The sequence below is a fragment of the Pelophylax lessonae genome (genome assembly GCF_965119305.1).
Source record: "Pelophylax lessonae genome assembly, chromosome: 5".
Classification (NCBI taxonomy): domain Eukaryota; kingdom Metazoa; phylum Chordata; class Amphibia; order Anura; family Ranidae; genus Pelophylax; species Pelophylax lessonae.
The window spans coordinates 316,784,237-316,856,325 of NC_138772.1; the positions used below are offsets into that span (position 1 = coordinate 316,784,237).

The window sequence follows — 72,089 nt, forward strand, 5'->3', positions numbered from 1 at the left end:
CTGAGATTTGCATTTGAAGGAGGATGAGGTAGCAAGAGTAGATCCTTAGACCCTGTGGAAGTAGAGAGATGACCCAGGAGAAGGGTAAAAAAGAGGACATATTAAAAAAAAAAAAAAAAGGAAAAGAAGGGAGCGGGATGGGAAAATGGGAGCTATGTAATGTACTCTCTGTATATGATCGCTCATCTTATGATGCTAAAGGATTTCAATTATCAATGTCTCCCATGTCAGGAGACAGGATCAGTTATTACATGGCCAGGGCTTTTTGCAGCCGGACTGCAGGGGAAACTCAGCACCTCCAGCACTGAATGCATGTAATGGCAAGGAGTGCTGTGGTGTGTTGGAGGGTCTATTGTTGTTGGCTGCTAGGAGATCGATTGTTGCTAGGGGGATCTATTGTTGTGGGAGGTCTATTGTTGCTGGGGAGGTCAATTGTTGCTGGGAGGGATCTACTGTTAAGGACGGGGTCCACTGTTGTTGGCTTCTGATGGACCTGTTGATGCTGGCTGCTGGAAAATCTACTGTTGCTGCCGGGGATTTATTGTTGCTGGAGGGTATTTTGTTTCAGTGGGTCTATTTTTGCAGGGTGATCTATTGCTGATGGTTGCAGGAGATCTGTTTTATTGCTTTTCTTGTTATCATCATTAAATTCAATACAAATTACTTAGCACCACAAAATGATACTTGGTATAAGGGCATCACTGGGAGGTGGGTAGCTTGTGGAACCAAGGGACAGTGCTCAGAGATGGGTAGGGTGAGGAGACAAGGGTGACTTGAAAAGTCGTACAGTTTGCTGGATCCTGTTGAAATTCTCACTACAGGGATGCCCCAACCTCTCCTGCGGGGGTTAGTAGCTTGGAGTTTTCTATAAAGCTGCAATAGAAAAGTGCATAGTAGCTACAGTCAAGATAAAAAAAAGTCAGTGAACTTTCTCCCCAGATAATGTGCCTCACAGGCACATGGCTGAGGATTATTTTTTTAAAAACATAATTTATTTTCAGAATTTTTAACAGACATGCAACAAAGGGTATACAAAGTTATCTGTATTATTATATTTTATTTTGATAGCCAATAATAACTTTAGAAAAAATCGCTCACTTCCTTTTTGCTCCTATGAGAAAGTTTTTAATGAATGTATTATTGAATCTGTCTATTGTTATTTTATGATTCTCTAATTATTGGTACAGTGTGCTGTTCTCCTAACAAATGGATAAAACTAAACAAAAGTAAAACATGTAATATATGAATCTAACAACTCTATCCACAGACTCTAGGTGCTGCAAACATACAAAATATTCCGGTAGCTTCTGAAGAGCTTTTTTCAAATGTCAATCAACCCAGCAACAAAAATATTCTGAAATCCGCTAACAGGCTGCAATCCGCTAACAGGCTGCAATCCGCTAACAGGCTGAAATCCGCTAACAGGCTATACATCGATAAGAGCTTCAATGTTATTCCGGTAAGGAATGTAAAAACTACAACTTCACACGCAAATTCTAAACTAATATCCATGTACAGGTTGAATTCTTCTAAACCTCAAAACACTATCCAGTGCCTCAACTGAATTAATAAAAGAGAAAGTTGTGTATACAAGACTGTAGTATTGTGTAATTAGCCTGCTGGGGCCATTATTCAGGTAACACCATTATGAAGTTTGCTTTTAAGCAAGATGATTGTATTGCAGTTTCCAAAACAAAGCAAGACTGTGTGCCCATTTACAATTCGTTGTATGTACTTTGTAAATCACTGTGTAAATTATTATGCTATAAAAAATGGGAAAAAATAAATTCAATGCCTACACACATTTTTTTCTAGTTTGGGATAGAGTGAGATCACTGCTGTTGTTGTTGGTGTCTCCATGGGAAGGTTTTATTTCTTTTTCTGTTCCTGGTGCCACCAGTAACTGGGACAGAATGTAAAGTAGCATCTCCTCAAGCACATCCCATAGCAAAAAAAAAAAAAAAATACACAGGATCTTACCCTCCCTAACCCTATGTGTCTTCCTTTACTCTCATGTTTTGTTGTTGGTGGCACCAGTCACCAGGAGGAAATAAGGGGACATCATACCTCTCGGGACAAATTAGCAATAAAATCCAGACAAAGGCTTCATCAACTCTTCATTGTAACTTATGTTCTTTTCCAAGATCACTTACTTTATGGGCAGTAGAGCAACACAGTCACTGTTCTTCTTTAGCAATTGAACTAAAGGAGCGCTGTAAGAACAGTGATTTAGTGGATCTACTGTCATCAGAGAACTGATTTTGATCACACGGAAAGTTGATCTGACAAAAAGGCAACAGTCAGACAAAGCAATGGCCCCTATACAGGCAGGGACCGTGGGCCTCTTGGGTTGTGTAGCAAAAGTCAGTTTCCAGCTTCCATTCCTGTGGCTGCTGGTCCTAGCACCACCTCTTCAGGCACTGCCAGCCCATCTTGCTGCAGCGGCCTCTCTATGTAGCCCTCCTGGCTACATTCCCACAGTCCTGCCAGACTACATACTCACCAGCTTTTTTGGCTGACTTCTCCCTGGAGTCCTCCTGGACATACTGACTCTCTTCCGCGGTCCTCACTTCTGCTCCTGTGCATCCAGGACCGCAGTGCTGAGACAGGATCATCCAGTACCCCGGGCAAAGATGCCAAATTGCACCCCCCCCTTCATTATGTGTGAGCTTATGTTGAGGAGGGGGGAGAGAGCACATCCTGCACCTCCTCCAAAGTTTCTCTTACTCTCCTTGCTGCTTCTAGTACTGGGCTGAGAGAAGTAGCAATCTCACTGTCACTACTCCTGTCAGCCTTATAGTAGAAGGAACTTGCGGTGCCTCCTCCCTACAATACATGCTATGCCCAGGGCAGCTGCCCTTTCTGCTTATCCCTTGTCCCGGCCCTGCAGGACAGGACTCCTATGTGTTTTGTAAGAGGGTCCCTCCAGCACCCAAGCCCCAGGCCCGAGATCACTCCCCCCCCCCAGCCTAGGGGGCACCTTTAAGGGCCTATGACAGGCTCCTCAACACTCCATCTCTAATCTTCCACCCGACATCACTGCCCTTGCTGGGCTGACCATGATTATTAACCACTTGCCTACTGGGCACTTAAACCCCGTTTCTGCCCAGGCCAATTTTCAGCTTTCAGCGCTGTCGCACTTTGAATGACAATTGCGTGGTCATGCAACACTGTACCCAAAAAAATTATAATTTTTTTTCAAACAAATAGAGCTTTCTTTTGGTGGTATTTAATCACTACTGGGGTTTTTATTTTTTGCTGAACAAACAAAAAAAGATCGAAAATTTTGGGGCAAAAAGCAAACAGTTTTTATAGTTTGTTATAAAATTTTGCAAACCGGTAATTTTTCTACTTCATTGATGTGCGCTGATGAGGCGGCACTGATGGGCCCTGATAGGCACTGATAGGCTGCACTTATGGGCACTGATAGGCTGTGCTGATGGGGACTGATGAGGCAGAACTGGTGGGCACTGATAGGTGGCAGTGATGGGTGGCACCAATGGGCACTGATGGGCGGCACTGAAGGGCACTGGTAGGTGGCACTGAAGGGCAGTAATTGGTGGCACTGATAGATGGCACTCATTGGCACTAATAGGTGGCACTGATGGGCAATGATATCCACTGGTGACATTGATAGGCAGCATTGATGATGAGGCACTGATTGACACTGATAGGTGGCACTGGTGGGCATTGATAGGTGGCACTGGTGGGCACTGGCAGGTGGCACTAGCCTGCACTGGTAGGTGGCACTGGTGGGCACTGGTAGGTGGCACTGGTGGGCACTGGGGCACAGATGTTCCTCTTCTCTCCGGGACCGATGTCCCTCTGACAGCAGCCCGCAATCAGCTTTTTTTCTGAACACGCTGACAGCGTGAGGAGAATAAAAAGATGATCTCCGGCTGCTGTTTACATCAAGAGATCAGAGGTCATTGGCTGAAAGCTGATCAGTTGGTAAGAGGCCGGTAAGGGGGCGAGTATCATGGACTTGCTGATCAGAGCGAGCTGCGCGTGCTCTGCAGGGAGCACGCAGGCAGCTCGAGCACGGGAGGGCATAAATAGACTACCTCCCGTCAATTAAGGTCTGCGCTGTAGCCGTCTTTCGGCTATAGTGCGGGCGGAAGGTGGTTATAGAGGGGCCTACCCTCTGCCAGCCCGCTTGAGGATGAGTCATCCAGCCACCCTGGGTCACTCCCCCTGACCCAGATTCAGCCCAGCTTGGCTCTCAGCCAGGCTAGTTTATCTACATTATCAAACTTCTGATACACTAAGCTAGAGGGTGCTACATATACTGTAATATATATATTTTTTTATTTTATCCTAGCAATACTCCCAACTAATCAAGAAAACTTTTGATGCTGAAATACAATCTGAGGATTTCACTCATAGTGCAGAAGATGTCAGGAAGAATATGAATAATTGGGTGGAAGAGCAGACAGAGAGTAAGTTTCATTATTCTATATTATTTTTCTTTCTTTTTTTATAGTAGGTAAGAGGTTTTTAAATCTATTTTAGGTCAGCTTTTTTATTTGCAATAACGCCATGGCGAACTTTTACCAATCAGGATATTTAGTGCCAACAGATTTCTGTTATACCCACAAAAAGGCAAAAAAATAAATCAGGACATAATCTATTAAGCTACTATAAATATGTGTCACAGGCTCCTCTGAATATGAACAGATAGAATACATTTTACAGAAAAACACATATGTGAGCCGATATTTTAGGTTTTGGATATAATGAACACCGAGGTGAACTAACAGGCATGCTAAAAACATACCTCCTCTATGCATTTAAAGCTTAAATTAGCCTAGGACCTATCAAAGTTACAAAAAAAAAAAAAAAGTTTTGGTGCCCGCAACAGTTTCCAAAAAAGTTACATTTACAGTTTTAGAGAGTGTTCCTTCAGAGTAGTGATTAAAACGGATATTGAAGGGTATATCACTCTGATCTATGCTTTCCTGCAGCTAGTTCATATGATGTGTAATATAATTTACCATCGAACTCCAGGCAGATTTAAAAGGCACAAATTAATGCAGCTCTCTACTCATTATTACATTAATAAATGTATTTTTTAAATTCCAAGTAGTGTAAGTACCTGATTTTGACCTAGTCCCTGCACAGCAAAGCTCAGACTGGCCAAGCAGCAAATCTGGTTTTATGCGGTGCAATGAGCGTGCTGATAAAGGTAGAGAGTAGAGAGATTAGCTCAGTATGCTGTTTCCCCTTTCACTGTCAAGTCACATGGGGCAAGACCACTTAGTGAAATTACCTGCAACAATAAAAATTAAGTCTACTGCCCTGCCACACAGTGTTGTGCTGTGCGGCAGAGCTATGAATTTTACAAGGATGCATGGACAGCAATACCAATTCTTTGACAAAAAAAAAAAAAAAATATATATATATATATATATATATATATATATATATATATATGTAGCACCACCCCCGCAGGAGCTGCTGATTATATTATTGGGTCTACACCCTGCCTAACAACCCAATCAAATTGGCTCGATCCCTCCTCAGGCACAACTGACCCAGAATAGGACTGGACTATCAAATAGATACACAGGTTGGAATACAATACTTCACTATGCAACAATACCTTGTTACCTTCTTGAATAGTAGTCCTTCTGGGTGACACAATGGAACAACGCACAAGATTGTAATTAACCAAACTTAGTTTACTATGTATCAAATTGAATAGGGGAGATACAATACAATACAATACAAGTCCATAAAAGGTTATTTAAAACAGCTTTAAAAAGGTAAAAGAATACCCCCACACTCCTCCTGCATTAAGGCTAGACACAGTACCAGGTAGGTGGGCCTATCTGAGTCCCTCCCCCAGAGTTCTCTTCTTTCTTGTTGATCTTCGCTAGCAAGGTTATTGAATAGAGCTCATTTGTAATCCAGATTAGGAATAAAGATCAAGAGAGAAAAAAACATCGAGCTGTTAGTTGTCACCGCAGGGTGTCTGCGTAACTGAGCAATAACTTCTGCGAGAGAGATAAGCCTCTGGCGACTCCTTTACAGACCTTATTGTTTGTCTATGAGTCTCCTGAGAGAGTATGGTGATAAACCCCGGGGTTTTATCACCTCCTGCTGCGCTACCGCTATCTGTAGATAAAACTGTCTCTTCAGCAGATAAAGTCAGTTATTGGGCATGTGCCCTCTCACCAACAGAAGTTTCTCCTTCGCGCGCTTCCACTGCGGTCTCAGTCCTTTGGCTATATGCCAGCCGCGCGGGGTCCTTCTGGCGGATGACTTCCGGTCTCGGCAAACAGCAGTATGACCTCCAGGAATGTGCCTCGTGCTTGAGATGGGACGGTTCCACGTCGTCCCTCCAGGCTAAAAGGCTCTGGCCCAATATCCAGTGTCAGTCCTTCACTCTCGCTCGCTGGTTCCTCAGAGTCCAGCGCAGAAAGGCCCCCCTTCGCGCGCTTCTCTCTTCCTTTAAATAACCTCCCCCATAGTGCCGTGCGGTGCAGCCGTGCACCCTGGATCTTGCCAAGCAGCCTGGGAGATGTAGTTTCTTCATCTTGTGAAAAGGAAGTCACAGCCCGGGAAATTCCATGCAGCTACCACTAGAGGGAGCCTAGTTCCTGGATCTTGCAAAGCAGCCTGGGAGATGTAGTTTCTTCATCTTGTGAAAAGGAAGTCACAGCCCGGGAAATTCCATGCAGCTACCACTAGAGGGAGCCTAGTTCCTTCCCACATATCAAACAGTGTCTTTAGGCATGTTTAACCCCGCTACACACTCCCCCCACTTGAGAAACTTTGGTCCCCAAAGAGGTCAACAGTATGTACCCTAGTGCATAGGTTGGCATTATACAACAAAAACATTAACATTTTGCTGAAATAAGTCAATCTGAATATATCCAATTTTGTATTCTAATAGCAGTGCAACAGTAAAACGATAAAGTGCAATTAATAAGCAAATAAGTGATTTCTACAGTGTTAATATAGTGCTGATTTCTAGTGCTTTTATATAGTGCTCCTTTAAAAAGCACATGTGCCTTTGCAATTTCTTAAACACTTACATCTTAAAGTTTGTGTTGAAAAAAAAACATCAAAAGGTGAGAAAGAGAAAAAAACATATAGTGAGGTCAGAGCAACAAAATGTGCGCAAACATTAACTCACAAAGTAAACCAAATTTTGAACATCAAAAACTGTGCTTATTATAATGGCCAAACCCAATATCCTTATGTACAAACTTAAATGCAAACGTTTTCTACTTCAATACTTTGTTCTCATGATCTCTCACAGACCCCCCAAAACTTGGGTGGCTTGTACAGTTGTGCCTGGGGGTGAGCTAGGGTTGTCCCCCACCAAATCTACAGTGGAGGAACTAGGCTGGTCAGGAGACCTTTTGGAGATAAAAACAGCTTTTTCCGAACATTCACCCAATTGATCATAGGTCAGTCTCTTAGGTGGGTGAATGACTCTCCTTTCCCTCTGTTCCCGTGGAGGCATGCTCTCAGAGGTACTAGGATCAGGCACTTCTGAGGATTCTTCCATGTCCCCCTCCTCATGTTCCAACACAGAGGCACCTGATGGTTCAAGAGAGGTCAGTTCTTCTTCAGAGAAGGGTGCAACCTCCTCCTCAGGATCTTCATCCTCAGCTGCTTCTTCTGGAAGCATATGAAAGGGTATGAATTCAGGGGCTTCTGCCCGAAGGGCTCCTCTATCAGCCAAGTCAGACGAAGACAGGGAGGCAGGTGTGGGTTCTGGCAACTGAGATGACCACAACCAGTCGGGTACCTCCTCTTCATCTTCCAAATCTTCAGATGGAGAACTTCCCTCTCCCTCATCTGGGAGCATCGTTTGAGATCTGGTAACTGGTCTGGACCGGCGAGAAGTCGAAGGGGCCGCTGACAAGTCTTCCACAGGGGGCATACGAACCGCTTCAGAGAGAGGCAGCAAATGGTTCCGATGCCAAGCCTTCAATGGACCCACACTTCCCTCAGGCCGAATTTGGTACACAGGAAGGTTTGGCAGTTGCTTACAGATAACATAAGGTTGGGACTTCCAGCGGTCTGCCAACTTGTGTTTTCCCGGGACACCCAAGTTTCTCAACAAAACCCTGTCCCCTGGTTGCAGGTCATGGATCCGAACTTTTAGGTCGAAATTTTTTTTATTCCGCAGTCCACGTTGATCAGATGTGGCCTGAGCCTTGTCATAGGCCGCTTTCAGACTCTTCCGCAGTCGGTCCACATATCCTCTATGCGATGCTGAAGAGGTATGATCAGGCGAAATGCCAAAGGCCAAATCCACTGGCAACCGAGCCTCCCTTCCAAACATCAGCCGATAAGGGGAATATCCAGTAGCATCACTGACAGTGCTGTTGTAGGCATGCACAATGGCAGCTACGTGCCTGCCCCAATGCTGTTTCTTCTCTGAGCTCAAAGTCCCCAACATATCCAAAAGAGTCCTGTTAAATCGTTCAGGCTGGGCATCCCCCTGTGGATGGTAGGGAGTGGTTCTAGTCTTTTGAATGCCTAACATATCTAACAGTCTCTTGATCAGTCTGCTTTCAAAGTCCCTTCCCTGATCAGAATGGAGGCGCTGTGGTAACCCATAATGTACAAAGAACTTCTCTACAAGAACTTTGGCTACCGTTGAGGCCTTCTGATCCCTTGTTGGGAATGCTTGAGCATATCTGGTAAAATGGTCTGTTACCACAAGGACATTCCCCTGGCCACTCAGATCAGGCTCTAAGCAAAGGAAATCAATGCACACCAGCTCCATGGGTCCCTGACTTTGTAGATGGCCCATTGGGGCTGCTTGACGTGGCAGAGTCTTCCTCTGTATACACCGGACACAAGAATGACAGTATCCTTCAACTTCGGCCCTCATACAAGGCCAGTAGAACCTGTCCCTGACAAGCTGAAAGGTTCTTTCGGGCCCCAGATGGCCATGATTATCATGAAGAGCGGCCAGAACTCCCTCTCTGTATTTAGCTGGTAAGAACAGTTGCCACTTCTCCTCCAGATCTTCAGATGGACCTCTCCGGTAGGCCACTCCTTCTCTGATCTGTAACCGGGTCCACTCTCTATGCAACAGACGGGCCCCCTGAGGGGAGTCAGTTAGAAGCAACTCAGGGCTCTGGATCTCCAGGGCTTCCAAGAGAAGTTTTCCCAAAGGGTCTTCCAACTGCTCCTTCCGCAAGTCCCTTTTGGACAGCCGGGGCAAACCCTCCCCTTCAACTTGGGTCACCTGGCAGTAGCATTTGGGTACTCCGATAGCCGAAACCCCAATCTCTTCTGCTCTTGACCCTCCTCGGGATCGAAATTCAGTTCCCTGATATAGGGCACGCACTCCTTCTGGAGCCAAATGAGTCCATTCTTCCGCAGGTTCCTGTGGAACATGCAACCTTCTGGATAGGGCATCTGCATCCCTATTTCCGATTCCTGGCCGATACTTCAGGCTAAAATTGAAGCTAGAGAGGGCAGCCAACCATCGATGTCCTGTTGCATCCAGCTTGGCCGTAGTCAACAGATAGGTGAGGGGATTATTATCTGTCTTGACAATGAATTCAGCTCCGTACAGGTAGTCTTTCAATTTGTCAACCACTGCCCACTTCAAGGCCAAGAATTCAAGTTTGTGAGTAGGATAATTCCTTTCAGCAGGCAGTAGGCTTCTGCTCACATAGGCAACAGGTCGCAGATGACCCTCATGCTCCTGATAAAGTACCCCCCCCAGCCCATCTCGGCTGGCATCAACATGCAGTTCATATGGTTTTGTGGGGTCCGCATAGGCCAACACAGGGGCAGTGGTTAGGGTTTCCTTCAGCTGGACAAAGGCCCCTTCGCATTCCGGGGTCCACTGATCCTGGATGGATTCCTTAGCCTTCCGGGGGCCTATGGTGGACTTCGCCGGCTTTACCAACTCAGGGACATCATCTTCTTCATTCTTCAGGAGCTCATTTAGGGGTCGGGCAATCTGGGCGAACCCCTCCACAAACCTCCTGTAATAGGAGCAAAAGCCCAAGAATGACCGGAGTTCGGTCACATTTGTGGGTCTCGGCCAGGAAGCAACAGCATCCAGCTTGTCCGGGTCAGTGGCCACCCCTTCTTCAGACACGATATGGCCCAGGTAATGGACCGAGGACTGATAGAATTGGCACTTCTCAGGAGAAAGTTTCAGACCTTCTTCATGTAGCCTCTTCAAGACCTTTTCCAACCTCTCCTCATGTTCTTCTAAAGTTCTGCCAAACACGATAACATCATCCAAGTATACCAGTACCTCTATCAAATTCATATCTCCAACGGTCCTCTCCATCAGCCTTTGGAAGGTAGCAGGGGCCCCGGACAACCCCTGAGGCATGCGATTGAACTCAAAGAACCCCACAGGGGTGATGAAGGCTGTTTTCTCCCGATCTTCAGGGTGCATGGGGATCTGATAATACCCACTCTTTAAGTCCATCACACTGAACCACTTCGCCCCTGACAGACTCTGTAGGGCATCTTCGATTCGAGGAGTGGTATACTGGTCTGGGATGGTTCTTCTGTTCAGCGTTCGGTAGTCGATACAAAGCCTCAAAGATCCATTTTTCTTCCGGACTACCACTATCGGGGAAGCATACGGGCTCCTGGATTCTCGGATAATCCCGATCTTTTTGAGCTCTGCCAGCTGTTGACGTAGATCTTCTAAGTCACCTAAGGGGACTCGCCGGACTCTCTCCCTGAAAGGCTTGTCCTCACTCAGGCGGATCTTATGAGTGGCGCTCCTGGCACATCCCACGTCAAACTCGTCCTTAGAGAATATTTCCCTACATCGAGCAAGTTGTGCCTTGGCCCTCTTCACCCATTCCGGCGGGAGGGCAGCGTTTCCAGAGCAAAGCTCCTCTATAACCGCTTCACCCTGTTCCTTTTCTTTGAAATCAATGGGGGCAACTGGGGTAGCCGGGTTGACTTGGCCCAGGAGCACTCTGGCCGGTACCTTCACTGGTGTAATAGAGGTGTTTCTGACACTCACTAAAACCCTTCCACGGTTTTCCTGTAACACCTTCAAAGGGATCACCTCAGGGATCACTTCTATCCCTCTCTGTCTCTCCTTTTGACCTGATTCAAAGATAATGAAGGGACCCGGCTGTTGCCATGTGAGTTTAACAGAAGCCTTAAAACAGGCCACCTCTCCTGGCTGTAAGACCTTTTCTGCTCTATCCAGCTTCCAGAGTCGTCCAACTCCTTCTGCGGGGGTCTCTTGCTCCAACACTAATCGTTGGTAGGCCTGCCGTAGCATGGGATGGATCCTTGGCGCCTGAGCATCTTGTCCCTGGACCAGTTGTATCAGAAGGCGCCTTACCAGGTCAGTGTTTGTTCCTACGATGAGAGAGCTTTTGTTGGCCCCTGGTGGACGAGGACAGACCACCGCTAAGGTGTCGAAGGTTTCCGCTTCACCAGCCACTGATGGATCAAAGGTCAACTTGATTGGCAGATACCCGTCATAGGGAAAACTTTGGGTCCCAATACCCCATATCTCCAGATCTTCCAACTTCTGCAAAGGTAGATGGGTAAGATATTTATCATAGAAGTCTCTATACAAAAGAGTCACCTGGGCCCCTGTGTCAAGGAGGGCTCTTGTGTAAATTCCTTCCACCTGAACCGAGACCACTGGGGAGGGCCCGACCAAGTTAGTTGGGAATTCTCTTGATGTAGCCTTGTTATCTGATTCAGTTCTCTGTACCCTGGCCCTCTTCTCCTTTTTCTTCCTTGATCTAGGCCCCCGCCGAATCCGGTGTGCATTGATTTTCCTTCCCTCAGTAACCCGGAGTCTAGAACTGGGGGTGTTATATTTGGGTCTGACCCCCTGACTCAGTTTCCCTGATCCTGCACCACTTCTGGAGTCCCTTAAGACTGGCGGACACCCGGTTGACTCCTTCACCGGTGTCCTCTGAAGTTTCCCGCTGGCTCGCGAGGTTTCGCGGCAGCATTTCCTGAGCTGGGACATACCCTTCTAACATGCCCAACTCCCCCGCAGTTGAAACAAGTTAACAATCTTACAGGCCGTGGCTCTGGATCTGTGCTGAGACTAACAGGTTCATCTGGCCTCTCCGATATACTCCCCTTGGGTAGAGTGGATACCTGACCAGTCAGGATGGACACCATTTCTATCAACTGAGACACTTGGGTCTTTAGGAGTTCAACTTGAGAGTCACCCTCTTCCACACTTATCACTCCAACCCGGGCAGTTGAGTCAAACTGCCGACTTTTCTTCTTGTTGTCCAACATGACCTCTTCCTCTCTGACCATTCGAATCAGATCGGGGTATTCTAGAATGCCGCCATCTCGACGAGTTCGTAACAGTATGGCAATGGGATCTAAAGGTTGAGCCCCTTTCAGAACCTGTCGTGCACGAGTCTCATCTATTTTCCGGGGGTCTATTCCTTTCTTTAACAGAATCTGGTGGATAATCCTATCCAGACGTTTAATGAATTCGGACAACTTCTCCCCCTCTTCTTGATAACAGTGGTCCAACTGGTAGAGAAGTTCAGCCGCGTTCTCCGTCCGACCAAACACATCTTGCAGAATGTCCAAATAATCCTGTGCAGTGCAGTTCTTCTTGCTAAGCTTTAGATTACGTACAGCCTCTAATGCAGGTCCCCTTAAACTCTCTGTGATCCTCTGCTTCTTGTGCTGTTCTGGTACCTCCCATTCCTCCAAAGCCTGAGTGGCGGTATCTAGCCACTCTTCGAACCCATCTTCTGCTGAAGGCACAGGCTGTTTCCCAGAGAATGTCCGGAGCTTCCTATATCCAGTCATCAGATAGCTCGAGGAGTCCCTGCTACATTTTGCCACAATCTCCCCAAGAACAGCACACAGTTCTGAGCTAAAAGTCGACAAAGGTGATGACTCAGGATGCCCTTCTTGGACACCTTTTTCTTGGCTGGATACCCCATGGGTGGTGGATGAGGGACCCGCAGTAGGAACTCCTGGATGTATCAGGAAAAGTTCTGTTTGGTCAATAGTTTTTACACTGTTTCCATTGAAATAATCAGGGACCCCTTTCCTCCACTCACACAGTGCATACGTGTGTGGGGCAGTGGTGTCAGTTTTTATGTCAATCACCCAGAATTTCCTGTCTGTGGATAGTGCCCTTAAAACAGGGAGGAGCTTTTCTTCAGTCCAGGCTTCTCCCTTGATTTCAACCACCAGGCCATTTTCCACTATGACATTCTCTTCCTTGCACCACTCAGCAGCAGCGACAGGATCCATTTCTGCGTGGGAGGGGATTCTGGGGCTGAGAGGGTTGTGTTGCAGGACTGTAGAAATCCCGGACGAGCCCCCACGTGTAGCACCACCCCCGCAGGAGCTGCTGATTATATTATTGGGTCTACACCCTGCCTAACAACCCAATCAAATTGGCTCGATCCCTCCTCAGGCACAACTGACCCAGAATAGGACTGGACTATCAAATAGATACACAGGTTGGAATACAATACTTCACTATGCAACAATACCTTGTTACCTTCTTGAATAGTAGTCCTTCTGGGTGACACAATGGAACAACGCACAAGATTGTAATTAACCAAACTTAGTTTACTATGTATCAAATTGAATAGGGGAGATACAATACAATACAATACAAGTCCATAAAAGGTTATTTAAAACAGCTTTAAAAAGGTAAAAGAATACCCCCACACTCCTCCTGCATTAAGGCTAGACACAGTACCAGGTAGGTGGGCCTATCTGAGTCCCTCCCCCAGAGTTCTCTTCTTTCTTGTTGATCTTCGCTAGCAAGGTTATTGAATAGAGCTCATTTGTAATCCAGATTAGGAATAAAGATCAAGAGAGAAAAAAACATCGAGCTGTTAGTTGTCACCGCAGGGTGTCTGCGTAACTGAGCAATAACTTCTGCGAGAGAGATAAGCCTCTGGCGACTCCTTTACAGACCTTATTGTTTGTCTATGAGTCTCCTGAGAGAGTATGGTGATAAACCCCGGGGTTTTATCACCTCCTGCTGCGCTACCGCTATCTGTAGATAAAACTGTCTCTTCAGCAGATAAAGTCAGTTATTGGGCATGTGCCCTCTCACCAACAGAAGTTTCTCCTTCGCGCGCTTCCACTGCGGTCTCAGTCCTTTGGCTATATGCCAGCCGCGCGGGGTCCTTCTGGCGGATGACTTCCGGTCTCGGCAAACAGCAGTATGACCTCCAGGAATGTGCCTCGTGCTTGAGATGGGACGGTTCCACGTCGTCCCTCCAGGCTAAAAGGCTCTGGCCCAATATCCAGTGTCAGTCCTTCACTCTCGCTCGCTGGTTCCTCAGAGTCCAGCGCAGAAAGGCCCCCCTTCGCGCGCTTCTCTCTTCCTTTAAATAACCTCCCCCATAGTGCCGTGCGGTGCAGCCGTGCACCCTGGATCTTGCCAAGCAGCCTGGGAGATGTAGTTTCTTCATCTTGTGAAAAGGAAGTCACAGCCCGGGAAATTCCATGCAGCTACCACTAGAGGGAGCCTAGTTCCTGGATCTTGCAAAGCAGCCTGGGAGATGTAGTTTCTTCATCTTGTGAAAAGGAAGTCACAGCCCGGGAAATTCCATGCAGCTACCACTAGAGGGAGCCTAGTTCCTTCCCACATATCAAACAGTGTCTTTAGGCATGTTTAACCCCGCTACACATATATATATATATATATATATATATATATATATATATATATATATACTGTATAGATATGTATATAGTTTTAGGCAGGTGTAAAAAAAAAAATGCTGAAAATTAAGAATTCTTTCAGAAATAGAAGTGCTAATAGTTTATTTTTTATCAATTAATAAAATGAAAAGTAAAGGAATAGAAGAGAAATCCAAATCAAATCAATATTTGGTGTGACCACCCTTTGCCTTCAAAACAGCATCAATTCTTCTAGGTACACTTGCAAACAGTTTTGGAAGGAATTCAGCAGGTATGTTGTTCCAAGCATCTTGGAGAACTAACCACAGATCTTCTGTGGATGTAGGTTGCCTCAAATATTTCTGTCTCTTCATGTAATCCCAGACACACTTGATGATGTTGAGATCAGGGCTCTGTGGGAGCCAAACCATCACTTCCAGGACTCCTTGTTCTTTTTTATGCTAAAGATAGTTCTCAATGACATTGCCTGTATGTTTGGGGTCATTGTCCTGCTGTAGAATAAATGTGGCGCCAATAACACACCTCCCTGATGGTATGGCATGATGGATAAGTATCTGCCTGTATTTCTCAGCATTAAGGACACCATTGGTCTTGACCAGTTCTCCAACTCCGTTTAATGCAGCCCCTAACTTGCAAGGTCCCAAAGGTTTTGTGCTGATGGCACTGCAGAACATCTTCCAATGGTGAAGGAAAGTAAGAATGATGTGTCCTATCTGATGCATTAAGTTGTATTGGCCAACCACTGTGTCTACAGTTCTCTGTGTTGCTGGTTTATTTGTGCTTCTTCAAAAGGACTTAAACAGCACATTTTGAAACCCCAGTCGGCTTCGAAATCTTTGCCTGGGAGAGACCTTGCTGATGCAGTATAACTACTTTGTGTCTTGTTGCTATGCTCAATCTTGCCATGGTGTATGACCTGTGACATGAAACTGTCTACCATAACCTCACTTTGGCTGTTCCTCACCCAGATTTAAGCCTCCTAAACAGCTGATTCCATAGTTATAGACTGTGTTTTAACCTACAAATGAAATTGACAATCATTAGCACCTGCTTGGAACATTTGGCTAATCATATGCCTGACTCTAGGCCTACAAAATTCTTGATTTTGTGGACGTGTACAAAATATACAAGTGTACAAACTAGGGATCGACCAATATCGTTTTTTCATTGCCGATGCCGATATTTTGGTCATCACGTATCATTATCGGCCAATATTGGCCGATATTTTTGGATATTTAAAAAAAATATATTTTTTTTTTGACAGATACTCTTGTGGAGGGATCTGGGGGTCTAAAAGACCCCAAACCCCTCCTCTGCACTTAAAAGCATTCAAAACGCCAACTTTGGCTGTTTTGAATGCTGTCATTTTTTTTTTAACTGGCGCCAAGTACCTGGAAGTGATGTCATGACATAATTTCTGGGTTTTTGCATGGAGGCCCGATCAGAGCCTTCTGTTTTCAGCGGCCGTGCAGGTGGGATGGGAGACCCGGGCGAGCTGCAGAAGACGGCGGGAGGGGGGACGCCCCTCCCATTCCTTGTAATGACAGTAGAGCGGATTCTCAACCGCATCGGTTGTCATTACAAGACAGCCAACCGTCAGCTATTGACGCCGGTACTGGGGTGATGCATCTAGCTGCAGGCATCACTCTGGTACAAGCACTTTCTGAAATATCGGTAATATCAGCCACCTTGGTATATATGGGCCATCTTGATAGATCAGGGAACGTGCATATCGGCCCTCGATCGAATTGGTCGATCTCTAGTACAAACTGAAGATGATTTGAAACCAAAGGGTAGTTACACCAAATATTGATTTGATTTAGATTTTTCTTCTGTTTGCTCAATTTGAGTTTTGTAAATTGATGAAAATAAACAATGGAAATATAAAGCACTCTTACTTTACAGCATTTCTTCACATCTGCCTAAACTGCAGCATTTCTACAATATGTGGTTTCAGTTTGAACAGAAATGACCAGCAGTTTTATATTTGGCTGATTGCACCTGTAATTCCATTATTTGCCTGCATTTTATCCTTATCCAAACACAGGTAATGCATTAGACAGTGTCACTCACTAGCCATTATCACCCTTATCCTTCTCAGCTGATGCCCTTTGTAGCATTGTGAGCCGTGGCGCAGTAAAATGTAATGTAAAGAGTAGCATCAAAAGAGAATTTGCACTGATGTTCAGCCTTAGAAATAACACGGTCTAGAATACATTTAAGGGCAATGTGATTGGGCATTGGTAAGCAGAGAAAAAAATACCAATCCGGCTGCCACTTTTGCTAAATGCCTTAGTTTATAAATAGTGTTGAGCGAACACGGACTGTATTATTCGTGTTCGTACCGAATAATTGGATTTTTGTTACCCGAACACGAACACGGACACTTTACTGTATATTCGGGTAAAAATCCGTGTTCGGTCGTTTTATTTCCGGGTTTTGCATGCTTTGGCGCTCTTTTCATGGCGGGCTTTCAACAGCCAATCAACAATCGTTTAACTGGTGTGCCTTAAGCCATCCCAGCCATGCCTGCAAATGTCTCAGTAGCTGTGATTGGCCGTCTGAAGCATGTGACCAAGTCTTTATAAGTTCGAGGCAGCCGCAGCGGCGTCATTATGCTGCTTAGATCAGGGACAGAGCACACATTAACGTGCTGGCTGCTGATTAGGGAAAGATAGGCAGGAAAAAAACATTTGTGTCCGGATAGAATTGAGGGACAGGTCGGAGTGTTTAGGCAGGGCGAGTTGTAGGCATTTTAGGGATAGAGTCTGCTGAATTATAGGGTCAGTGTCTTCTGCAAACTACAATCGATATTGCTGTGTGGGGGGTGGGGTCTGCACTCAATCCTGATCTACGATCTCTTCTCAATCCTGTTAGGGAGAGGCTGCTGCTGAATTTTAGGGTCAGAGTGTTCTACAAACTACAATCGATATTGCTGTGTGGGGTGGGGTCTGCACTTAGTTCTCCTGATCTACGATCTCTTCTCAATCCTGTTAGGGACAGAGTCTGCTGAATTTTAGAGAAACTGTGTTCTACAAACTACAATCGATATTGCTGTGTGGTGTGGGATAGGAGATAGGCAGGTGTCAGTGATCCACATCCATTTTTCTGTGTGTGGGCTGCAGTGAACACAATCTTTTTGGGGTGCAGTGAACACAATCCTTTTGGAGTGCAGTGAACAAAATCTTTGTGGGGTGCAGTGAACAAAACCTTTGTGGGGGTACAGTGAACACAATCTTTGTGGGGTGCAGTGAAGACAATCCTTGTGGGGTGCAGTGAAGACAATCCTTGTGGGGTGCAGTGAACAAAATCTTTGGGGGGTACAGTGAACACAATCTTTGTGGGGTGCAGAGAAGACAATCCTTGTGGGGTGCAGTGAACAAAATCTTTGGGGGGGGTACAGTGAACACAATCTTTGTGGGGTGCAGTGAACAAAACCTTTGTGGGGTGCAGTGAACACAATCTTTGTGGGGTGCAGTGAAGACAATCCTTGTGGGGTGCAGTGAAGACAATCCTTGTGGGGTGCAGTGAACAAAATCTTTGGGGGGTACAGTGAACACAATCTTTGTGGGGTGCAGTGAACAAAACCTTTGTGGGGTACAGTGAACACAATCTTTGTGGGGTGCAGTGAACAAAACCTTTGTGGGGTACAGTGAACACAATCTTTGTGGGGTGCAGTGAAGACAATCCTTTTGGAGTGCAGTGAACACAATCTTTGTGGGGTACAGTGAACACAATCTTTGTGGGGTGCAGTGAACAAAACCTTTGTGGGGTACAGTGAACACAATCTTTGTGGGGTGCAGTGAACACAATCTTTGTGGGGTGCAGTGAACAAAACCTTTGTGGGGTGCAGTGAACACAACCTTTGTGGGGTACAGTGAACACAATCTTTGTGGGGTGCAGTGAACAAAACCTTTGTGGGGTACAGTGAACACAATCTTTGTGGGGTACAGTGAACACAATCTTTGTGGGGTGCAGTGAACAAAACCTTTGTGGGGTACAGTGAACACAATCTTTGTGGGGTGCAGTGAACAAAACCTTTGTGGGGTACAGTGAACACAATCTTTGTGGGGTGCAGTGAAGACAATCCTTTTGGAGTGCAGTGAACAAAATCTTTGTGGGGTACAGTGAATACAATCTTTGTGGGGTGCAGTGAACAAAACCTTTGTGGGGTACAGTGAACACAATCTTTGTGGGGTGCAGTGAACAAAACCTTTATGGGGTACAGTGAAGACAATCTTTGTGGGGTGCAGTGAAGACAATCCTTTTGGAGTGCAGTGAACAAAATCTTTGTGGGGTACAGTGAACACAATCTTTGTGGGGTGCAATGAACAAAATCTTTGTGGGGTACAGTGAACACAATCTTTGTGGGGTGCAGTGAAGACAATCCTTGTGGGGTGCAGTGAAGACAATCCTTGTGGGGTGCAGTGAACAAAATCTTTGGGGGGTACAGTGAACACAATCTTTGTGGGGTGCAGTGAACAAAACCTTTGTGAGGTACAGTGAACACAATCTTTGTGGGGTGCAGTGAACACAATCTTTGTGGGGTGCAGTGAACAAAACCTTTGTGGGGTGCAGTGAACACAACCTTTGTGGGGTACAGTGAACACAATCTTTGTGAGGTGCAGTGAAGACAATCCTTGTGGGGTGCAGTGAAGACAATCCTTGTGGGGTGCAGTGAAGACAATCCTTGTGGGGTGCAGTGAACAAAATCTTTGGGGGGTACGGTGAACACAATTTTTGTGGGGTGCAGTGAACAAAACCTTTGTGGGGTACAGTGAACACAATCTTTGTGGGGTGCAGTGAACAAAACCTTTGTGGGGTACAGTGAACACAATCTTTGTGGGGTGCAGTGAAGACAATCCTTTTGGAGTGCAGTGAACAAAATCTTTGTGGGGTACAGTGAACACAATCTTTGTGGGGTGCAGTGAAGACAATCCTTGTGGGGTGCAGTGAAGACAATCCTTGTGGGGTGCAGTGAACAAAATCTTTGGGGGGTACAGTGAACACAATCTTTGTGGGGTGCAGTGAACAAAACCTTTGTGGGGTACAGTGAACACAATCTTTGTGGGGTGCAGTGAACAAAACCTTTGTGGGGTACAGTGAACACAATCTTTGTGAGGTGCAGTGAAGACAATCCTTGTGGGGTGCAGTGAAGACAATCCTTGTGGGGTGCAGTGAACAAAATCTTTGGGGGGTACAGTGAACACAATTTTTGTGGGGTGCAGTGAACAAAACCTTTGTGGGGTACAGTGAACACAATCTTTGTGGGGTGCAGTGAACGAAACCTTTGTGGGGTACAGTGAACACAATCTTTGTGGGGTGCAGTGAAGACAATCCTTTTGGAGTGCAGTGAACAAAATCTTTGTGGGGTACAGTGAACACAATCTTTGTGGGGTGCAGTGAAGACAATCCTTGTGGGGTGCAGTGAAGACAATCCTTGTGGGGTGCAGTGAAGACAATCCTTGTGGGGTGCAGTGAACAAAATCTTTGGGGGGTACAGTGAACACAATCTTTGTGGGGTGCAGTGAACAAAACCTTTGTGGGGTACAGTGAACACAATCTTTGTGGGGTGCAGTGAACAAAACCATTGTGGGGTACAGTGAACACAATCTTTGTGGGGTACAGTGAACACAATCTCATACTTCTGAAGCTTTGAGGGTGCTGCCTGTTCTATACTCCTCCTCCTCCTCCTCATCCATCCTTTTAGGTGTACAAACAATAGTAATTGGGGCCTAGTGTGCTTCTGTACGTGTGAAAAACATACACTTTTTTTTGATCATATTTCCTATTCCGCTATTCTATAAAAACCTTTGGGGCTCAATTAAATTGCGGAATAGTCTGTGTCGGTACGTGTGAGATCCACCTTTCCAAGTTTTTGGGGTTCATCTCATACTTCTGAAGCTTTGAGGGTGCTGCCTGTTCTATACTCCTCCTCCTCCTCCTCATCCATCCTTTTAGGTGTACAAACAATAGTAATTGGGGCCTAGTGTGCTTCTGTACGTGTGAAAAAATACACTTTTGTTTGATCATATTTCCTATTCCGCTATTCAATAAAAACCTTTGGGGCTCAATTAAATTGCGGAATAGTCTGTGTCTGTACGTGTGAGATCCACCTTTCCAAGTTTTTGGGGTTCATCTCATACTTCTGAAGCTTTGAGGGTGCTGCCTGTTCTATACTCCTCCTCCTCCTCCTCCTCATCCATCCTTTTAGGTGTACAAACAATAGTAATTGGGGCCTAGTGTGCTTCTGTACGTGTGAAAAACATACACTTTTTTTTGATCATATTTCCTATTCCGCTATTCAATAAAAACCTTTGGGGCTCAATTAAATTGCGGAATAGTCTGTGTCGGTACGTGTGAGATCCACCTTTCCAAGTTTTTGGGGTTCATCTCATACTTCTGAAGCTTTGAGGGTGCTGCCTGTTCTATACTCCTCCTCCTCCTCATCCATCCTTTTAGGTGTACAAACAATAGTAATTGGGGCCTAGTGTGCTTCTGTACGTGTGAAAAACATACACTTTTTTTTGATCATATTTCCTATTCCGCTATTCAATAAAAACCTTTGGGGCTCAATTAAATTGCGGAATAGTCTGTGTCGGTACGTGTGAGATCCACCTTTCCAAGTTTTTGGGGTTCATCTCATACTTCTGAAGCTTTGAGGGTGCTGCCTGTTCTATACTCCTCCTCCTCCTCCTCATCCATCCTTTTAGGTGTACAAACAATAGTAATTGGGGCCTAGTGTGCTTCTGTACGTGTGAAAAACATACACTTTTTTTTGATCATATTTCCTATTCCGCTATTCAATAAAAACCTTTGGGGCTCAATTAAATTGCGGAATAGTCTGTGTCGGTACGTGTGAGATCCACCTTTCCAAGTTTTTGGGGTTCATCTCATACTTCTGAAGCTTTGAGGGTGCTGCCTGTTCTATACTCCTCCTCCTCCTCTTCCTCATCCATCCTTTTAGGTGTACAAACAATAGTAATTGGGGCCTAGTGTGCTTCTGTACGTGTGAAAAACATACACTTTTTTTTGATCATATTTCCTATTCCGCTATTCTATAAAAACCTTTGGGGCTCAATTAAATTGCGGAATAGTCTGTGTCGGTACGTGTGAGATCCACCTTTCCAAGTTTTTGGGGTTCATCTCATACTTCTGAAGCTTTGAGGGTGCTGCCTGTTCTATACTCCTCCTCCTCCTCCTCATCCATCCTTTTAGGTGTACCAACAATAGTAATTGGGGCCTAGTGTGCTTCTGTACGTGTGAAAAACATACACTTTTTTTGATCATATTTCCTATTCCGCTATTCAATAAAAACCTTTGGGGCTCAATTAAATTGCGGAATAGTCTGTGTCTGTACGTGTGAGATCCACCTTTCCAAGTTTTTGGGGTTCATCTCATACTTCTGAAGCTTTGAGGGTGCTGCCTGTTCTATACTCCTCCTCCTCCTCCTCCTCATCCATCCTTTTAGGTGTACAAACAATAGTAATTGGGGCCTAGTGTGCTTCTGTACGTGTGAAAAACATACACTTTTTTTTGATCATATTTCCTATTCCGCTATTCAATAAAAACCTTTGGGGCTCAATTAAATTGCGGAATAGTCTGTGTCGGTACGTGTGAGATCCACCTTTCCAAGTTTTTGGGGTTCATCTCATACTTCTGAAGATTTGAGGGTGCTGCCTGTTCCATACTCCTCTTCCTCATCCTCCCTTTAGGGTAGGAAAAAATTTAATCGGGCCTAGTCTGTGTTTGTACGTGTGAGATACACAGTTTTTTTATCCTATTCCGCTATTCAATACACACCCTTTTGGTGTAAAAAACATTAAATTGCGGCATAGTTTGCATATTTGACTGTGAGATACACCCGTGCGATACTGTTGTTCTTTTGTTCCGCTATTCAATAAAGACCTTTCTAGGGCAAGATCTTAAATTTCAGAAATATGAGGAGAGCGTCAAATAGGGGCCGTGGCCTGGGTCGTGGTGGTGCTGCTGCTAGAGCTCCTGTTGCAAGGAGAGGACGTGGTCGATCTGTGCCAGCTACACACACAAGTGAAACACCTTCCTCAAGTGTGAGTAGGCGACAGAACCTGCATCAGTATTTGGTAGGGCATCATACGCCCCTAGAAGTGATGAGGCCAGAACAAGTGGAGGCGATAGTAGATTGGTTTGCTGCTGACAGTGCCTCCAGTTCCTTCACATTGTCTCCCACCCAGTCTACTGCAGAAAGGTCACAGTTGGCACCTGCAGCCGATATCCAACCGTCTTTCACCTCACCCCCTTGCAAATCAGGCAAGCAGTCTGAGCCCCAAGCCATACAGCAGTCTCTTCTTCTTTTTGATGACTCTGTCAGCAGGGTTTCCCAGGGCCATCCACCTAGCCCTGCCCCAGAAGTGGAAGAGATTGAGTGCAGCGATGCCCAACCACTTATTTCTCAAGATGAGTACATGCAAGGATCATCGCAGCACGTCTCCGATGATGACGAAACGCAGGTGCCAACTGCTGCGGCGTTCAGCATTGTGGAGACCGACAAGGAGGGCAGGGGTGAAGACTGGGTGGAAGATGATGTGGAGGACGATGAGGTCCTCGACCCCACATGGAATGAACGTCATGCAGGTGACCTGAGTAGTTTGGAGGAAGAGGCAGTGGTCGCACAGAGCCACCAGCACAGCAGAAGAGGGAGCAGGGTGCAGAAGCGGAGCGGCCGTGCCCTAGACACTACGCCCGCTACTGCCCAACGCAGCAAGGGAACGAGCGCACCAAAGTCAGCTCAAAGGAGTTCTCTAGCGTGGAAGTTCTTTAGAAAATGTGCTGATGACAGGACACGAGTGGTTTGCACCCTGTGCAATCAGAGCTTGAAGCGAGGCATAAACCTTCTCAACCTGAGCACAACCTGCATGATCAGGCATCTAAGTGCAAAGCACGAGCTGCAGTGGAGTACACACCTTCAAAACCAAGAAACGTCTCTGGCTCATCCTGCTTCCTCTTCTGCTGCAGTCTCGGCCGCTCCAGCCACATCTGTAGTGATACCGGCACCTGCCCCCCCGCAAACAGACGATCTGTCAGCAACACCACCACCTGGGTCACCAACAACCATCTCCACAATGTCCCGTGGAAGCGTTCAGATTTCCATCTCCCAAACACTTGAGAGGAAGAGGAAGTACCCCCCTACCCACCCGCGATCCCTGGCCCTGAATGCCAGCATTTCAAAATTATTGGCCTTTGAAATGCTGTCATTCCGTCTGGTGGAGACGCACAGTTTTAAAAACCTTATGTCGGTGGCTGTCCCACAGTACGTCGTGCCCAGCCGCCACTACTTTTCCAGGCAAGCCATCCCTTCCCTACACAACCAAGTGGGGGAAAAAATCAGGTGTGCACTGCGCAACGCCATCTGTGCCAAGGTCCACCTAACTAGCGATACGTGGACCAGTAAGCATGGTCAGGGGCGTTATATCTCCCTAACGGCACACTGGGTAAATGCAGTGGCGGATGGGCCTGAGGCGGATAGCAATTTGGCGCATGTCCTTCCACCACCGAGGATTGCAGGGCGCTTCAGTTTGCCTCCTGTTCCTAACTCCTCCTACTCCGCTTCCTCATCCTCTACCGCCTCCTCATCCGGACAGCGTAACACCTTCACCACCAACTTCAGCACGGCCAGGGGTAAACGACAGCAGGCAGTTTTACAACTTGCCTGTTTGGGGGACAAACCACACACCGCGCAGGAGTTGTGGAGGAGCATGGAACAGCAAACAAATGAGTGGTTGCTGCCAGCGAGCCTCAAGCCCGGCCTGGTGGTGTGCGATAACGGGAGAAATCTCATAGCAGCTCTGGGCCTAGCCGGTTTGACGCACATCCCTTGCCTGGCGCATGTGCTGAATTTGGTGGTGCAGAGGTTCCTTAAAAACTACCCCGATATGTCAGAGCTGCTGCAGAAAGTGCGGGCCGTTTGTGCGCACTTTCGGCGTTCTCACCCTGCTGCTGCTCGCCTGGCAGCGCTGCAGCGTAACTTCGGCCTTCCCGCTCACCGCCTCATATGTGACTTGCCCACAAGGTGGAATTCCACCTTGCACATGCTGGAAAGACTGTGCGAGCAGCAGCAGGCCATAGTGGAGTTTCAGCTGCAGCACGCACGCGTGAGTCGCTCTGCGGAACAGCACCACTTCACCACCAATAACTGGGCCTCCATGCGAGACCTGTGTGCCTTGTTGCGCTGTTTTGAGTACTCCACCAACATGGTCAGTGGCAATGACGCCGTTCTCAGCTTAACTATCCCACTTCTATGCCTCCTTGAAAAAACAATTCGGGCGATGATGGAAGAGGATGTGGCACAGGATGAGGAGGAGGAGGAGGAGGATGAAGAGGTAACATTTCAAAGGCTTTCAGGGCAGTCATTCGCAAGGGGCTCCGAGGGTGGGTTCCTGCACACACAAACGCCAGGGACACAATTGTCCAGCAGGGGCACAGTTCTGGAGGATGAGGAGGATGAGGAGGAGGAGGAGCTGGAGGAGGAGATGGAACCATGTTCACAGCAGGGTGGCACCCAGGCCAGCTCATGGCCATCACTGGTGCGTGGCTGGGGGGATACAGAGGACACGGACGATACACCTCCCACAGAGGACAGCCTTTCGTCGCCTCTGGGCAGCCTGGCACACATGAGCGATTACATGCTGCAGTGTCTCCACAATGACCGCCGAGTTGCCCACATTCTAACTTGTGCTGATTACTGGGTGGCCACGCTGCTGGATCCCCGTTACAAGGACAACGTACCGTCCTTAATTCACTCACTGGAGCGCGATCGCAAGATGCGCGAGTACAAGCGCACGCTGGTAGACGCGATGCTGCTGGCATTCCCATCTGACAGCGGGGCCACAGTGGAAGCACAAGGCAGAGGAGGAGGAGGAGGAGGTCGCCAACTCAACCAGGGCACCGCCAGCACCTCAGAAGGCAGGGTTAGCATGGCCGAAATGTGGAAAAGCTTTGTCAGCACGCCACAACAAACAGTAGCACCAGCAGCTCAGATGGAACGTCTTAGCAGGAGGCAGCATTTTACCAACATGGTGGAGCAGTATGTGTGCACACGCCTACATGTAGTGAATGAGGGGTCTGCCCCCTTCAACTTCTGGGTCTCCAAATTGGGCACATGGCCTGAGCTTGCCCTTTACGCCTTGGAGGTGCTGGCGTGCCCTGCAGCCAGTGTATTATCTGAACAGGTATTTAGCACGGCTGGGGGTGTTATAACAGACAAGCGCAGCCGCCTGTCCAGAGACAATGTGGACAAGCTCACGTTCATTAAAATGAACCAGGCATGGATCCCACGGGACTTTTCCGTACCTTGTGCAGAATAGCAATGGATACCGACCTTACCCAGCCATTGTTCCATTTTTGCTCTTTCTCACTCTTTTGGGGTGTACCCTCATTTAAAATTTGTGAAAAGAAGCAGTGTTGGCTACCTCGTCCTCCTCCTCAGGGCCAGATTAACGTAGGGGCTATTGGAGCTGCAGCTCCATGCAGGCCCCTACCTTTTATATAGGCCCCGGGTTGGCCATATTCACTGTGACCGCTCTTCTGTCACTTGTAAACACAGAAGTCTGGCTTCTATGCTCGCTTCCCCAGGCAGCACCCTCAGAATCTCCCCACACAGCGCGAAGGCCGGACAAGGAGGGACAGTTGCCGATGCATGGATGTGTTTATGGGCTTCAGAGACAGCATCCCATGTTGAATTAGGCATGCATGGCTGCACCCTTCCTCCTCTGGGTGCATGCCAAGGCACGGCCCTTAAGGCCCTTCAAAATCCTCAGCACCAAGACCATGATGCTCTTAATCCGGCCCTGGTCCTCCTCCACCGCCGCTTCCACCTACACCGCCCATAGGTGTGCGCAGCCTATTGCATTAGGGTGTGCACCCCAAAGTTGAAATACACATGCATGTGTTTGCCTACATGTACATGGCCCCGATACATTACTCTCCCTGCTGGCAAAGAGAAATAGAGCAGAGCAGGTGCGAGGGAGATCTTTCCCATCTCCTCACTGGCAAACAGAGCGATAATGCTATGTGCCCTAGGTGATTAGGGTGTGCCCAGGTACACCAGGCACACCCTGTGCGCACGCCTATGACACCGCCACATCCACCACCACCTCAACCTCCCTCCTACTCCTTATGGGCCTCGTCCTTCAGAGATGAAGAACATTGTTTTATTTTTCTGTTTTTTTTTTGTTGTTTTAAGTTATTTCCCTATCCACATTTGTTTGCAGAGCACTTGCCATGCTCTTAACTACGTTTTGCTGCCATTTGCAGCACTCTAGCCCTTTCCATTGATGTTTTAGAGCCATTTTAGTGCCTTAAAGTTCGGGTCCCCATTGACTTCAATGGGGTTCGGTGTCCGGGAAAAGTTCGGTAAAAGTCCGGGACACGGACCCGGACTTTTTTTTAAAGTTCGGCCGAACCCGTCGAACACGGACATCTAGGTGTCCGCTCAACCCTATTTATAAATATAATTTGTTATTCACAAGCTTTGTTGCAGTTAATACAATTTTTTTTTTTTAACCAAGAAGTTAATACAAAATGTAGCCTTGCTTATAAAACTATTATGGAGGCATTCGGGCAAGCTTTGATGTTTGTTTAGGATTCTTATCAAATCCCCTAGGTTTAGGTAACATTTTTCACCCCTGACTACCCTATCTAAAGCCTAAACATTTGATTAAATTATACCTAAATATTAAATTTAGGACTTTTTAAAATTATATCTTCTTATAACTTGATAGAGGTTTTGTTTCATACTAGCGCACATTTTGCATTTCCCCCCACAAATTTCATCCTTCTTGTATCACTCTTTATTTTTTTTAAAGGTCCTTTGAAGACGCTGTGTGTGACGGCAAAACGCGTTGACGCACTTCCGGTTGCGGACGTAACGTCATTTCCGGTCGGGAATTTCCTGTATGTGGAACGCACGCTAATAGCGGCGCCACTTGCTTTGTTTGCTATATGCCATTTTTTCATTTTTATCTTGTAAGTATTAAATCGCTTTTGGGGAAATAAAATACACATTACGTACTTCACGATGTATGGCCCTCTTTTCTTTTAATGGTGATATCGGGGACGATTTCAACACGGAGGTCACATCGGAGGAATCCCACATCAGATCCTGGGCAAATGTGCAATAAAACCAAGGGCTTTTATACAATCTAATTCCGGTGAGTGGGGAACCAAGAGGGCACCTTCACCTCACAAGCACCTTATTCACTTGGCACTTTGGCACCTTTTCGGATCATCAACAAGGACTGTATTTCACCATTTATGCACTTTAAATTTTTCACCTGGAAATTATATTTATTAATGCAAATTATATTTATTTATGCACTTTAAATTTTTCACTTGGAAATTATATTTATTAATTTTGAGTTTAATCATGCACTATATTTTATCATTATAGAATATTTATGCACTTTAATGTGATTGATATATTTTATTAATATTGAATTTATATGATTGGTTTCATCTTAATTAATTTTTATCACAAATTTGTTGCTAGCGCTGCATAAATTTGCTTTTATTCATTTATTCTAAGAATTTTCTTAGTGTTTGCAGCAGCTGCACACTTTCACAGTTTTTTTCACTGAATAATTTATTACTATTGTGCAGCGCGGGTTTAAATTTGTTTTTTCATGACAATAAACTCTATTGAAGTACATATTCTAAACTAAAAAAGAAAAAGAAAAAAGCTTCTATTGCCCTCCGCCTCCTCCAAATCTCCAAATTCCTGCTTTGTGTTTCTGTGATCCGACTTCCTGTTAGAGGATTGTTACATTTGTTCTCCATGATCCCATTCCACCCTCTCTTGTTTGCTACTAAAATGGACTAGGGACTATGGACTACATGATTTTTGTGTGTGCAAAGAGCAATGCATATGACCTCAACTAACATGGAATGCTTGTTTCAAACAAATGGGAGTGTGGTGGGAGAAGAGGTTTGAGAGCTCCCACTGGACGTTACAAGGAGGCAGAAAAACACAGCAATAAACAATTTCAAAAACAAAAAAAAAACAATAAATAAAAAATAGATTACAGTACCATTTAGTAGGGGATATGTAAGATTTCTTACACTTCATGATAAATGACAGCAGAGAGGTCCACTGGGGGCACTAATCAAAATATTTTTTAATGGGGCTCTATGATGCTATCCTAAAATTAAAAAAGAAAAATAAATTAAGTTTTTAGCTAGAGATAAACTTTGATCATATAAAACTTTCACAAAAGCAACATTTTTGCTCTTTTACTTACTTCTGCTAATGTAGATAGCAGTCCCAATGCTGCAACACAATTTCTATAGCATTACTTATCTAGGAAAGTTACTGTCAACACAGAATTTATCAGATTTTCTTTGAAATGCATGATTCCAGGCTGATGGTGTAGGACAACCAGTGACCATAACATATCTTATCTTATACCATTCTTACTTAGTACAACACATATATTTTGATGTGATTTAAGGCATCTATTTAGTCAATTATAAACTCCAGCATTGCTTTGTTTTCTTTCTTTTTTTTTTTTTTTTTTTACCCATAAAAGGTAAAATAAAGGACCTTTTGCCTCAAAGCTCAATTGACTCAGAAACAAAGCTTGTCCTGGTGAACGCAACCATTTTTAAAGGAAGCTGGGCTGTTAAATTTCCTGAAGAGAACACAAAACAAAAACCATTTAGGCTGAGCAAGGTTTGGAAGTATTTTAATAAAATATGTGTGTTGTATAGGTTATGTGTGAAGACATTAAATCATATTTTTTGTCCCACCTTTATAAATATCTCTTTTTCTTTATATAGACACAAACTAAAATGGTACCAATGATGTCTCAGAAAGGCAAATTTAATATGTCCCACATTAAGGAGCTTGAGACAAGAGTGATTCAAATCCCTTATGATGATGATGCACTAAGCATGATGATTATTCTGCCAGATGACATTAAGGACAACACTACTGGACTAGAACAGGTAAGATCTTCTTCTTCTTAGATGTTTATGTGCACATATATATCGTGGCAGCCTAGATCTCCAGCTCCAGTGCTCAGTGTGTATTGTATACTACTAAGTTTCTGCAATAGTGTGCAATAATCTATTCCATCCCGTTATATGGTCAGCTTTGAGCAATTTATACATGAAACATAATAAAAACATAATAAAAAACATTTGAGTTGGGTTATATCATACCATTCTTCTTTGCAGTAGGTAATTATATCAACAAATATGCAAAAACACAGGGTGATATTAATCATGCACATCCTTTTTTCAGAATTCATCCTGACTTGGTTTAATCTTTAACAAGGGAGTACATACATAGGGGTTGATTTACTAAAAGCATTTAGACTGTGCACTCTGCAAGTGCAGTTGCTACACAGCTGTCAATCACAGCCAGTGAGTAAATAAGGAGAGAGAGGAGGTGGGGCCAAGCCACAGCTCTGTGTGCGAGTGGACACTCAGAGCAGTGGCTGGGGAGTGAGCTTGCTTGGGTGCCCCCATAGCAAGCTTCTTGCTCTTGGGGCACTCAGCAGGAGACAGGAGTGCCGGTGGGGGAAACGAGAAGAGGAAGATCAGGGCTGCTCTGTGCAAAACCATTAAACAGAGCAGTTAAGTATGACATGTTTGTTATTTTTTTTTTAAAGTTGCCTTTAATATCACTTAAACTATCAAAATAATCTATTTCTCATTGAGAGGTATTGTCTTATGAATCACCATTCAACCTCTACCTCACAAATCTTTGTTTTCCAATGCATTCAACAGACATTTTATGGAACTTCACAATGACTATATTTCCATTTAGAAACTAGTGGTTGTGTAATAATCTTTGTAAACTGACTTTCACATACTTTTTATGGTAACAAATGTTAGTATAACCCAAGAAACAACGCAGGTGTTATTTGCATTGATAATGCAAGGATGCCGCCTTTTTTAAAATTTGTTAAAGTGGTATATCTACATTGATGACGAAAACAGCATGCAGTGTAGCATATAACACATGCAGTATAGCTTTTATCAAATGACCCCAATGTGAGTTTAAAAAGGAACTGAATTCTGGAAGTTGTGCCCAAAAAGGCAGGCAGAGGATTAGTCAACAGTATTTCCTATGGTCTCTCTGAAGCAGATCTTTCGCCATTACTAACTTGCTATTGCTTGTTCTGCACTGTGTCTCTGTGTAAGGGTGACCATCTTGGTAGAGGCAGGGCTTTGGCTTCCTCATGTCAGAGTCTGCAGCAAAGATAACAGTGAGCAGCACAGTAGTGACATTACCAAAGCTCACTCAAAATCTACAAAGATTTCCAGTCAGAGGCAGCAGTACCCGAGATCTCATACCGCAGATATATATATATATAGTGTATGAGGTTCTAGTTAAAACAGGCAAAGGTACCCACACATACCAAGAAGTACACAGATAATTTTTATGATGAATTCTGAACAAAAGGTAGATTTTATAGGGCACAGTGAACATTTATAGAGGTTTTCTATAGCATAGCAAATATTCACTTTTTGGGCGCAGCTCCACTTTAGGCTGATATTTGATGTTTTGTTTTGTTTTTTTAACAATGAACTTCTGCAGAGTTTGATGTTCTGAAACTCAAAATCTATGTGATTTTTTTTTAATGCCATGCCAATATTTTATTTTGCCAATCATCAACAGCTGCATAAAGAACTAAGCTTTGTGAAATTGAAAGAGTGGACCAGCCCCGACATGATGACTTCAACTGATGTGGAGCTAGAACTCCCAAGATTTAGTCTTGAAAAAAACTATGACCTGAAGTCATATCTAAGCAAAATGGGAATGACCGACCTCTTTGATTCACAAAAAGCTGATCTGACAGGAATATCAGAGAAAGGCGACCTCTTTGTGTCAGAAGTATTTCATAAAGTTTTTGTGGAGGTTAATGAAGAGGGCAAAGAAGCTGCAGCAGCTACTGGGGCCGTTGTAACTGACAGAATGGACCCCATATCAACTGATTTTCAGGCAGATCACCCGTTCATGTTTATAATATGGGATAACAAGACTAAAGATGTCCTGTTCTTCGGTGAATTGTCCTCTCCATAGATGACTAAATAAACAAATTGAAGAAAAGATTTGTCACTTAGATTTTAAAACAATGTGTAAATCAAGTTCAACTTAAAAAAAAAAAATGTATAAACATTGTGTATCATAGTTGGCATTAAAGTGCAATAAGCATAGTGAATAAATCAACTGTGGGCATTTGGACAAAATATCATGTAGATTTATAACTTTATGCATTAACAGTTGTCAGTTCCCCACCCCACTGAAATGTATTTTTTGTGTAGGTGCAGAATTTTATGTTTAATTTTAAGAATTTTCCTAGCATCATTAAAACCTGGGCCTGTTATAAACATTTAGGTATAGAAACATGGAGAGGCCCCTTTTACACCTAACACCTTACACCTTTTACATCTTCCTTTTACCAAATGGCTTGGACAGCAATGGCATATTTCACCCACAGAAAGTGGCATAATGACTGATCTTTCTTAGAAGCATGGATAGTGCTAATGTATATTGGCTTTGGGTTGCATGTAAGTTTCTTCTCTTCCACATGCAAGTCATAACTTTATGCATTAACAGTTGTCAGTTCCCCACCCCACTGAAATGTATTTTTTGTGTAGGTGCAGAATTTTATGTTTAATTTTAAGAATTTTCCTAGCATCATTAAAACCTGGGCCTGTTATAAACATTTAGGTATAGAAACATGGAGAGGCCCCTTTTACACCTAACACCTTACACCTTTTACATCTTCCTTTTACCAAATGGCTTGGACAGCAATGGCATATTTCACCCACAGAAAGTGGCATAATGACTGATCTTTCTTAGAAGCATGGATAGTGCTAATGTATATTGGCTTTGGGTTGCATGTAAGTTTCTTCTCTTCCACATGCAAGTCAGTGGAAATTCAAAGGCAACTCAAGTAGCTCTGGATAACTCAGAGTAAGCTCCAGGTAACTCAAGAGCAGCTTGAAGCCAATCCTTGTGCAACTGAAAGGCAACTAAAAGCAGTTTCATTACAGAAACACATTAAAGCAACCAGCATTTGACTTGTTCCTGAGTGTGAATTGCATATGCATAGAAGCCCTAATAACAGGACTGCCAAGCCTACTGTATAAGTATATGTATATATGTGTGTAAGCAACACTATGATAACAATCCTGTTGCTGCTTTTGAGATTATTGTGGCAATAAAAAGACAAGCAGAAGCCCCCTTGCTGACTAAACTCTACTAAAATTAACATTTCATTGGGTGCATTTTTTTTTACGAGCAAGGTTCATAGACACGTCTTTAGCTTTTGCAATTCTAGCTTTGCTAATAAACTATAGCATTATGTTGTAATTCAATCTTGCATAATTAAACTGGATACGTTAAGAACTTACACATAAATCATTTTCTCAATAAAAAGACAACAGGCTCATTAAACTTTTTTGGAAGTTTTTTTTTTTATTTATTTTTTCTTAAACATTAGATTTTGGTTTACCAAATGGTTTCCTAATGCAATAACATACTATAAATACTCTGTGGACCAATGAAGGGAGCCCACATCATTTGTGAAGATGGCATATTATTTTAAGGAATTTTATTTTTTAGTTTGGATACTCTTATTATCTCCAACAACAGGGTTTGGGTTTGAAGAGAGTTTAGAGGTTATCCAAGCAAATGTAATTGTTGAGGGAAGTCTCCTTCATATTCCATTCATTTTTTGTCGCTAAAAATTGTTTTGTTTTGTTTTTTTTAACTGGGGGGGGTTACAAAGATGGGGATTTTAAATGTTATTGCTGAAATAATTACAAAAGACTGTGTCTATAATTAAAAATTGTTTTTATGGTCTGTGCTGATAACAATATACACCTTTTAAAAAGTAGTAGGCTATAGTCATTAGCAAACAGCTGCCATCAAAAAAATTGTAACGGGGGGACGTTGCTAGTGCACGAGGCGGATGGTGGTGTAGCCTCGGAGCTCCGGCGTGAACCCCAGGATAAACAGTCCCAAGCAACGGCAGACATCTCCTTTTTATCCCATCCCTGGAGCGAACCGACCCCTGCAGGGATAGTGACATGACCTGCAAAAGGAAAGACCAGCCCCGGCCGCAAAAGCTCTTAACATTTTTCCACCAGGCTGGCGGGGGAAAGAGGCAAGACGGGACTGACTCTCCTTCCTCCTCACGAGGCAGCAATCAGTCCTCTGCAGTGAATGGCCAGTGCAGCACCACATTCCTGGGCTCCCTGCCAGCAGCTTCTTCTCCTGCAGCATCTACTACTGTGAGCAGAAGTCCAGCTAAATCGAAACCACGGCTGGAGGAGCAAGTGATCTCCATGGGTGAGTTATCTCCTGGCTCTGACTCATTGAATTTCACCAGAGAGTTACCTGACTCAATTCTAACCTTCCCAACTGCTAACCAACCTATTTCAGACACAAATTTAAGTTAGTGTCACTTAGAAGCTCTACACCAGGGATCCTCAAACTATGGCCCTCCAGCTATCGCGGAACTACACATCCCATGAGGCATTGTAAAACTCTGACATTCACAGACATGATGGAAATTGTAGTTGCTGAATGACTGGAGGGCCATAGTTTGAAGACCCCTGCTCTATACACTCTGACATACTACAACTGACAAAGCATTTTACTGAAGAAATCCAATCTATTGGCAATAAAGCTGACCATACTGAAAATAAAAGGGATGAGCTTGCGCTGTCAGAATGTTTATACTGCTCTGATAAACAGTGTCTATTTATGCAAATAAGCAAAGATCTGTAAGTAAGGAGATTCTCATTTTATTTCCATAAATCAACAAAAATACGAGATAATTTTAAGTGGCACTAACCTGAGGATAAGAAGAATACAATTTTGGGCAAAAAAATATATATTTATTAAATACTTCAGTGCAGAATAAATGTCAAAAATATAATTGGTGATAAACACAAAATGTGGAACAAAATTCAATAAAATATATCACACAGATAATGTGAGAAATGTAATCAAAGAATATTATTATAGAATATCAAGGTAACCAAAACCAATGACTTCTAGACCATGATTAATAGCCTACCAAGGGTACACAAAAGATGGGTAACCAATCTAACAGATTTGACACATGACTTCTCTCAGCCAACAGATGTTCACAACACAATTTTTTTGTAAACTTGTTACACCATGCACTGACTTGTTAAATGTCCATATAGTTTTGTTAAATTAAACTTCTATTAAGTTGATCTATTATTAAAAATACATCATAACTGACCCATTTTATATGGCTAAAATTTGCCAAAATTACAATATAAGAAAAATTAAACCAATCATACTGCAGTTAGAATGGTCTAAATTCAAATCTTGATGATACAGTTTAAGTGTAAGAATGGTTCAGTCAGGTGTATAAGGCAAATTAATTGCCTGTAGGAAAAATAGAAATATATACTTTACCAAACAAACTTATATTTCTGTTGCCTGGGATGTCAGGTGTGTAGCTTCAGCTTCAAATATCACCCATCAGTGTCCCAGAACCTCCTTCAAAGCATCTTCTTCCTTTCTTGGTCTGTTCAATTCTCCCCTGTCTCTAACTGACATGAAACTTTTATCCTATGGGAAATGTAGGTGGGGATATTGTTTTCCATATGAAAAATACCTCAAAAAGGGGCTTATTTGCTAAGTTTCTATAACTTGGACACAACTTTGAACAATCACCAGGGGGCACTGTTGGATCACAATCAAATTTGGGACATTGAATTTAATTTCATTATTTTCCCAAAGATAACCTTTTGACCTAAGTCTAGAAGAGAAATCTAAATCTCATGGATGTCGGCTACCACCTCAGTTTGTGTCAAGAATAAAAGCTCCCTTTAAGATGTATGTTTGTTTGGATAAAGTTTACGACCACAGCGTCTCAGAATACCCCTTCTTCACATACCTTAAAGTGAAGTAATATAGTTCAAGACACAATTTAGTTCTTTACACATAAGAAAAGAAAATAATGTACATGTCTACCCAACATTATATATCTCTAAATTTCACACCTACTATATCAATGATATAAGTATATTGTTGCTAATATATTTCTTACACATAATAATGTTTCCTAAAACATATTTTAAATGAGCCCTAAAAAGAAAAAATATACTGATCATTGTTGATTGTGAACTCAGACAAGGCCAGGGCCGGACTAGCCTACCGGGATACCGGGAAATTTCCCAGTGGGCCGCCGGCCCTGGGGCCGCTTTAAGATTGTGGCCGCTTTAAGATTGTGGGCGCTTTAAGATGCGGCCGCTATTGGGACCGCGCCGCGGCTGTGATGGCCGCTGCTGCGCTGCAGCCCTGGTGAAGTCTTTCCTACGTCAGCCGCTATGAGCGGCATGACGTCAGATCTGGCGGGAGTGGCTGCGCGGCGCCGGCCGGCGGTGGATCATGTGACTGTCAGCAAGACGGACGGTCACGGACGGTGACGGCGCCGAGAGTCCCACTACACAGACGCCAGCCCAGCAGCATGATCTCACCGAGTTGACCAAGTTAGTATTAAAAATCAGCAGTGCAATTATTGATCCCATCCTCTGACCTCCACCAGACCACCACCCACCACTGCCCCCTGCTGATCTCACCACCCCCACAGATCTTATCCCTGATAGGATGGGGGGGAAGCAGTGGCGGTGGGGAGGATGGCACCCCCCGTCACCACTGCCACCAATCTCCCCTCACCACCACCACTGCCACCGATTCCCCCCACCACCACTGCCACCGATTCCCACCCCCCCAACACCACCACCGATTCCCACCCCCCTCACCACCACTACCGCCACCCACTGCCACCGATTCCCACCCCCCTCACCACCACCACCGATTCCCACCCCCCTCACCACCACCGCCGCCACTGATCTCACCACCACCGCCGCCACCGATCCAACCCCCCTCCCCCCGCCACCGATCCCACCCTCCTCACCACCGCCACCCATCCCACCCCCTCACCACCACCACCACCACCGATTCCCACCCCCCTCACCACCACCGCTGCCACCGATCCCACCCCCCTCACCACCACCGCTGCCACCGATCCCACCCCCCTCACCGCCGCCACCGGTCCCACCACCCTCACCACCACCACCGCCACCGATCCCACCCCCCTCACCACCACCACCGATCCCACCCCCCTCATCATCACCACCGATCCCACCCCCCTCACCACCACCGCTGCCACCGATTCCACCCCCCTTATCAACACCACCACTGTCACCGCCCTCATCACCACCGCTGCCACCGATCCCACCCCCCTCACCATCACCGCTGCCACTGATCCCACCCCCCTCACCACCACCGCTGCCACCGATCCCACCACCCCTCCTGCCACTTATCCCACCCCCCTCACCATCACCACCGCTTCCACTGATTCCACCCCCCTCACCACCACCCCTGCTGCCACTCATCCCACCCCCCTCATCATGTCTGCAACCTCTGACATCTCCTGTACCATGTGTGCACAGTCCCTGACATCTCCTGTACCATGTCCGCACAGCCTCTGACATCTCCTGTACCATGTCCACACAGCCCATGACATCTCCTGTACCATGTCCGCACAGCCTCTGACATCTCTTGTACCATGTCCGCACAGCCTCTGACATCTCCTGTACCATGTCCACACAGCCCCTGACATCTCCTGTACCATGTCCGCACAGCCTCTGACATCTCCTGTACCATGTCCTCACAGCGCATGACATCTCCTGTACCATGTCCGCACAGCCTCTGACATCTCCTGTACCATGTCTGCAGCCTCTGACATCTCCTGTACCATGTCCGCACAGCCTCTGACATCTCCTGTACCATGTCTGCAACCTCTGACATCTCCTGTACCATGTCCACACAGCCTATGACCATCTCTTGTCTTTTATCATGTCTGCAGTCTCTGAGGGGAGTCTGGAGAGGAGTCGGGAGTAGGAGTGCCACCGGGATGGTGGTCACGGGAGAAGTCAAATGTCTGTGGACTGTGGAGAGAAGACTATATGATAAACCCAGAGCCAACAAGGGAGCCAACTGACTGAGCCCCTGAGAGGAGGTCAGTGACACTTCCGCCAGACCAGTCTGAGTAGGGGTCAGTGACGTAAGGGGGAAATTAATACAGTAATGTAAGGGGGCACTGATATAAAGGCTCCCCTTATATCAGTAACCCCCCCCCCTTCTTTCTGCGGAAGGTGGTCTATGGTCACATTTCCAGAGTTCCTGGGGTTCCCCTTTACATCAGAGTCTGCAGCATTCCCCATTACAGTGCAAGGGGGAACTCTGCGGACCCGCATGTAAAGGCAAACTTTGATCATTTTTTATTCTGGTAATATATCACCATCGCAATAAGTGCACTGTTCTTGATAATTGCTCCACTTTTAACTGGAATTTGCTCGTATGTATGTATATATATATGTATGTGTGTATATATATATAAATATATATATATATATATATATATATATGTATAATATATATATATAAAACCCTATGTGATTTCATATCTGTCTTATCTACATATAATACACACTTCACATGTGCTTTAAAATGCATGTTTTTCCCTTTTATGATCAAGAAAATGACGCTATGCTGTTGGGCCGGTATAAAAATGCTATGGGGCTGGTATGAAATTATTTCCGGGGCTGGTATGAAATTATTTCCAGGGCTGGTTTTTATTCCCAGTCCGGCCCTGGACAAGGCTTCAAATATCACCCTCATTAGTGTCTGGTGCCATTATGACTGGACTCTTATCTGGTGAGATATCAAAAGGGCCTCTTTATTTATGGCTTGAAGAAAAAAAAATCTTTGCTGAGATGTTAAAATTGTCTGTAAAGAAATCTTGCTTAAAGAAAATGAACTTTCAGTCACCTCATGACAAAATGGTTCCTGTGCGGCCCACTATAACCATATGTATAAAATAATATGTATGGCCCTTATATGACTCCATTTTAGTCCCCCCAATAATCCTGACATCGCACACCATAAACAAACGTATTGATTCCCAAGAAGAACAATCTGATGACCAGTAATGGATTAAGGCCAAACTGGCCGATCTAGAAAATAGGTGAAAGCGCAATAACTGAAAAATTAGGGGGATCCCTGAAACCTTACCTGCATCTGAACTGAGACAATATGTCCTTGAACTTTTTAAAACCTTGCTGCCTGAAATCGCCTGTCTCAGACCTGATTGTTGATCGCATCCATCGAACACCAAAACCATCTTTTATACCAGAACACATTTCGAGAGATGTGTTGATGAGAATAGATTTTTTTTTATGTGAAGGACCAATTAATGACCACAGCTCTCTCGATGAAATCCTTCCCCTGACCATACCACATATTTTTTGCAGACTTCTCGCAATATACAGTGCAATTGAGAAGGAAACTGGCCTCAATTACCAAAGCTCTGTGCAACCACTCCATCACATACAAATGGGGAAATCCTACAAAGCTATTAATTCACAAAGACGGTGAGAACCACACAATTTCTTCACTTGAATCCGGCCTTAAGCTCTTAAAATCCTGAGGTATAATTCTAGACGATCCTCCTTCAGCCAGGAGAAGAAATCATTCACAGGGTACTTAACCACTCACAGCCAGCTATACATACCAACAGCTGTAAAAGGCCTCTGCCTAACAGCCAACACCATTGAATGTAATTGATTCTCCTGGGGTATACGTTGATGCCTTAGTCAGTGACTTTCACCCCCAAATATTGAAGCAGTGTGGATTAGTGTTGGACGAACATTGGCCGGGGCGGTTCGCGAACGTCAGCCGCAAATTTTCTCAAAAGTCCGTGAACTGCGAGTCCGCGGCAGGCCCCATTGACTTTAATGGGAGGCAAACTTTAAAAACCTTTAGGTCATATTTGCAGCCACAAAAGACTTACTATCTGTGCACAAATAGTCCCAGCACATGGACAATGTCATAACAGAAGTATTGCAATTGGAAAAGTTGCCCTAAAAATTTTTTTTTTTAACAGCAAAAATTTTTATTTTTTTTTCATACATCAGCCAGAACTGACAGCAGCCGGTAAATACATGTCAAATACATATAGGGTATATTCACACATCTGTAAAATGGGTCCGCATCCATTCCACAATTTGGCGGAACATTTACAGACCCATTGATTTTCAATTCCAGTCTGAAAAATTAGGCATTCACAGGATAAAGAAGTAAGTGTCGGCCATTCCAGGCCCCAAAAATTAGCCCACATGCGTTTACTTAACAGCTAAGAACGTTGTATTCTGTGGCTGAAGGTACATTAGGCATTCACAGGATACAGAAGTAAGTGTCGCCCATTCAAGGCCCCAAAAATTAGCCCACATGGGTTTACATGACAGCTAAGAACGTTGTATTCTGTGGCTGAAGGTACATTAGGCATTCACAGGATACAGAAGTAAGTGTTGTCCAGTATTGGTCCCAAAATTTAGCCCACATGGGTTTACCTGACAGCAAAGAACGTAGTATTTGGTGACTGGAGGTACATTAGGCATTCACAGGATAAAGAAGTAAGTGTCGGCCAGTATAGGCCCCAAAAATTAGCCCACATGTGTTTACCTGACAGCTAAGAACGTAGTATTTGATGGATGGAGGTACATTAGGCATTCACAGGTAACAGAAGTAAGTGTCGGCCAGTATAGGCCCCAAAAATTAGCCCACATGGGTTTACCTGACAGCTTAAAACCTAGTATTCTGTGGCTGAAGGTTCATTAGGCATTCACAGGATACAGAATTAAGTGTCTGCCTGTATAGGCCCCAAAAATTAGCCCATATGGGTTTACCTGACAGCAAAGAAAGTTGTATTCTGGGGCTGGAGGTACATTAGGCATTCACAGAAAAATAATTGTCGGCCCTGAAAGGCCGCAAAAATTTGGCATTCAATAGAATGCCTTTTATGCCGCTGTATTTAGCGAAGAAAAGAACCAGGAATTGTTGTGGATGGATGGCGGTCTGGCGGATATTTGTGGCCTGTCATGAGGAATTTCAATGAAACATGGTCTACTGGTCACATGTGTTGAATTCCTCAGAGATCCATGCCTCATTCATTTTTATAAATGTGAGGTAGTCTACACTGTCATGAGCTAGACGAGTGCGCTTATCGGTCACGATCCCCCCTGCTGCGCTGAACGTCCTTTCGGACAGGACACTGGACGGGGGGGGGGGGGGCAAGCCAACAGTTCCATTGCAAATTGTGCAAGCTCTGGCCAGAGGTCAAGCCTACCCACCCATTAGTCCAGGGGTTCATTACTCCTCAGAGCGTCCACATTGGCCGTTAACCCAATGTAGTCAGACAACTGTCGGTCTAGGCGTTCCCTGATGCTGGATCAGGAGTACAGCTGTCGATGGTTCGGCTGAAAGAAGGATCTCATATCTTAGGTCACCAAGACATCTTCAAACCGCCCTCTTCTTGCAGGCGCTGTTGGATTGCTAACCACAACTGTCTCTCTGTGATTTGAAATTCCTCTGCCAACGCACGCAAACGCAGAATGCAGCATTTCCCGCAGCAAGGCCTGGAAGTGCTGCATTCTGACCGCCCTCTGTGATTGTGGTAACATTTCCGCCATTTTTTGTTTGTACCGGGGGTTTAAGTACGTTGCCACCCAGTACTGGTCCTTGGCCTTTATGGTTTTTATACGGGGGTCCTCCTTAAAACACTGGAGCATGAAGGCCCCCATTCGCACTAAATTAGAAGCGGTGTAGTGGCCTGCTTCCAGCTCATCATCCAGGATAATGTCGTCCTCGTTCTCCTCCCCCCATCCACGGATAACACCAGGGATCCCAGAAAGGTTTAAGCATGCTCTTCTTGCTCCTCCTCATCCCCCCTGGCACCATCCTCCTCTGACTCCTCTTCAGACTCCTGTTGTTGACTTGTCTCAGATGGAGTAGCACCCACTGGGAATTCATCCAACATTGCAACTTCTTCATCTTCCTGCTCCTGCTCCTCGACGGCTTGATCAATGACACAACGCAATGCACACTGCAGAAAGAAGGCGTAAGGTAAGATGTCACTGATGATGCCCTGGCCGTGACTGACCAGTTTGGTGATCTCATCGAATGGCCACAGAAGTCTGCATGCATCCCGCATTAGCAGCCACTGGCGAGGTGAAAAAAGACCCAAGCTTCCCAGAACCTGTCCTGCCGCAGAGTTCGTACAGGTAGTTGTTAACTGCACATTTCTGCTGGAGCAGCCTATCAAGCATATGCAACGTTGAGTTCCATCGTGTCGGACAGTCACAAATATTACGCCTGACGGGCAGGTTGTGTCGCCGCTGAATGTCAGCAAGACGTGCCATGGCTGTGTAAGATCTTCTGAAATACCCGGAGATTTTCCTGGCCTGCCGCAAGACACCCTGGACCCCAGGGTATTTGGCAACGAATCGCTGCATAACCAAGTTCAGGACGTGTGCCATGCATGGCACATGTGTTATTTTGCCCTGTTTCAGCGCGCTCAGCAGATTGGCACCGTTGTCGCACACCACTTTACCAACTGTCAAATTGAGTGGTGTCAGCCACTGATCTGCCTGTGAACTCAAAGCTGAAAGGAGTGCAAGACCAGTGTGGCTCTTGGCTTCCAGGCACAACAGGCGCAGCACAGCATGGCAACGTCTCACCTGGCATGTGGAGTAGGTTCTGGAGATCTTGGGCAGCGCAGCGGAAGAGACGGAAGCAGCGGAAAAGGAGGAGTCAGCCGAGGAGGAGAGGCAGGATGGAGGAGGAGGAGAAGAAGAAGAGGGAGGCCTGCATGCAATCCGTGGCGGTACAACCAAATCTACACAGGTGCCACGGGTTACATGCTTGACGGCCGTGAGAAGGTTCACCCAGTGGGCAGTAAAAGTGATATACCTTCCCTGCCCGTGTTTGCTAGACCATGTGTCTGTGGTCAGAGGTATCTTGGCACCGACACTGTGTGCCAGAGATATATTCACTTGCCACTGAACATGGCCATACAGCTCTGGAATGCCCTGGCCATTGTGGTGTTCCAATGGCCACAAATTTACGAAAGGCCTCCAAGTCCACCAGTTGATATGGCAGTAGTTGGTGGACTATCAGTTCCGACAAGCCAGCAGTCAAACATTGGGCAAGAGGGTTATCCGGCATCATCATTTTTTTCCGCTCCAACATTTGGGCTGCAGATAGGTACTCAGGTACTCTGAATGGCTGGAGACAGGTACTCGGGTACTCTGATGGGCTGGTGACAGGTATTCGGGTACTCTGATAATAGGTACTCGGGTACTCTGATGGGCTGGTGACAGGTACTTGGGTATGCTGATGACATGTACTCGGGTACTCTGATGGGCTAGCGACAGGTACTCAGGTAATCTGATGGGCTGCAGATAGGTACTCGGCACTCTGGGCTGGAGACAGGTACTCAGGACTGGAGACAGGTACTCTGGGCTGGAGATAGGTACTTGGGTACTCTGATGGGCTATAGAGAGGTACTCAGGTACTCTGATGGGTTGGTGACAGGTACTCAAGTACTCCGATGACAAGTACTCGAGTACTCCGAGAACAGGTACACTGATGACAGGTACTCAGGTACTCTGACAGGTACTCAGGTACTCCGATGACAGGTACTCGGGTACTCTGATGGGCTGGTGACAGGTACTCGGGTACTCTGATGACAGGTACCCAGAGCACGGGAGGACCTGTTATTGGAGTACCCGAGTACCTGTCATCAGAGTACCCAAGTACCTGTCACCAGCCCATCAGAGTACCCGAGTACCTGCCATCAGAGTACCCTAGTACCTGTCACCAGCTCATCAGAGTACCCAAGTACCTGTCACCAGCCCATCAGAGTACCTGAGTACCTGTCACCGAGTACCTATCATCAGAGTACACGAGTACCTGAGTACCTGTCATCAGAGTACCCCGAGTACCTGTCACCAGCCTATCAGTGCACCCGAGTACCTGTCACCAGCCCATCAGAGTACCTGTCAACAGAGTACCTGATGGGCTGGTGACAGGTACTTTGATAGGCTAGTGACAGTGACTTTGATGGGTTGGTGACAGGTCCACTTTATTGGGGGGGGCAACCAGTGTGCACTGTAATTAGCATGCACTGTAATCGGTAGCTAGCTGTTACTGCAATCTCCTCCTCACACAGGATCGGTGTGTGAGGAGGAGAACACGGTAACAGCTAGTTACCGTGGTTTTGTTGACATTCTGTGACCTGCTGTGATTGGACAAAGCCGGTCACGTGGTAAATAGCCAATTTCATTGGCTCTTTAACGTGATCAGGGGATGGAGAATGTCAGAGGGACACTCTCCATCCCCGATCGCCGCTCTGTGCTCCCCAGGATCACCTGTGCGATCTTTATTTTTAAAAAATTTAAAGTTTTAAAATTTAAAATTTTTTAGGCCAATTTGTTTTCTGCTACATATGTTTGGTGAAAAAAAAAAAATCACAAAAAGCGTATTTTGATTGGTTTGCGCAAAAGTTATTGCGTCTACTAACTACGGGAAAGATTTATGTAATTTTTATGTTTTTCTTTTTCTTTTACTAGTAATGGCAAGGATCTGCGATTTTTTGAGGGACTGCGACATTGCGGTGGACAGATCGGACCCCTAACTGACATTTTTGACACTTTTGGGGGGGACCAGTGACATTACTACAGTAATCAGTGCTAAAAATATGCACTGTTACTGTAATAATGCCATTGGCGGGGGGCGTGGCCGGCGAGTGATGTGAGCGGACGTGTCCTGCAGTAGCTCCGCTGGAATCCTGAACATTCTCCTGTCTATCTCCGCCATCCTGCGCTCGATCTGCCTGTAACTTTAGGGCTACCCTCTCCACAACTTTTGCCTACCTCCTGTGCAGCCATTTCCATCCGGACGGATGTCCTCGCGCGGCACGAAGTCCCGGTTGGTGGTGGATCCTGGCGGCCAAGATGGCCGCGCGGCGACCCGCTCGGCGAAGGAGAAGCAGAGGGAAGCCACACAGCGCCTGTTCGCGAAGCCCCCAGGTAAAGACCATGCTCCTCCTTCCTGTCTGGCTGATGTGGGGGATGTAGATATGGCATCGAGAGACTCTGTGGATGTCGGGCCTTCCTTGTTGCTGGACTCTGGGCCTTCGGCCTACCATGAGGCGGGCGCAGTGCTGCAGCCGCGGCCTACTTCCCCTACTCTGGCCCTTGACTCTGAGCCCACCTTGTGGGATATCCTTTCGGCGGTCACTACTGGCAACGCCAACGTTGCTAGATTGGCCGGGGAAGTACAAGGCATGAAGTTAGAACTGTCCCTGGTACGCCAGGACATGCAGAAGCTGCGGGATCGCACAGCGGCATTGGAGGGCCGGGTCAGTACCATAGAAGATGAGTGGCAGCCATTGCAGTGAGATGTTCAGTTTCTTCATACTATTACTACAGCTAATGCCGCTAGACTGGAGGACATGAAAAATCGCCTGCGCAGGAATAATGCGAGGGCGGTGGGGGTCCCTGAAAAAAGTCCCTGTGGATTTTATTGAAGCATGGCTTCAGAACAGCTTTGGAAAGGATTCCTTTTCCCCTATGTTTGCCGTGGAGCGGGCCCATAGGGTCCTTGCCAGACCTCCTCCTCCGGGTGCCCCCCCCCCAGACCCTTTCTCTTCAAGCTGCTTAACTATAAAGACCGCGATGTCATTCTGAATAAAGCTAGAACCACTGCTGATCTTTCTGTGGACAACGCCAGAGTCTCTCTGTACCCTGACTTTTCTGCTGAAGTGCAACGCAGGAGAGCTAAATTTTTGGATATCAAGAAGAGGCTGCGCAAGTTGAATGTGCCCTATTTTATGCTTTATCCTGCTAAATTGAAGGTGGTGGCAAATGGATCTACCCAATTCTTTGACAACCCCCAGGCCGCTGTGAACTGGCTGGACAGGGAGGAACGTAATCTAGCCCAGCAGGTGCCCCCTTGAGTTTGGGGGCGCTGTCCTCCTTTATTGGCTTTGAGTTTCAGTCTACTGTGAGGAGCGCAGACAGTCCATTTCCAAGTCTCTGTTCTACAGTCTGTGTTTTACCCCCCCATAGGGGTGCTACATTTGGGTTCACCGCTCAGTGAGACTGTCATGTTTCCTCCCACGGTTACTTGTATGCGGTTCCTTTGCATACTGTGCCCTTATCCTGTTGTCCTGCATGGACACGTTGGCTCCGTGGACTGGAGAGTGTTTTGCTGCTGGGCCCTGTTGGCCCCCTTGACTTTGTTTTTCATTTTGATGCTTTTCTCCCCTCTATTTCATGTTCTTTTTCAGGTGAGACCTTTCCTGCCTAGGACTCTTGCGGCTGCAGATGGCTGGTGTGGACTGCATTACCCTTTCCATCTACATACGTGTTCCGCGCACATACTCCTGTGGACTCTGTTCTTGTGGACTCTGACTGGCTGTGGGGAGTGGTATGTCCGGTGGTTTGGGAGGTTTTTGATGTTGAGCTTATATTATGATCTTGCTACCTCATGGAGCTCTCACGGCTTAATGCTTTAATTATGTCCTGGAATGTCCGGGGCTTGGCTGATGGGGTTAAACATAAAGCGGTTTTTGCATATCTTAGGAAGCTTAAACCTACAATTGTTTGTCTGCAGGAGACCCACCTTGTACGCCCTACCACGCACCTGTTAAGCTCTCGAGCATTTCCTGTTCAATACCACTCTGTCCACTCCTCTTATTCTCGGGGTGTGAGCATGTTGGTGTCCAGGGAGGTGACTTTTGCGTGTTTGCACAGCAGGGTGGATGATTTGGGGAGATATGTCTTTTTATTGTGCAAACTTAATGGTTTTCTCCGCATTTTACCTGCTGTTTATGTCCCTCCACCCTTCTCCCACGAGGTTCTACGCCTGCTGGTGCAATCCCGGGTGTCTGATTCGGCGTACGAACCCCACCTAGTGTCTGACCATTCTCGCTCTGGGTTAAATTTTCGGTTCCGGGATCGGGGGCTCGTCGGCTATGACGGGTGAATAAGTTCTGGCTGTTCCCTGAACCGGATCCGATTGTCCCGGCTTTGGAGGACTTCCTTGCTGTTAATCAGGGTTCCGCCTCCCCTGCGGTGGTATGGGATGCCCTGAAGGCCTTTTTACGTGGTCAAATTATCAAAGGGATTACTATGGTTAAACGTAACTCTGCACAGTGGGAGGACACGGTACGTGGTGAAATGAAACGTAGGGAGGAAGCTGTGGTGATAGCCTCACCTTCTCCCTCCACACAGAAAGCCTGGTTGGAAGCTCAGGCCCTATATAACTCGGTGGTACTCTCAGCAGCTGAGAAGTAGCGGTATTTCTTGCAGCAATCATACTTTGAGGAGGGCGAAAACACGGGGCATATGCTAGCTATGGTGGCCAGGTCTCAACAAGACCCTGGCTCGGTGGCGGAGATCGTCTCTCCCTCAGGGGGGGTGGTCTCCTCCACGCCACAGGTGCTTGACGGCTTTGGGCAATTCTATGCTGATTTGTATCAGTCCGGGGCGGGGGGACGGAGCAGCCCTGTCCTCATTTCTGGATGGGTGTTCCCTACCTCAGCTTCGGCCGCAGGATAGGTTATCCCTTAGTGCTCCTGTTACTATGGCTGAGCTTACGGATGCCCTAGGACAGGCACCTAATAATAAGGCTCCGGGAGCAGATTGCCTTCCGGTTGAGGTTTATTCTAGGTATGGGCGAGTGCTTTTGCCGGCTCTCCTCTCTACCATGCAGGATATTATGCGGACAGGGGTCTTGCCGGATTCATAGTTACATAGTTACATAGTTACATAGTAGGTGAGGTTGAATAAAGACAATAGTCCATCCAGTTCAACCTGTGTAGGTGTGTGTGGCTGTAATCATCTCACATACCCCTGAATGTTCTGATCCTTGAGATGTAAGTCTAAGAGTCTTTTGAAAGCCACCATACTACCCGCAGAAACCACCTCTTGTGGTAGAGAATTCCACAATCAAGTTCCATGAGTGAAGCCATTATTATTGTGTTGCCCAAGCCTGGGAAGGACCCTAGATACCTTGACTCATACAGACCGATCTCCCTGTTGACCACTGACATAAATCTTTTTGCCCGTATTCTTGCTAACCGACTTTTGAAGGTCATTACCTCCATCATTCACCCGGACCAGTCCAGATTTATTCCGGGCAGGTCCACAGCGATTAATATACGACGGCTTTATCTTAATTTGCAACTTCCAGTGGATAACCCGGGTAACAGAGCCATATTGTCCTTGGATGCTGCCAAGGCATTTGATAGTGTCGAGTGGCCATATCTGTGGGAGGTCCTCTCTCGCTTTGGACTGGGAGATGACTTCATTAGTTGGGTGAGGGCGTTGTACTCGGCGTTACGAGCACGGGTCAGGGTGAATGGGGAACTTTCTTCCCCGTTCCCCCTATACCTGGGCACAAGGCAGGGGTGCCCTTTGTCCCCCCTGCTGTTTGCCCTGGCGATAGAGCCGCTGGCGGCCCTCATTAGGAATACCCCGGCTGTGGTGGGTTTTCGGAGGGGTGAACTGAAGGAAAAGGTGTCCCCATAACCGGATGATACCCTTCTGTATCTGGGAGACACCGAGGGTTCCCTTAATACGCTTATGGTTCTTATTGCACAATTTAGCTCCTTCTCAGGCTTCTCTATTAATTGGGACAAGTCCATACTGATGCCCCTAGACCCCATACCCAATCCTTCTCTGCCAGCCCTGGGTCGCCTGCGATTTGCGGACACTTTTAGATATTTGGGGGTGATGGTCTCCCCGGATTCGGCTCAGTACCTACGTTTGAACCTGCCTCCTCTTCTAGGCAAGCAACGCACTAAGGGTAAAAGTTGGTGTAAACTGCCGTTGTCAGTGGTGGGCAGGGTGAATTTAATAAAAATGATTTGGGCCCCGCAGTTACTGTATATTTTCCATAATTCTCCGATGTGGATCCCAGCGTCCTGGTTTAAGTGGGTGGAGTCCCAGTTTCGTGACCTTGTCTGGCAGAGGCAGCAACCCCGTATTAAATTGTCTACCCTTCAGTACCCCAAGGATAAAGGTGGACTGGCAGTCCCTCATCCTCGGATGCACTTCCTTGAGGCTCAGTTGCAACACTTGGCTGGGTCGGGGGACCAGCTCTCGAAAGACCCGCAGTCACTACTGTTGACCAATTCCCGACAACCTCTCTCAGCGGGATGGAGAGATGGACCTTCCCTCATTGCCGAGCCGTGCTCCCACGGCCATCCTACTGCGTCGCTTGTGGCGAGAATTGCGTGTGTTGTCGCAATCGGACGGATTTTTTGACTTTACGCCATTATGGGACAACCTGACCTTTTCGGAGGTTGCTGGGTTGCAAGACTCTCTGGGGTGGCGGGATAGGGGTATACGGTACATAGCTTAACTGTTTGTGGGCTCTGTGCTTAAGCCGTTTGACCGCCTTCAGACTGAATTTAATCTCCCCCGCCAACACTTTTATCGTTACCTTTAATTGTGCCATGCCCTTCAGGCTCAGCAGCGACTGTCCTCCTTACGGCAGGTGGATCAGACAATAGTGAACTCAGTGATTAGGACTCAAGATAAACGGGGTCTGATCTCTCTTAGGTACCAATGGCTTCTCTCGTGTGTACAGGACCCGGCCTCCTTGCGGTGGAGAGCAGCGTGGGAGATGGATCTGGGGGAGATTGGCGGAGACCAGTGGGAACAGGCCTTGGAGGTCCTTCCCTCAGTGTCTCTGTCGGCTTCCCACAAACTCTCCCAGCTCTATATACTCCACAGGACGTATCGTACCCCTGTTCTCCTGCATAAGTTGGGTAGAAGGGATACGCCTTTGTGCCCCAAATGCGACTCCCACAGGGGAGATTTCATACACACGCTGTGGTGCTGCCCGAAATTGGTCAGGTATTGGACTCAGGTCACACAATGCATTTCACAAGTTGCCCATGCTCCTATACCAGTTGACCCTCTGGTGTGTCTGTTGGGCATACTGGATCCGGAGCCGTTTACTCCTGGTGCTTATATCATGGTGCATAGGCTATTGTCAGACTTGTATAAAGTACTCAAAATTTCTACTTGAGTAAAAGTACAAGTGCTCGATCAAAAAGTGACTTGAGTAGAAGTGGAAGTGCTCGCAGAAAAAATTACTTAAGTAGAAGTACTAAAGTATTCAACTTTTTTTTACTTAAGTATTGCAAGTAGTTTTTTCAAAAAATTTGCTACTTAAGTACTAAAAGTAAAAAGTACCAGTAGTTTTGAAAAAAAATTTCTACTCAAGTACTGAAAGTAGAAGTACAAGTACTGTGTTATGTAGTTATTAAAGAAAGAAGTCACAAGTTTGAACATCATATTGTTTTTTATTTCAAATGATTTATTCAAATGATTAACCTAAAGGACAATCACAATTCCTTAGGCTGTAACTTTTTGTAAACAAAAAACAGATAAAGTATGTCCCTCCCTTTCCCTTTTAAAGCATCCACCTTTTAAAGCCAGGGGTGGTCTCCTTCCTGAGCTTCCTCACTCTCACAGCCAGGCAGATCACTTGAAGTTGAAGGGCCAGGGGTGGAAGGTGGTGTTTTTGGTTCGTCCATCTTTTCAGCTGATCAAAAGGCAGAACAGGAGAATGCGCAGTCTTCTTAATCGCGGTTTGATTTGATTTGCTCAAATGATGATGATGTGCCAGGCCAGCTTCATCAAACCTACAACGCTTAAAGTGAAAAATGCATCAAAAACTACTAACAAAGTGGCTGTGCTAAAAATGCTAATAAAGTGCCTGCAATTATATATATTCTTCTTGTATTCAAAATCATCGCCCACAGTATCAAAAATAAAGTGACATGTCTGTGCTAAATGCAGTGCAAATTATTCCCACAATGTAAATTTAATTCATATAAGATATATATGACAATACCACAATAAAATAAGTTGTGATTGTGAATAAGTTAGGTGCAAGTTTAAGTGTGTAAACTAAACTTTATAAGGAAAAGTCCATAACTGAATTCCAGTGTGCAATCTAAGAAGTGCTTGTCACTTGCTGTCAGATGCTTCCACCTTTCTTCTGTGATCTGCTCAAGTAAAGTGGTGGATTGGATAGCCTCTCTCTCTGCCTCTCACCTTAGTAGCACTGGCACAGCACTGGTTCAAAAAGCTGTCTATATTATTTTCATTATAAGAACTTGTCAGAACATGCTTCCACCACCTGTCCTCCACACTAGTAGTGCTCATTTGCTTTGCTCAAGTCAAGTGCCACTGCCAGTGGCCACTACAGTGCAGGCACAGCCGTACAGGCAGAGGCAGGCCGCAGGAAGCACAGGCACCACCACAACACAACACTTATGGTCCATGGACCATGGATGGTCAGATAATCATCATAGCCGTCAGTCTCACTCTTCTTGGTTCAAAAAAGCCACCCATGACCCGTGTGTATATAATATATTAATATTTTATATTGATTATTTGATTCTCAAATGGCACATTTGCCATGGCAAGGATTAGGCCCTCTCTCCACGGTCCACCTCACTCACCTCATAGAGAAGAAGATGAGATAACGAAGAAAATGCTCCGAGTCCTGCTCCCGCGTCCGGCCGCCTGCGTCACAACTCCTCTCAGTAAGGGCCCTAAGGGGTGGAGTCTGAGTGACACACAACACGTCTAGAGGCAGAGACCTCGAGCGGGAAGACGGCAGCATGGCTCCTCCAGTGCGGTCTTAACTTGATGATCATGACAGTGATTCCGCGGGCCGCGGCGCGAGCGAGGCTGTGGGATTGATTGAATTGAGTTGTGCTGCCTACTGCTACACGCTACCTACTACTACTACTACTACTAAATTGTGAGTCAGTATATTTTATTTCATTTTTATATATAAAAGCGGTATTGTTGAGCACTACTAGCCACTAGATCTCCTGGCTGTCACTTTGTCACATGTTGGGGAATCACAGCGGCTCGGCTCCAGAAGTGGCGGGTGTCCCCGTCATCCTGCCAGGGCCGCCAAGAAGTTCATCAGCTAATCTTAAGTTATTAATATCTTATGAGGAGAGGACCAATGAGATTGAGAATTGAAATAAATATATATGGCTTTTTGAACCAGTGCAGTCAGTGCCACAGTGCCACCCAGACGCTATCCACCAGTGCCACCACCAGTAAGTGTGTTGGGCGGTCACTCGAGCACTGAAGGAGGTGGAAGCATCTGACAAGTGAAGTGACACTTTAGATTTGCACACTGGCATTCATTTATGGACTTTTCGTTATAGATAGGTTTACACACTTCAACTTGTTGCACGCACCTGACCTAACTTATTTCATAACTTATTTTATTGTGATTTATTGTCATATTTTATATGAATTGAATTTACTGTTACATTGTGGGAATAATTATTTTCACTGCATTTAGGCTTTAGCACATTCATGTCACTTTATTTTTGATACTGTGTGGAGTGTGGGCAGGGCACTGGGGGCAACGATGATATATCGATTGCACAGGCACTTTATTTGCACAGCCAAGTTGTGTTTGTTAGTAGTTTCTTGATGCACTTTAAGCGCTGTAGCACAATTTATTTGTTTGTTTCATATTTTCTTTTTATTGGAAAGATTTGGTATAGCAGCTTTTATTATACACAGCCTTTATTTTTGTATGCGCTGATTTACAAATGACATTATACACATTTTTTTGAGCTTCATGAAACCTGCCATCTACTGTTCTGGCAGTGGTAATTTTTTTAAAAGTAATGAGTAACTATGCAGCACAAAAAAAAAATACTTGAGTAGAAGTATCGAAATCATCGAAAAAATGTAGTGAAGTTAAAGTAGAAGTAGGAGAAAAAAATTCTACTCTAGGAAAGTACAGATACCGCATTTCGGTACTTAAGTACAGTACTTAAGTAGTTCTACTTCGTTACTATACATCTCTGGCTATTGTATTTGGCTAGAAAACTGATTGCTAATTATTGGATGAGTCCAACGATTCCTACATTGGTGCGGTGGGTGACCCTAGTCAATTATATTTTGTTGCGGGAACAGTTGGCGTACCGCCATCGTAATGCAGTCAAAAAGTTTCATAAGATCTGGCAGGATTGGTTGGATTGTCCGGGATTAGTGCCCGCACAGCTGCTTATGTATCGTATTCTGCAGGTATAGATTTGTTGGTAGACATCCCGGCTGTGTTGGGGTTTCTCTCACCTGAACTTCTTTTTTCCCTTTCTCTCTCCCTTTTCGCCTTCCCCTTCCTTCTCTTTCCCCCTGCTCTGTCCATTCTTTCTCTCCCCTTCTTGTCTTTTGTTTATCTGGGAATTGGACTTCTCTGTACCTATGCTGTGGTGGAGGCCCGTTCTTGGGATCTCGCTCCCCCCTGGTTTTTGACACGGGTATGATGACTGCATAGGTATGGTGCTCTCGGGGTGTGTCACTTTTTACATTGCAGTTGTGGAGCTGTTTTTTCCCACACTTGTGCCGAACCCTGTTTATCCTGGTACGTTGCTGCATTGGTTTATGTGTATATCAGCTAATGGGGGTTCGGGTTTCTTTATTACCTTAATACAACTGCAATTATTGATGCTTTTGTACCACTGTTTGATTTTTTTCTTTGACCAGAGATGTGACCCCTGTGAGGGTGCGGTATTTTTTATATTATTGTATGTACCTGACTGTCATTGTTGTGTATGTTTCCACCTGTTACCCTTCCCTTTTTCTTTCTGTTGTTTTCAATAAACATTTTTTGGATTTAAAAAAAATAATGCCATTGGCAGGGAAGGAGTTAATACTATTAATGATCAAGGGGTTAAATGTAAGCCTAGGGGAGTGATTCTAACTGTGGAGGGGCGTGACTTGTGAGATGATCACAATCCTATATAGCAGGATCACATAGCCTCTGTGATTACTTCAGGGAGAAGGACAGACGGCCTTGTTTACATCAGCTGTTCGTCCTTCTCTGTCAGCGGGGGGAGATCGTGATTGGCCGGCGGCCATCGGAGCCGCCTGTCACCAGTGTTGGGAAGGTTACTTTGGAAATGTAATAGGTTAAAGATTACAAATTACCCTATTTAAAATGTAATAAGTAGTGTAACTTTTCAATTACTTTATAAAAGTAAAGGAACTGATTACAGTTGATTACTTTTTAATTACTTTTAAGTTTCTAATAGATATTTTCAACTAAACTATTTCCAAACAATTATAACAGGTTGGGTTAATGTTATAGTAGTACTCAACTCTGTTTACTGTTAGAATTTCAAAATCTTTCCTCACTTGAATAAGGATCATATTAATTTAATTTTCATAACAAAAAAAAATTGTTTAATACTGTTTTAGGAATCAACTCTTTGCATAGCTATAACAGGACACAATGGCATGTAACAATGCCTTGAAAAAAAAAAAAACTTAAAGCATATACATCAACCCAAATAGGCAATAAAACAGCTATTAAAACAGTAATAAAATAAAAAAAAACACTGGTGTCTCATAGCCATCAATGCAATTAGGGAAATACATTATTTAAATCTGGGGGTCTGTGTGTGTGCTCTTTATCCTCTAAAAATCAAACTGGACAATAGAGCGACAGATAAAGTTTCAACATCACACATCAGTCATATTGGGCTAGGTCAGTGGGACAGTGTTGTTTGTTGTAACAGAGCAGTAAGACCTGTTCAATGTGGTGTTGTCATTACTCATTCTGTTTCGAGATGAGGTCAAAAGATTGCCTCCATGACTGAAAAGACGCTCCACTGGAGCACTAGGAGCACTAGAAGGCAATGTGGTGTTGTACTTGATAAAAAGCCTCTTAACTATGGGAAATGCCTTAACAGATGTCAGGTTGTTGTTATCAGAATCTTCTAAGTACCTTCTGACTTCGTCATGAGTTGTGCTGTCAGATGCTGATTTGGCATTATTAAAGACAAAAAAAGTTTTCCTCTGACTCATCAGATTTCACAGAGTTGTCATCTCTCACTACAGATGGACTGTGCAGTGGTTCCAGAGCAATAGCTTTCTGCAGTAAGGTTCTCCTCATGTCTTCTCTCTTCTCAGGGCTAAGCCAGCTTAAGCGGAACTTTGGCAGGGTTGTGGTCACCATCTTTGCTTCATGGCTGCTTAACACTGATCCAAAGCGCTGTTCTATGGCCTCACTGATACTGGTGACAGTGTGTGCATTATAGAGAAAACGAGGCATCTTTTCAAATAGCTTTGTCTTGAGGTTAAGCAAAGTAGGAATTAAAAATCCTAGGTAACATTTGCTTTCACCCTGGAGAATGTCAATGGCAACAGCTAGAGGCTTCAGAACCTTTGTGCACTCTTTAAGGAATGCAGACTCTTGTGGATGAAGCTTTGGCACATCAAGTTTTTCACAGATCTCCCTCAGCTTTTCTTCTGGGAGCCCTGCAAGTTTTGTGATAGCCCTGAACTCTGAGTTCCATCTTGTGACTGATGGGACAGTAAAATGCTTATTGGCAATCTCCTGAATCACTGTTGTGGCCAATGAAGATCTATGTGCTTTATTCCAGGTAGATGAGCATTTAGCCATGGCACTTCTGTATATCTTACGTGATATCTTACTTCCGGGCGCGGCGCGTCCCTGTGTGAGGCCGGCAGTTCATGATGCTATGCCCGCCGGTGCCGACGAACGTCCTTGTGTCAACTGGTAGTAGAAGAGAGCAGTAGAAGGTCTCTCTGATCCCCAAATCTGGCTCTGTGATCATGGTACTGCCTCGTGGTCCCTATCATCTCATCTCTCATCTGACCGTGAGTAGGCTGGGCTTGTCATATGAGGAGCACACAGGGTATGACTTCCTCTCTCTTCTCCTTCTCCCCACATCCTCTGTTATTATTCAACATATCCTAGGTTTATAAAGAAAATATTCAGGTGTAACCCTATTTGTAATCTTTAACATTTTCACAAGTAACTGTAATTTAATTACACATTTTTTCTCAGTAACTGTAACAAATTACTGTTACATTTATTTTGAAATTAGTTACTCCCCAACACTGCCTGTCACTCGCACAGCTGATGAGCTCCCTAGAGTCTCCTGAGCGAGCGATGTAGTACTACATCGGTTTGCCCAGGAGCGGCCACCTGCCGCAGTAAATCTGCGGTGGGCGGTCGTCAAGTGGTTAAGGTAAAAAACTTTAAGGTTTTAGAATTACTTTAAGATTTTCTTTGACCTTCGTCATTAGGGGTTATTTAAATCACAATAATTTCCACATGCACATTAACATGCATTTTTAATGATAAGTTAAGTTTTTATCCCTGAGCAAGTCACGAGGGCGGTGACATAACGGTGGGAGGAGCTGGGTGACGCTGATGCCACCGAGTGCCTGTTTGTGGCTGCACTATTCAGTTTAAAGGCATACTGACTTGATTTTAAATTGACTGGGAGCCAAGAAAAAGAAACAGAGGGTCTCTTAAAGAGACACAAGCCCATTAATACCATCAAGGAAATTGAACATTTTAGAGGATACTAGTACTGGAGGAACACAAACCTACCCCTAGGGGGCCCTAGCACATTTGAATTAAGAAACATATGTTTTTAGATGTATTCCTTAAGGTGAGCACATTGAAGTGAAGGTGGTGGGATCATCCTTGCATGACAGTGGCGATACATTGTATTATTTATGTATGGAGTGGAGAAGGAGTTAATGTGGAAACCTCACTTTGGGACTTGATTCTATTAATATTATATTTACAGATATTTATGGACTTTTATTATATCACGAAAGCATTTGATGATTTATTGTGATTGAAAAGTGTTATATACAGTATATTTTTTGAAAATCTTTTTCAGTCTATTTCTTCACTTATACTTTAATATTTATACATTTTCTGCACTTATTGTAATATTTTTCTGCACATATTAAATGTATAGAAAAAGTGTTGCATATTTATTTACATAACCCCTAAGATAGTGAAAGGGAGCACCACATTATTTCTTACTTCTCAATACATCCATGCGCGGGAAAACATATGAATGTGAGCAGACCCATTACAGTTTGTTTGCACGTAGATACTATTGAGAGTGGTAAAGCGGGTGTATTCACGATCATTGTATTTGCAGTTTTTATGCTTTTTAATGTGTTTGTAGCGCATTTGCAATGTTTTTCAATGCCTTTTTTTGCTATTTTCCACTTAAAAAATGTATTTATGTGTGTTTACACATGTTCTGGCACAAATAAATGCATACTGCTGTAACTTTTCTTTTGTAAATGCACTATTGTGAACTAGGGTGATTGATAAATAGATTTGCTTAGATGTGAACTGTATGAAAAAAGATCTCTGCTACCATCTTGTGGTTTTATGAGAACTGCAGCTGATCAGTACAGCTTGTCAGCTTCTAATTCCATTCTCCTATTGGCTGCCAGCTTAGGGAATGTATTCATTCATTTTTTTAATCTTTCTACCTCTCCAACTTTTAACCCATTTATAGCTGCAATAATGTATTGTTTTTATACACACGTTAAAAAAAAAAAAAAAAAAGAATTGTTGACATGAAAATTTGTTTTAAATCCCTAAGGCTTTTTTATGTAGCATTGCTGTTTTTTATATAGCAGAATTCCTAGTATAGGTGCTGGCTGTGGTTCCCCCTGGGTCATCGGGTGCAACAAAAGTACCTTTGAACATGTTTCTCCAAGTGTGAGCCTTGAGACAAGAACCAGTCCAGTATCTTTGGGTTTTTAGGTTTATTTAGGCAGGGCCGGCCTTTGGGGTGTGCGAGCTGTGTGGCCGCACAGGGCGCCATGGGCAACGGCGGTGCCATGCGGCCATCACAGCTCGCAGATGATCAGGCCACACAGCGGGAGGTAAGCGGCGACCGCGGCCTGGAGGTTCAGTGTGGGGGTCTCTGATGTAAGGGGGGCTCTGTGTGGGGGGTCTCTGATGTAAGGGGGGCTCTGTGTGGGTAGTTTCTGATGTAAGGGGGGGGCTCTGTGGGGGTCTCTAATGTAAGGGGGGGCTCTGTGGGGATCTCTAATGTAAAGGGGTATTTGATGTAAGGGGGGCTCTGTGAGGGGTCTATAATGTAAGGGGGGCTTAGTTATTAGTGATCATAAAAAAGAAAAGTCAAATAAAGTGCAAAAAAGTGCAAGAAAATGTGCGGGGGGGGGGGCGCCACAGGATTAGCTCGCACAGGGTGCCTGAACACCTAAGGCCGGCCCTGTATTTAGGAACTTGGATAGGAGAAGGGATGTGTGGGATACTCCAACAACTGAACTATTCACAATTAGGCAGGAAGTCTAAAGAATGCTGCTTGACACTGGTTAACGCTGGCCGGATGCCTGTTAATGCTGACTTGACACTGTGACTTTGCCTTTGACTATCAAAGTCCTTTTTAGCTCCCTGAGGTACTCCTTCCTGAGGTAGCTGACTGTACACTTTGACTGTACTGCTGAACGCTTTAGTGTAAGGTTCATGCGTTTTTGTTAATGGATGGATTTACAGCTGCAGAATTATTACACTCAGTATCCTTGTAGAGAATCTGTTGAACAAACATATCCAACTCTCAGGACCTCATCACCGTGTACAGCCTGTTATATACTATATATATTAATAGATGTTAAATGGAGGGATAGAATATATGAGGATATATAGATGAGAGACAGGCTATTATGGTGAGCACTAGAAGTAGTAATAGGAGAGTTGCAGGTGATGGTGAAGCAGATAGGTTCTGATGTCAAGTATAGTGTAGATGGTAAGAGGACACAGATGGAGTATACTTAGACAGAGTAACCTAGTGCAAGGATAGTTGAAGGTAGTCCCAAGAGCTAACAGTCTATGCAGATGATAGTGAATAGATAGATACAGATAGTCTTGGTAGTTGCAGTAGATGACAGTAGGAGATTGGTTAGTAAGAATCCCCTGCGGGGTACTTATCACTTAGAAAGGGTTAGTAGTAACAGTGTCCATTGGAGAAGGGTGATCCCGTAGCGAGATACGGATCACCAGCGAGGTTTCCGGCTTCAGGTTCAGCGAGGGAGAATGTCAGCAGCTCCGACTTCACAGGAAGAGGTGCGGTGAACATGTGGTTTGAACGAGCGATGAGTGAAGGCAAACCGGCGATTGAAATAGCCGCTCATAGCAGCGCTCGGCAATTATGTCATCCGGTCTTAAAGGTATATGCGTCTTTTGTTATACAAGATGGGACGCAATTAGCAGAGGAGAAATATGGAGACAAGGGTACCAGAGGTACCAGAACATTACAGTACCCCCCCCCTTAAGGCCGGCTCCGGAAGGCCTCTAGAACTGGTTTTTCCGGATATTTCGAGTGGAAATTGCGAATCAGTCTAGGGGCATGTATATCGGAGGTATCCAGCCAGGTGTCGTCTTGGGGCCCATAGTTCTTCCATCGTACAAGATACTGGAGTCTTCTTCTATTGAAACTGGAATCCAAAATTTCTTTTATCTCAAATTCTTCTCCACCTTCTACTTGTACAGGAGGTGGAGGTGAGATAGTAGGCCTTATTCCTTGGTTAGGAACATGGGGCTTCAGTAGAGACACATGGAAGACAGGATGTATCTTGAGATCTACTGGCAATGTGAGTTGTACTGCAGCTTTTCCAATAAGCTTCTCTATTGGAAAAGGTCCCAGAAATAGAGGTCCAAGTTTTTTACTAGGAATTTTTAGTCTCAGATTTTTTGTAGAAAGCCAAACAAGATCCCCAATGGCATATTGTGGAGAGGGTTTCCTACGGAGGTCGTAGTACTTTTTTTGTTGGCTATGAGCATGGGATATGGTATTGTTGAGTAATCCCAGAGAATCCTTTATCTGGGCAAGATAATCAGATGCCACTGGATTACTTGATGGCAAGATACGTGGAGGAAGGAGTGTGGGATGAAACCCATAATTCAGGTAAAACGGACTTTGCTTAGTAGTGCTATGAGTAGCATTGTTATAGGCGAATTCTGCCAGCGGGAGGAGATCTGCCCAATCGTCTTGTAAATACGAAGTATAGCAACGCAGGTACTGTTCAATGCACTGGTTAACTCTCTCTGTCTGTCCGTTGGTCTGAGGGTGGTAGGGAGAAGTAGGGTTACGCTCTATTCGCAGTATCTGACATAGAGCTAGCCAAAACTTTGAGATGAATTGTGAACCACGGTCAGACAGCAGTGTTTTTGGAATACCATGTAACTTAAAGACATGTTTCACAAGTAATTCCGCTGTTTGTTTGGATGATGGTAGTTTTCGAATAGGAGTGAAATGTGCCATCTTGGTCAGATGGTCCACTGACACCAAGATGGTGTTGAATCCTTTGGAAGGTGGTAGTTCCACTATGAAGTCTAAGGATACTACTTCCCACGGAACCTGGGGTATCGGTAAACTTCAAAGTAACCCCGATGGTTTCGTGTTGTCAATTTTAGACCTTGCACAGATATCACAAGATGAAACAAACTTTTTTACGGTTGTCTTCATGTCTGGCCACCAAAATTGCCTAGTGAGTAGATTGAGAGTTTTAGTCATACCCATATGTCCTGCCATAGGTACATCATGCGACAATTCTAAGATCTTGGTTCGCATAGTAGGGGGTATGTATAATTTATCGTTGTAGTAGAGGAAGCCTTCTGCGTCAGTAGTTAGTTGTGGTGGAGGTGAGTCCAATCCTATGCTGTGCAAAATCTCCTCCTTCAGGGAGCGAACGACTCCGATAATACGTTCAAGTGGTATTATAGGAACTGAGGGAACCTCAGTACAATCTTTCTCGGCTAGTCATGAGAGTGCATCCGCTTTTTTATTTTTGTCTGCGGGCGTGTAAGTCACTAAAAAATTAAATCTCAGAAAGAATAACGACCAACGTACCTGCCGGTGGGAAAGAGTTCTATTAGTTTGAAGGTATTGAAGGTTTTTGTGATCAGTATATATCAGGATTGGCAATTGAGTGCCCTCTAGGAGATGTCGCCAATTCTCTAACGCCAATTTTATGGCTAATAACTCCTTCTCACCTACTGGGTAGTTCACCTCGGGGCTACTTAATGACTTTGAGAAGAAAGCGACTGGGTGAAGAGGTGAGGTGTTTGTTGGTCGTTGTGAGAGAACTGCTCCTACTGCCATATTAGACGCATCTACCTCCAAGATGTATTGAAGGGATGGGTCTGGATGGCATAGTATGGGGGCAGTAGTAAATCTTGATTTCAGCAGAGAGAATGCTCCACTTGCTTCTTTTGTCCAAATAAATGGTTTCTTCTTGCTTGTAAGTTGTGTGAGAGGTTTCACAATCGCAGAGAAGTTCTTAATGAATTTCCTATAGTAATTAGAGAATCCTAGGAACCTTTGTAATGCTTTGCGAGTGGTTGGCACAGGCCAATCCAGAATGCAGGATATTTTGCTCATGTCCATTTTGATTCCACTTTTAGATATAATATATCCTAGGAATAGTACTTCCTCTTTATGAAACAAACATTTCTTTGATTTAACATATAAGTTATGTGCAAGTAGTCTTGACAACACAAGTCTCACATGTTTTATGTGCTCAGGTAAGGAGTGAGAATAGATAAGTATATCGTCCAAATATACTACCACACAAACATCAAGCAAGTCTCGGAATATCTCATTTATAAACCGTTGGAAGGCTGTGGGAGCATTACATAGCCCAAAGGGCATTACAAGGTACTCAAACAGTCCGTATCTGGTTCTGAATGCCGTCTTCCATTCATCCCCTTTACGGATTCGAATTAAATTGTATGCCCCTTTTAGGTCCAATTTTGAAAAGAAAGAAGCCCCACGCACCTGTTCGATAAGTTCAGGAATAAGAGGTAAAGGATAACGATCCTTTATTGTGATGGCATTTAATTGTCTGAAATCAATGATAGGCCTAAGGCTAGAGTCCTTATTGCGGACGAAGAAGAGCCCGGCAGCAGTGGAGGAAGTAGAAGGTCGGATGAATCCTTTTGCCAAGTTCTCATCCAGATACTCCTTAAGATGAGAGAGTTCATCCTGTGAGAGAGGATAAACATGTCCGAAAGGCAACTTGCTATTAGGGAGTAGATCGATACAACAAACATAGTCCCTATGGGGAGGTAGCATTTGAGCGTTTTTCTCAAGGAAAACCTCCGATAAATCCTGATAACACTTGGGAATCATGTCATCCGGCAGTACAGACAGGATCCTATCATGTGTGGGGAGGTTGCACGTCGTCTCACAATAGTGAGAAGAGAAAGCTAACATTTTTGTTTTCCAATCGATGATTGGTTGATGTATGTGTAACCAGGGAAGTCCCAAAATGATTGGAAAATGTGGTGAAGTTAATACATCAAAGGTGGTGGTCTCCACATGACTCTCGTCAGCAGTTACAAGGAGTGCCTGTGTCTGACTGGTGATAGGACCAGAGGATAAAGGGGTACCGTTAATAAAACTAACGGAGACAGGTTTGGGTTTTGAAACAATAGGTATTTTATTAAGGGAGACAAAACAAATGTCAATGTAGTTTCCACAGGATCCGGTGTCAATCATAGCCTTGGTGGTGATCCTAGTTTGGTCCCACTGCAATGTTAATTGAACAAAAAGATAAGGATTAGAAAAGGAAGTTGTGAGTCCCCCTAGCAAGACATTTGAACACTCACCCTCTTTCCTGCGGACAAGAGGACAGTCGTTTACCAAATGATTCAGGGATGCGCAGTACATGCAAAGATGTTCGGTTTTCCTCCTGGCGCGTTCAGAAAGGGTCAGAGGTGGGCGTATCATTCCTACTTCCATAGGAGTAGGGTCAGCAGGCAACATCCGAGAAGGACTGGAAAATGGTGGGCCCATCTTCTCAGCCTTTCTTTCTCGTAGTCGTCTGTCAATATTGATACTGGTCTGTATCAGTCCCTCTAGAGTGCCAGGTAAATCCGCTCGGGCGAGCTCGTCTTTGACGGCCTCAGATAAGCCGAGTCTAAACTGCGTTCGCAAAGATGTGTCGTTCTACCCTGAATCAGGGGACCATCTTTTAAAATTCGCCACAAAATCTTCAACAGGTCTCCTTCCTTGTTTTAAGGCCCGTAATTGGGTATCAGCGGTACTCTGCTTGTTGGGGTCTTCATATAAACTAGCAAGTTGTGCTAGAAATAAGGGATAAGAATTAAGGAGTGGATCATCCTTTTCAAAGAGAGAATCTGCCCAGGCCCGGGGTTCACCCGTTAAATAGGAGATGATGGTACAAACCTTAATTTGGTCAGTGGTGTAGGTTAGAGGTTTTAACAAAAAAAACAATCGACATGCGTTTTTAAATTCACGGAATTTGCTCCGATCACCAGAAAACACTATAGGAGGGTTTATCTTAGGCTCACGGGGCTGAGCAACAGGAGGCTGTGTGAGACGGCCAAGCTGCTGTCTCAAGGTCTGATTTTCATTTTGTACCTCTGTAAGCGCAAGGATCAATGCATCTACTTGCTGTTTTAATTGTAGTACATGAGTGGATAATTCTGCTGAATCCATATTTTTTTTTAAAGGCTCGTTCAATCTGTAAGGTTCATGCGTTTTTGTTAATGGATGGATTTACAGCTGCAGAATTATTACACTCAGTATCCTTGTAGAGAATCTGTTGAACAAACATATCCAACTCTCAGGACCTCATCACCGTGTACAGCCTGTTATATACTATATATATTAATAGATGTTAAATGGAGGGATAGAATATATGAGGATATATAGATGAGAGACAGGCTATTATGGTGAGCACTAGAAGTAGTAATAGGAGAGTTGCAGGTGATGGTGAAGCAGATAGGTTCTGATGTCAAGTATAGTGTAGATGGTAAGAGGACACAGATGGAGTATACTTAGACAGAGTAACCTAGTGCAAGGATAGTTGAAGGTAGTCCCAAGAGCTAACAGTCTATGCAGATGATAGTGAATAGACAGATACAGATAGTCTTGGTAGTTGCAGTAGATGACAGTAGGAGATTGGTTAGTAAGAATCCCCTGCGGGGTACTTATCACTTAGAAAGGGTTAGTAGTAACAGTGTCCATTGGAGAAGGGTGATCCCGTAGCGAGATACGGATCACCAGCGAGGTTTCCAGCTTCAGGTTCAGCGAGGGAGAATGTCAGCAGCTCCGACTTCACAGGAAGAGGTGCGGTGAACATGTGGTTTGAACGAGCGATGAGTGAAGGCAAACCGGCAATTGAAATAGCCGTTCATAGCGGCGCTCGGCAATGATGTCATCCGGTCTTAAAGGTATATGCGTCTTTTGTTATACAAGATGGGACGCAATTAGCAGAGGAGAAATATGGAGACAAGGGTACCAGAGGTACCAGAACATTACATTTAGGGCCCACACTGGCGCCCCCTTTCACTTCCCTATCTTCAGGGCTTTAAGTATTGGCACCCCCTTTCACTGCCACAGCTACTGGTTAGCTGGCTCCTGGATCTCCTTGACCTTCTGGAGTGGTCCCCTTTCCTAGGCAGACCCCTGGACAGATTTTGAGTACTCACAATACTGTTTTTCCTGAAGACTTCTGCCCAGCAGCTCCACTCGGTCAGCAACACTCTGGATCCCTCTCTGCAGCACAGCTTAATCTCTGGTCCCCTTAGGCCGACTGCCTGGACCACCTTCACACTCTGATAGGAGGAGAGACAGCCCTCACCTCCTCCTGGGTCTGATGCTCCCGCCAAAAAACACTCTGTCACATGTGCTCCACTGTGCTCCATACAGATTTATATCCCATCCCAGGGTGCATTGCGGTAAACCCCAGCCACTGAGACAGTCATAAACCATGATGTGCTATTGGCAAGGTTTACTCCACTGACCAACAAGATCCCTCATTGGACACAGTGGGAAGACTCCCCAGACACACCTGGAAACATGTCACAGCTAACAATTCAGGCCTCTCTGATAAGCAGACTGGGCCACCTATGTATTTGCCTAGCACCTACCTAGGAGGGTGCTACATCTATATTGCAGTTTTGTTTTTTGCAGATTTTAAGTGTGAAGATCTGCAGATTTTATGCACGTATGCTCATAAATGCGAATAATACACATGTACGTGCAAAAATAAAAAATAAAATTACACAGAAATGCGAGTATTTTATGCAGGATCTTGTAGCTCAGCCAGCAAGAAACTTTCTTTCGTGCAAAAAATATGCAGCTTAACGCAGTATTTTTTCTGCCCATGTGAATGAGCCCTTATGTGCTGTGCAATTAAAAATACCCTGCTTGCTGCATCCTTGATGAGCTCTCATGAAAATGAATATTATGTATAGTTCACTAGTAATGCATTAAAAATTAATGTAAAAAGTGCTAAAAAGCACTGCACAGATGTGATCTGGCCCTTAGCTTACACACTATATTGATCAGGGCATACAACACAACATATACAGTGAAGCTTAGAAGACAATACAGTATAGCATTTAGTGTGCATCGGTTAGGACTATATAATATAATGTAATATACTGTATAGAAGAGAATTTCAGCACTGACCATCTTCTGCCTTTGCACAGTGTTCTGGATCCTGCTGGATAATGGACACTGCAGGACAGGATCCAGGAAACTTGACATCTATGCTAATATATAATAAATATTTTTATTTGACAAATATATGTGCAATTTTTAAGGAAAATCATTCCTGAGAAGGAAATCTGGGAGTAGTATTTGCAGACCTCCTTCTAAGGCCCCATGCTAGGGTTGCCACCTGTACGGGCCTTACCTGGACAGCCTGGTTTTTGAATGATGTGTCCGGGGTTCGTTCTGTCTAAAACCCAGACACATTATTCAGAACGGAATGTGCTGGGAGTGACAACTCTGCTCCGCCATCTGATATGTGTCTCCCCTCCCCACCAGCAGCATGTCCAACTCACAGCGGAGTGCCAGTGGATCAAAGCTGCCTCCTCCTCCTCCGCTCACACACACAGGAAGAGGAGGGAGGGAGGAGGGACATGCACTAATTGAGGTTTATCACACTCGTGGACAGGAGAGGGGGAGAGAGTGACAGGGAAGGAGAACACACAGGGATATACAATGTACCATATACAATATGCTATTGACCAACACAAGCACACTCACACACCACAGGTTGAACTGGATCGACGGGTGTCTTTTTTTAGTCTTACCAACTATGTAATAATTATGTAATAACTTAGAAATCATGTACACTTGGTGGTGTGATCTGGGGGTTAAGAGGATATTTGCTGGGGGGGGGGGGTGCTTTGGCAGGAGAGAGGACTTATGCTAGAAGTGTGGGTTGGATTTCAAATCTGACAACCCCTTCAAGCACAAGTCCTCTCCCTTCCCAAAGTACCCCCAAGCACATATTCAACCCCCCACCCCCTTGCTAGCACTAGCCCCAGCACGTATATATGAACCATAACCCCCGTCCCCCCCCCCCACCCGCCAATACTAGCCCTCTCTCCTTCCAAAGTGCCCCCCATAGCACATATCCAACTCCCACCCCCATGCTCTTTTTGATTTGTACTCGTGACTCCTACTATGTGTAACACACTCCTGTCACTTGTATTCTTTACATTAAATATTCCTGACCCCTGCATTCCATGTATAACACTCACAATGTGGCCACACCCACTGTTTTTGGGGCAACCAAAAGTGTCCAAGGTCTTTTACATATACTCTGGAAAGAAAAATGCTGTGCACCTCTAAAGTGTTCAGGTTTGGCTTGAAGAAAAGGTGGCAACCCTGCCCGGTATACACTAATTACGTAGCCCAGGTGCACAGAGCTCTGAGATTTAGCTGTGGATGGAGGGCTCAGGTGTCCTGTCCAGCCCTGCTGCCAGCAACCTGTCAAACTCTACGAGAGTCTGACAGCCGCTAAGGCTGGATGGGGCTGGATTGTGCACCTAACGGTACAAACATTTAGAATGATATGTGCTCATAGATAGATGTGCAGAATACAAGAAGTGTGGGTACTGGGTATTCCTAACTGGGCACATACTGCTCTAAGCAGTCATACTGCTTGGTGCACTTTTCAGCCACAGCAGCCTTTAGACAGGTAGCAGGGTAGGACATGATACCTGTGCCCCCCATCCTCATCTAAGGGCCAGAGCCCCATGCATTGGAGCTAAATGCTTAGTGTGCATTTGGCTTAAAAATGTGAGTTGATTTTTATCTACTCTGGCAATAATGCTTACAGTCACAGACCTGGATCAAGAAGGTCAGAAGTCAGTCCCCAATTGCATACATGTTTCAAATCAGTAACTAAGACAAAGGATCTTATTTATTAAGGCTGCAAAATCTGGTGCAGCTCTGCATAGAAACCAATCAGCTTCCAGGTTTTATTGCCAAAGCCTAATTGAACGAGCTGAAATTAGAAGCTTATTGGCTACCATGCACAGCTGCACCCGATTTGAGTGCTGCAGCTTTAGTAAATCCCCCCCAAAGTGTTGATGCAAAGGAAAAAGTGGCTTTCATGTCTCTTCAAGGACCTTTTCATATATTCATCGCAATCTTGCCTAGTATAACTAAGCCTGTAAAGAGTACCTGTGTCTTCTTCTACAATGGTATAATGGAATCTAGCCTCCAGAGCGTGCATGGCTCTGATTACCCCCTTATCCTTTTAGCCAGTGAGGCTCCCATCATAATAGGCTCCTGAGGAAGCGTTTTCACGCGAAACGGCCGTAGAGCAGTATTACATGCCAGAGGTCCTAGCCACCAGTGCTATTGTGGGTTCTGGTGGCTTTTCGTGTAAGTGATGTTCTGAAGATTGGACCTTTGTATTTGGCTTTTTCTTGTTTTTAGTTGTTTTTAATAAATACTACACTATGGAAAGCATTTTCTCACTTGCATATCTATTGATATAACTTCCTGCTGGTTGGAGTACTTGAAGGAATTTTTTCCGGTGTCATCCTCTCTTCTGGTTTGCTTTCTGACTCAAGACTTGCTGTATAATATACAAAACGCATTAGCTGTCCTAATAAGACAGCAACATGGTCTGGTGAGTGCGCATTTCTGTTTTTGGGTGAAGGACCACTGGTGGAGGATTGACCTTGTTTACACTGACACTGATTATCCATATGGACTTTTTTGTAGTTTTATGGACTGAGTTCATTATTTTTGATCATATGCACTTTATGTTCACTAATTTTATGTTTTAGCGCTGCAACCTATTTTTTCACATTTTCCCATCATAATGTGTTGCCAATATGGAAGTGTGGGGTATTTTTCATAGATGTAACAGAGGGACACCTTTTAATACAAAGTATTTGGGCAGATGTACCTCCCTAGCGCACCTGCATTTCAATGCACTGATAAAAATGTTGCGCCATTTTTTGTCTGTTACGGTGCATTGGGCCACCCAATCAATGCAACACTCAGTGATTCTATGGGCCAACTCTCTGGGCAACATGGGGAGAATTGGCAATTTTCTCTCTTTTTTTTCTTAAGAGGTAGGTTGCCATTTCTTTACAGAACCCTTCCCAGTTGCTTGGAACCAGAATCAGGAATGTGATAACACAAGTGACTAGTCAATTTGTACACACATATTAGAGCTAGACAGGAAACTGTTGACCTACCAGCAGTGGAGTGTGGGAGGAAACTCATGCAAACACATGGAGAACATGCAAACACTTTGCAGACACAGGTCTATACATCAGACCAAAGTGGGAACAACTGAAGAAAAAGGTCCATTTCACATGTGCGTTTAGGGACAGGCTATGAGTTTGAGTGGTGACTCAGAGTTCTTGTTGGAAGCAACAAGAGGCTGACAGCACTAACTGCCATTCGCATGTAATCAGAAGTTTCCTATGGCTCATCAACCCTGGTCACAAACAATTTGCTTCCAGGGCCAACCCTCCACAGATGATTGCATGTCAGCCATGCAAGCAACTGGCCAGGAATGGCTGTGGGCGCTGCCAGCCTCTAATCATTTTGCATGGGGCTTCCAAAACACAGCTGAATCTCCCACAAGAGTTCCCAGTCTGCCCCTAAACGCACATGTAAATGAGGCCAAAAGAGGTACAGAAGTATAAGGTTCAAAAGCAGGGACCGTTTTTAGAATCAATGTTAACAGGACAAGAAGGCATGAGCCAGAGGATAGTAATAAAGGCCCCTTGAACCCCCTTTAGGGAGAGGGAGCTTTGAATGATGGAAGCATGGCATCACTGTGGGAGTGAACCTAAAAGGGAAGTTATGTGGCATCTTAGGATTGGCTACAAAGACCTGAGGTGACTGGGTGGAGCCTGAAATCTAGTAAAAGGCTAAACTGGAGCACATGCAACTGCTCCTAGAAGATTTAGCTGTCTGAAGTGTTGTCCTTCACCAGTGTTCCTGTATCATCATGGACACAGATCTTTTATCCAGAGGTTAGGCTGACTGGCTCTTTCCCCTTCCTAATGGTGAGACTGTCCTCTTAACTCTTACGCCTGCTAACCTATCCCCTACTGCCAGGCCACCCTCTTCCAGGATCATTACGCGCATTCACCCTCCATCCAGACCGAGCCCCAGCCCCTCCAGGGCCACTACTAATACAGCCAAACACAGGACCTCCTCTGTAGCTACTGGCGCTGAGGGAGCTAGCTCCACTCCTCTGCCAGTCCCACATTCTGCCACATCCAATCCCCCTGAGCTCTTCGCTCCACAGCCGTGCTTCTAATATAGCATCTGCCTCTATTAATGGACACTGCCTGCCCCATTCTAGGATTCCCAGAGCACTGACATTACATGCGAATGGAGCACGGATGCCTACAGCATCTCCTTCTGTGCCTAGCCCAGATTCTGTCAGTGAGACACAGTTCCCTGTGCCCTGCAGGGCAGGAACTGATTTACACTGTCGTCTCTCATCCACTCCAGCAATTCATTCAGCTTCTCTCACTGCCTGTGTGTGTCAAGTGTAGCTGCTTTAGGGCCACTGATGACTGCATTTTTGCAGCAGTAAAATCAGCTTTCATTCTCACCTAGGTGGTCCTCTATTGTCAATTTTCCCCTTGGATTTGCACTTAGCACAGGAGAATAAATGAAAAAAAATTGCCTCCATGAATCCCTTGGTGCACTGATGCTGGTGCCTTTTGATGCATAAAATAACAAATAAGACAGCACTGTATGAGAGTGTGTAAAAAATGTGATCAAACCAACACTGTGCTACTATTTTATATATTCCTATTACACTCCTATAGTGTCTAAACCATCTTAACAATGTTACTAATAAACAAGAAAAAAACTTTTGTATCATAAAATTTAACATAACATAATCAAACATTCCGGTGTGCAGATCCTGTGAACAACATGTATCGAAGGTATAAGGAATGTGAAAAAATTTAAAAGTGAAAATAATCTCAAAAATGTGTGGAAAAAAGACCTTTCAATAGTCCCACAAATCATATCAAATCACACATAACAGAATCCATATATAATAACATAAAATGTCCAAGTGCAGTATGATGATTTTTTTCTCTCTTCTTATATTCTACCACCACACCATGTGAATAGGGATGAGCTTCGAGTTCGCTCATTTGTCGAATGACGGACAAATGTGCTTCTTTGCGGTAAATTTTAGCACCTGCATCCATAATGCGCTGCGTGTGCAATGCATTATGTGATTGGCCAAAGCATGCACCCTGACCTACATGCTTTGGCCAATCAAATCATCTCTGCCATGATTGGACAAAGGCAAGCTGCCTTTAGCCAATCATGGCTCAGGGGCTAAGTATACGCCCCACACTATATAAAGGCTGCTCGCACAGCAGCCCCGTGTAGTGTGACTGTACGGGCGAGATGGCAAGTAGTTGAGGCAAGGAGAGGATTGTGTTTGAGGCAGGGAGAGGAGAGTGATTTGCAGTTTATCAGACAGTGCAGTGTAGTCTAATTGGAAACATTGCTAGCAGTGAGTTAGGCAGGGAGAGGATCTTGTTTTTAAGGCAGGGAGAGGATCATGTTTAAGGCAGGGAGAGGAGAGTCATTTGCAGTCTATCAGACAGTGCAGTGTAGTCTAATTAGAGACATTGCTAGCAATGAGTTAGGCAGGGAGAGAGATTTGTGCGTTTTACAAGTTAAGAGATCAGATAGTGAAGTATATTCAGTAGTGCAGTATATACCATAGACTATATATCATATATTGATCTCTATCTATATATATAGGACAATTGATTAGATATCAGGCCATTCAGTATCTATCGGTTAGTTCAATGTACCCTATATTGATCTCTATCTACATATAGGACAATTGATTAGATGTCAGGCTATTCATTATCTATCAGTCAGTTCAGTGTACCCTATATTGATCTCTATCTATATATAGGACAATTGATTAGATATCAAGCTGTGACAGTACTCACCGTCACTGGGAGTGAAAGACAGATACTTTATGGTTTGGATAACTTAAAATAGGAGAGTAATATTTATTGACAATATCTCTCAAGAAATATGTGATGACTATTCCTGTTTGATTCTGAACATGTTCATTGAAAGAGCTAATCACATTGGCTTCTGTTCCATGTCCTTCAATGTCAGAGACAGGCTTTCCCTTTTGTTTGTGTATTGAGATAATGTGTATTGTATTTCAGGAGCTTGAGGATGAAAAGTCTGCTAGTTAATTGGCTAAGGTTGATTGAATCTCATCCCTCCCCAACAGTCAGTCAGAGCAGAGGAAACTGTCTTCTCTCCCCAGCCAGGATCTGTGCATCTGGGAGACAGTACCAGAGAATGGTCGTCCCAGCTGCCAGGTGAGGGTAAGGAAGATGGAGCAGCTGACTCCGCTTCCCAGCAGCAGACGGTGCTCCAGAATGATGACACCAACCCAGCAGAAGTGCTGGCAACAGAGCAGAGTGCGGCTGGCCTCTGCCCTCAATGTACAAAAGATGGAGTTCCTGTGGTAGTGGATGGGACTACAGTCTATACTTGTATATCCCAGGGAAGCTGGACAGTCGGCCCAGATCACCAACAGCCTGACGAATTGAGCCCCACCACCCTGTCTTCTCTCCAGCAGCTGAAAGGACTCCCGGGAGAAGGGCCAGTCCACGCTTATCCCCAGCGTTGGGTATGTTCTACGAGAGAGGCAGAGGTTGGCTGGGTGAATAACGCTGTTTTCCAGACAATTTATTTGGGGTACTGGGTGGGTGCAGACATTAGTAGGGCCCATGGAACATAGCCTACCTTAGAGAGGTTGGAAAATCCCTTTCTCAGCCACCTGGGCCCCTCTTATGTCTAAGTCACCCTGTGTCAATTAGGGACGCAGGGTGACCAAGAAGCCCAATCTGGCCTGCCCAAACCAGACTTCCACAGACTGATCGGCTATGAGAGCTCCATGCACCCTTGCGAACTATGCAGAACTTTGTCAAGGAAGTTGCAATGATGGATTGACTCTTTGGGACTTGTTACCCGACTAACTCAGGCAGAGGCCGATGGGAGGTCTGGTACCTGGTTAGTCTACCTTTGCGGGGAAGATATGTGATAGTACTCTCCATCACTGGGAGTGAAAGACAGGTACCTTATGGTTTGGATAACTTCAAAAGGGAGAGTAATATTTATCAACAATATCTCTCAAGAAATATGTGAGAACTATTCCTGTTTGATTCTGAACATGTTCATTGAAATAACTAATCACATTGGCTTCTGTTCCATGTCCTTCAATGTCAGAGACAGGCTTTCCCTATTGTTTGTGTATTGAGATAATGTGCATTGTATTTCAGGAGCTCGAGGATGGAAAGTCTGCTAGTTAATTGGCTCAGGTTG

The 72,089-nt window shown here is 45.0% G+C and overlaps 1 protein-coding gene across 1 annotated transcript; it reads left to right on the forward strand.

Moving 5' to 3' along the window:
• Positions 1-4,310: 4,310 nt before the first annotated feature.
• LOC309556029 (leukocyte elastase inhibitor-like) lies at positions 4,311-31,838 on the forward strand. Its single transcript, XM_082258297.1, has 4 exons — positions 4,311-4,439; positions 29,193-29,335; positions 29,443-29,610; positions 31,292-31,838. The coding sequence occupies exons 1-4, from the start codon at positions 4,409-4,411 to the stop codon at positions 31,694-31,696; spliced, it is 747 nt and encodes a 248-aa protein (XP_082114423.1). The 5' UTR covers positions 4,311-4,408; the 3' UTR covers positions 31,697-31,838.
• The last annotated feature ends 40,251 nt before the right edge of the window (positions 31,839-72,089 follow it).

Excerpts from the sequence above, each read along its gene's own strand:
- LOC309556029 (XM_082258297.1), top strand. The coding sequence starts at position 4,409 with ATGAATAATTGGGTGGAAGAGCAGACAGAGA. Across the intron at positions 29,336-29,442 it reads AACCATTTAGGCTGAGCAAG|ACACAAACTAAAATGGTACC; the intron begins GTTTGGAAGTAT and ends TTCTTTATATAG. Across the intron at positions 29,611-31,291 it reads ACACTACTGGACTAGAACAG|CTGCATAAAGAACTAAGCTT; the intron begins GTAAGATCTTCT and ends AATCATCAACAG.